General features: G+C 34.8%; 1 protein-coding gene and 1 pseudogene across 1 annotated transcript; both read left to right on the top strand.

The window, feature by feature from the left end:
* The first annotated feature begins 22,469 nt into the window (after positions 1–22,469).
* LOC149199663 (protein LATERAL BRANCHING OXIDOREDUCTASE 1-like) lies at positions 22,470–30,636 on the top strand (annotated as a pseudogene).
* A 21,554-nt stretch (positions 30,637–52,190) lies between these two features.
* LOC149199662 (protein LATERAL BRANCHING OXIDOREDUCTASE 1-like) lies at positions 52,191–54,804 on the top strand. The gene is made up of 4 exons (XM_089399433.1): positions 52,191–52,619; positions 53,057–53,304; positions 53,393–53,723; positions 54,253–54,804. The coding sequence occupies exons 1-4, from the start codon at positions 52,323–52,325 to the stop codon at positions 54,511–54,513; spliced, it is 1,137 nt and encodes a 378-aa protein (XP_089255559.1). The 5' UTR covers positions 52,191–52,322; the 3' UTR covers positions 54,514–54,804.
* The last annotated feature ends 17,285 nt before the right edge of the window (positions 54,805–72,089 follow it).

Below are 72,089 nucleotides of genomic sequence, written 5' to 3'. Positions count from 1 at the left end.
GAAGGATATCTTCGTTGCTTTGTATCTGATAAACAGACACAATGGGTCAAATGGTTGCCTCTGGCTGAATGGTGGTATAACACTTCCTTCCATACAGCAACAAAAATGACCCCATTTATGGCACTTTATGGGTATCAACCACCATCCATCACATCATATTTAAGAGAAAATTCTAAGGTTCAGGCAGTGGAACATCACATCGAACATCAACAACAAGTCCTCCAACTCTTAAAGGATAACCTCGTGTTGGCACAAAATAGAATGAAACAACAGGCAGATCAACATCGCAGTGAAAGAAGTTTTGATGTAGGTGATTGGGTATTCCTACGGCTACAACCATATAAGCAAATGTCCCTAAAGCAAGCTAAGAAGGATAATAAATTATCACCAAAGTATTATGGTCCGTACAAGGTGTTGAAAAAGATTGGTACTATGGCATACAAATTGGAGCTTCCTGCAGCTTCTCGATTGCACCCAGTTTTCCATGTTTCATGTTTAAAGAAGGTTATAGGCGACAAGCTCCCAATTCAAACAATATTGCCAGAACTTGACGAGGAAGGAAAAATTATATTGGAACCGGAAGCAGTCACAGAAACAAGAACTCGACAGCTACGAAATCGATCAATTTCAGAGTATCTTATCAAGTGGAAGAACTTATCCGCTGAAGATTCCACATGGGAGGATGAGAATTTTATGCAGAAGTATCCAGAACTACTCAAGCGTTGAGGACAACACTTTTTTGAAGGAGAGGGGCATGTTGGGTCCCTATAATACTAGTGATTACCCCATTACTATTGTAGTTATACCCCTTATTTATATTGTTGTGCCCCTATTACCCCCATATTGTTATTTCTGTGCCCCATAGAATCCCTCTATTGTTATTTTTGTGGCTTTATATTATTATTGTTAGGTCGGCTGGATTATATTGTGACTCCTTAGACTCCTATATATAGAAAGGAGGTTTTGTCATTTGTATCATCCAAGAATTGTTCATTTATGTAATGTAAAGGAGGTTGCCCCCTCGAAGAGGCTGAATTCTAAGGTGTTGATCTATCTTTTCTTGAGCTGGTTTCATAACAACATCACACATTGTATGTTCTAACTTCAGATTTTCTATGGTCTTCACATTTGACCATCCTACACAATCTCCACTCTCAGGTTCCTTTTCCCTCACACACCTAACACTTCTTCAAGATATGTACTCTATTTTTATATTTTTGGCTCTTCCCTTTACCATGGGCTTAGATCCATAGTGTTGACACATGGTATCACATCTTGACTAGGTCACTCTACCTTCTTGACCAGTTCAACATTCCATCTTCTATTCACACACCACAATCTCATAGTTCTCTTACTTTTGTCTTTGACTAGATTTGTACTCTCTCATTCCAACCAATTTTCTCTCTCTATGTGTGTACTCTATATATCAACCATCTCTCTCTCATTCACTCTACTCCTTTTCTCTTCTAGATTCATCAACATGTTCAATCTTTACTCTCCACACAATTCTCTAGTCCTTGTACGCATGTTGTTGTCCCTTATGCTTTGCGACAGTTCTCTAATAGCCCCGATAGTCTTCTAATAACCATGATCATTTTCTAATAGCCCACATTACCGCTCTCTCCATAGATTATATAATTTAATTTTTTTATCTAATCGGTCTATGCATCAACAAAACATTTTTTAAATCTTACCAATTCATTTATATTTAAAAACGGCCTGAGAGTGCTTAGGCACCTTTACCCTTTCTCTGCCTTCATATGGATCAACGATGTAAGAAGGTGGTTAACATGCTATAGGTTTTCAATCCCAGCCTTTTGTAATAACCAACACCGAACACTCAAACAGAAGTGGAGGTTCCATGCTCAGATTTCTATTCATGTTAAATTTTTGCCCTGAGAGATTAACATCTCCTTCCTCAAGATCAGGGGTTGGAACCTTCGGCTTAAAATATTTTTTGAACACATTCAAGGCCCAAATGGTTGGGTACTTGGATGTTCTACATACCCCTATATGACTTTTACACTCCAATTTCTGGTGCCTCAATACCCCGAGATTTGTCAACTTCTGGTTCTACTTCTAGATGGAAATGTATTTGTTACCTTGGCCAAGCACATGACACACTGATTTTTAATTGTTTCAACCTCTTGATGCTTAGTATCCCTGTATGGGACCCATGCAAGCCATCCATTTGTTGTGCCATTAAACCTTAGGTTTCAACCAATTTTTTCAACATGATATACATATAAAAACCTCTCTAAACATAGTTTTGGCATGGATCCTTAGACCATTGGGTTTATCAATTCAATCCATGGTGGACCAACTAGGAGCTACCACATGTTGTTTTTTTCCATATCATGATTACCACATTGTACTCCACCAATTCATATCAGCGCAACCTTGGATTTTTACATTACAAATGGCACTTTCGTGCATGGTGTCTTGGTGCCCTAGGGAAAGAACAACCATATCTACATCACCTTCCAAGTCACAACCCACATCAACTAATGTGACTAGTCAGGGGTTTCCATGTGTCACTTGCAAAATGTCTATTTGGGTGACCAAAAATACCAAATATGCATGCCACATGTCATGTATTGTAGCTTCCACATCATGAATTTTTCCTCTTATCATACACATAAACTTTCCACATCATATTGGTGCCATGTCATATCAGCTGAGGGGTTTTGGTAGGGGTTTTAGATTCCTTAACCCTCTATGGTAGCCACTTAATTTGGTTTATTTAGAGTTAGACATAGATTATTGGTTGTGATTAAGACATTTTAGGTTCACGACAAAGCATTATTTTCTAATTATAACAAATTTATACCCTTTTTGAATTTCATATGTTGAACTATGTTGTGCACCCTTCTATCGGTCCCTGGCCTACTAGGCTTATCTATACCTAGCATGGGATCATACTAGTCTCCACTTCTTGGTGAGTCTATATCGACCTATTTTCCAATGGTGTGGGCCCCTGTACTAGTCCTTGGCCTATTAGGATTATCTATAATAGCTTGGGTTCATGCATGCTCCTCATTCTTGGGGAAGTATGTACTAGCCCTTGCTCCAATGCTATGGGCCCTTCTACTAGTCCTTGGCCTACACAGCTAGTCCATATCGGCCCAGGCTCCAATCTAGCATATCAAAGCTTTAACCAGGTTGGAACCTTTATTGATCTAACTCACTTAAAACATGTTTTTCTCATAATCCTTTTGGAGTTAGGAGAAGTTCCACATATTGTTGGAAAGGTCTCAGAACAAGCTATTCTATCACACAAATTTCGTTCTCATTTGAGCTAGGTAACTAGAGACGAATTGATCCGGATTTAAACAGGAATGCAACAAATTACAGATATAACCATCCATACATAGATGCAACAGAAATAATACTTCATTTCATTACTGTAAAATACTAAAATATGCTTACAAACAGAAATGGAAATAAACTAGCTAGGGCAATGGTAGCTTATCTCTGAGAAGAGATGTGATGGCTACATGCCTCTGAAATTTCTTACAATGAGGATAGAAGGCCTATTTAATGTTGAGAAACAATGGAAAACCCTAAACATCCAAAACCTAACCCTAGGAGATGAAGCGCGAAATTATGGGCCCCGTTTTGGGAAATTGGTACATCAACTTCTCGGGGTCGTAACTTTGGCATATGATCTCTGTTTGATGCACATAATACCTCGTTAGAAATATCTATCTGAGGAATACAACTTTGGGAAGAGATACATTAGTCCATGGACCCATGCTACTCCCAGTTTTCCCAAAAAATGTCGTTTAGGGCCTCAAAACGGCTCCAAAAGTTCAGGACCCGAAAAAGTGCTAAAAATAATAAACTGTGCTACAATTAAGGAAATTGAAAAGATGAAAGAAATGATGGTGGGGGTCCCAGTGGAATTAGCGGGTGGACACAAATATCCACCTGGATCATTCCTCCCCCCTTAGGAAGTAATGGTCCCCATTGCGTTGAGTTCCTCCATGAGATGAGGAAACTTCTATTGAACTTGGTCCTTGGTGAGCCACTTGCCCTAGTGAAGGAGTTGGCCTACTTTGACAACTCAATACAGTTGGATATTATGCTGGCGAGTGTTCTTGATCTGTGTGTCCATGATTCGATCAATTGCATCTTGTTCCATGTAATCTGGATTTAACTCTGTGGATGTAAGTTGTTCTATGATGTCGGATGTGTCTAGTAATGGTGGAAAGTATGGCCGAAGGCAATCCACATTGAACATTGGGTGCAGGCCAAGGAATGGGAGAATGCTGAGCTCAAATGCATTATCTCCCATAGCCTTGGTAATGGTGTAAGGACCATATCGGAGTGGTCTAAGTTTCCGATAGGCTCTGGTAAGGCGTTCCTTTTGCAAATGCAACCAGACTTTGTCGTCCACCTAAATCTTGTGTGGCACCCGATGTTGATCATGTCATTGCTTGTACTTGGCATTTGATTTCTCCATAATGTCTTGGACCTGCTGGAGAATATGTTGGATGTGCTCAATGAAGTTGTCTGCCTTATCTATTTCGAACTAGACATGAGCCGAATCTGCCTTAGTAGTTTCAAATGGCATGGCCACATCAATGGGACATAGTGGCTGGAATCCCAAGCCCACCTAAAAAGGGTTCTGTCTAGTTGAGCTACGGAGAGCCCAGTTATAGCTATGTTGAACATAGGGGAGGCTCTCATCCCATGTACATGGATTCTTTAAGTTGTACATGCGCAGAATTTCTATGATCATCCTGTTGACAACCTCTGTCTGGCCATCAGTTTGGGGATGGAAGGATGTGGACTTAGTGAGTTTGGTGTCCAGCATCGACCAAATGCTAGACCAAAATGTATTGAGGAACCTGTTGTCCCAATCTTAGATGATAGACTGTGGGATCCCAAATTGTACCCACACTCATTCAAAGAAGCGTTTAGCAGTGGCTTCTATTGTGATATTCTTCTTGCAGGCCGCCATAATGGCCACCTTCAAGAACTTGTCGACGACCACAGAAACACAATCATTTCCATGCTTAGTAGGAGAGAAGGCCCGACATGTAATCCATGGAGATGGATTCCCAATGTCGAATACAGGTAGGAAGCGAGGTATAGACGCCTTGCTTCTTGATGGTCGGTTTGGCAATGGCGCAGGCAATGCATGATCTGATGTACTTCCCGACATCCTGTCGAAGATTTGGCCAATAGAAATACTTTTGCAGTACTGCCACCATTTTCTTGACCCCGAAATGCCCAGTAGCCCAACTGTAGTGTGCTTCCCAAATCATCTTGGCACACTCGCTTGAAGGAACACAAAGGTGACCTAGGTGGCATAACAGGGCATCCTGGAGGTGAAAACATGGAACATGCTGACCCTCCAAGAGTGTCTAGTATGTGTGGCCAAATTCTGGGTCTCTTTTGTAGAGAAGTGGCCAATCAGAAGTCTTGTGCCCGCAAGAGTTGAGCACAGTGGTTAACGTCATGATCGGTGGTCGATTGAGTCAATATGCAACATTATTGGTGTTTCCCTTCTTATATTTGATATTCAAATGGGACTGTTGTAGGTATGTGGACCACTTCTGATGGCAATCATTCTACAATTTCCCTTGGGTTTGTATGAACTGCAGGGGCTGGTGGTTTGTGTGGATGATCGTTTCTTTCCCCAAAATGTAATGCTTCCATTTTCGATAGTATTGCACAATGGAATACATCTCTTTTTCATAAGTGGGATACTTCTAGACTTTGTTTGAAAGTGTCTCACTGTGATATGCCACTGGATGCCCATGTTGAGTAAGGACTGCACCAATAGCATAGTCAGAGGCATCTGTCTCAACCTCAAATGGTTGTTGCAAGTCTGGTAATGTGAGCACTGGTGCCGAGTAGAGGCGATCTTTCAACTTTGTGAATGCCTTCTATGGAGATTCAGACCAAAAGAATTTTTCTTTCGCTCCTCCCTTGGTGACTTGACTGAAGAGCCATGTGATATGAGAAAAATCCCAACATGAACCTGAAGTAGAAGTTGGCAAGACCCAGAAATTTGTGGAGCTCTGTTAGAGTGGTTGGAAATATCCAATCCCGATGACCTAGATCTTGGCTGGATCCACATGCACCACCCATTCATCAATAATGTATCCCAGACACTGAACCTGGGTCATGCCAAAAGTGCATTTCTCCAAATTGGCACATAACTTGTGTTGTTGAAATGTTTGAAGAACCTGTCGGATGTGGTGGAGGTGCTCTTCCCAACTCTTGCTGAAGCTCAAGATGTCATCCAATCATACCACTACAAAAGAGTGGGTGAATGGACACAATATGTCATCCATTAGCCTCATGAAGGTTGCAGGAGCATTCGTCAATCCGAAAGGAATAACCAACCATTCAAAAAGGCCCTCTTTGGCTTTGAAGGAAGTCTTCCATACATCAGAGAGTTCGATTGATATCTGGTGATATCCTGACTTCAAATCAATCTTGTTGAAAAATTTTACCCCCTTCAGTTGGTCCAGGAGGTCATCAATCCATGGGATTAGGTACCTATTATGGACAATGATCTTGTTCAGTGCCCGATAGTCAATACAGAGTCTCCAAGTCCCATTCCTCTTCTGTACCAACACAATCGGGCTCCCACAGGGCGATCAACTTGGACAAATGTGACCTTTCTACAGTAGCTCCTATAGATTGTTCCATTGGGCAGTGGTTCACTTGGGGTCAGATCGATGTTGTGCTTGACCTGACAATGTAGAGGAACCTCTGTGGTGGAGGTGAAGATGTCCTTGTACTCCTCCATGACCTTGTCCATCTGTAGTTGTTGTGTGGAGGGGCCATGTTTGGAGGTCATGGCCACCGTATTCTTCTTTCCTTGAGGGCATATCATGAGGAAAACAAATTTCCCAGTTTTGGAAATGAGCTTACTGAATTGTTTTACAGAAAACAAAGAGATGGCGGTAGGTAGTGCTACCTCCGGTATCCTGTACAACTTATTTCCCAAAGTAAAAATAACAGCACGGGGCCTTGAGTCATACACAGCATGTGGCTTCCACAAGTATCGTTGGCATCATAATACATCATAAACATCAAGGGGAGCAACGTCACACAATACCTCATCTGTGAAGGGCTTGATGTTGTATGGAAGGTGACAGTACTAGCTCGCGCGAAGATCCTGTCTTTGATGAAGCCACTGTTGGGTCCCTATAATACTAGTGATTACCCCATTACTATTGTACTTATACCCCTTATTTATATTGATGTACCCATGTAGTGCCCATATTGTTACTATTGTGCCACATAGAAGCCCACTATTGTTATTGTTGTGCCCTACAATATTATTGTTATGTAGGCTTTGATTGTATTGGGACCACTTAGACTCCTATATATAGAAAGGAGGTATTTTCATTTGTATCATCCAAGAATTGTTCATTTATGTAATGTAAAGGAGGTTGCCCCCTCGAAGAGGCTGAATTCTAAGGCGTTGATCTTTCTTTTCTATCTTTTCTTGAGCTGGTTTCATAACATTTGGTATCAGAGCTTTGGATTCTAGGGTTTCGCTGCTCCAAACAGGTCATCGTGGCATTTTCGCTATAACTTTTTTTCTGTGACGTTTCAGAAGTCGCAAAAAAAACCCATTTGAGAAGAATTGACGCTGAACCTTGGGTCCAAATTTCAGAAATTTTTCGCGCCATATTTTCGGAGATATGATCTGAGGAAGTTGGCCTTTTTGCAGACTCCTGAATTACATTCAAAACAGGTGACCTAGGGAAAATCGTCATAACTCTCTCTCTGAGGATCGGATTGAAATTTCGTAAAAAGGTACAGAAAGAGAACGGACTGTAGTTTCTTGTATGTGTGTTTTAGATTCAAAGGTTGAAACAGTGGCTCGTGGCACGTCGTACAAGTTCGCTCTACTGAACCAGTCTAAAAGCAAGTCACTGTGGGAGATTTCACATAACTCTTCCTTGGAGAATCCAATTTGGCTCAGACTTGTGGCATTGGAAAGAGGACACAGAAGGCTACTACAGGTAGCAATTTCAGAACTGGATGATTCGAAATTACAGAGATACATCAGATTCAATATCAGGCTTCTATAAAGTGAAAAAAGGTGTGTAGTTTTTTTTTTAAATTTTTGTGTAAGCTTGGTTTAACGGAATTCAAAGGGCATAGTAAAGAATTATTATCGGTAACTGATGCCCCGAGGAAAGAAAATGCAAACACCTAGTAAGGAACCTGAAAGCTCTAGCATGACTCATGAAGAAGAAGAAGAAATGCTACATGATATATCAAAATTACAAGAACAAGTGCAACAAATGTCACGCTCACAAAAGCTAACAGAAGCTAAGATAAGTGGCGTGGAATCTAAGATAAAGGGCATGGAAGCTAAGATGGATGATTCAAAGACAGATTTGAAGAGAGACATGGCAGATTTGAAGATAGATTTGAAGACAGATTTGAAGAGAGACATGGCAGATTTGAAGATAGATTTGAAGACAGATATGGAAGAATTGAAGAAGTTGCTACAAGAAAGTGTCACTAATGGTGAAAAGGTAGTAAAGGAAACTCATGATGAGAACAAAAGAAATGTTAATCATGATTCCATAGACTCTAATGTTGGATCGAAGACTCACCATGTTCCAAAAATCGATATGAGGAAGTTTGATGGCAAGGATCCCGCCACATGGATATTACAGATGGAGCAATTCTTCGATCTCAATAATGTGCAAAACACACAAAAGGTACGTATGGCAACTTTATATTTGGAACCAAATCAGTTTGTATGGTATCAATGGCTTTGTTCTCGTAAACAATTTATCACTTGGGCAATTTTTACGGAAGAATTGATAGCACATTATGAGGATACAAAAAGCAACACTTTTTTTAGCCAATTGATAAGTCTCAAACAAAAGGGTTCAATAATGGAGCACATTGAGGAGTTCCAAAAATTGAACATAAGGGTAAAAGATATTCCAGAGGAGCATAGGATTGATGTGTTCATAGGGTCTTTAAAGGATAATATCCAACATGATGTGCGCCTTTGGGAACCTGATTCATTAGAGAAGGCATTCAGGTTAGCAAGAAAAATGGAAAGCAAAATTATGGCAACTAGGAAGCATACCATTCACAACTATAAAGACGGAAGTGTTGTTGCCCATAGTCTTCCACAACCTACAAGGTTGACACCACAACAATTGGAAGAAAAAAGAGCAAAAGGGCTTTGTTACAATTGTGATAGCAAATACACAAAAGGTCATAAGTGTGCTGAGAAGAAATTATTCTACATAGATTGTGAAGAGGAAGAAGAAAAGGAGCAAGAAAGGTCAAAAGAAGAGGATATATTCCAGGAACAAAGCCTAGATGAAGAACAAATAAATCCGACCATATCTTGTAATGCATTGGCGGGAATTACCACTCCTCAAACCATCAAGATAGAAGGACAAATCAAGAAGAAAAAGGTAATAGTGTTGATTGATTCAGGAAGCACCCACAATTTTATTCATTGTAGGGTAGCAAAAGAATTGAATTGCTTCCTATATCCAGCACCAGAGTGTCAAGTGATGATTGCAAATGGAGGAACAATAAATTGCTCTGGAAAGTGCCATAATATCAAGCTATCCATGGGAGAATATGTATTGACTAGCCCAATGCTTTCCATTCCAATGGGAGGTGCTGATGTTGTACTAGGAGTCCAATGGCTACAATCCTTGGGTACAATAGCTTTTAATTTTCAAGAACTTTTCATGAAATTTTCTGTGGAAGGAAAGGAAGTTGAATTAAGGGGTATTGCAGGGAAACCAGGAAAGATAATCAGCTCTAATGGTATGACAAAGCTTCTAAAAAAGGAGCAAAGAGGTGTAATTGCACAATTATGTTCGCTAGATGTTTCCACATTGGAATCATCTATTTCTCCAGATCTCCAAAAAGTCCTGGACAATCATTCCAAGGTATTTGAGACTCCCAAAGGTCTCCCACCTATGCGTGATCATGATCATGCTATTCATCTGATTCCAGGAAGTGTTCCTCCAAACATCAGGCCGTACAGATATCCCTATGTCCAAAAAAGTGAAATTGAACGTATGGTTGCAGAAATGCTAGAGGCTGGTATAATTCAACCGAGTCAAAGTTCTTTCTCTGCTCCAGTAGTATTGGTGCACAAGAAGGATGGATCATGGCGCATGTGTCCGGATTATAGGGAGCTCAACAAGCTCACTATTAAAGATAAGTTCCCCATTCCTGTCATTGATGAATTACTGGATGAATTGCATGGATCAATTTACTTCACCAAGTTGGATCTTCGTTCAGGATATCATCAAATCAGAATGAAGATTGAAGACATTCCGAAAACGGCATTTAGAACTCATGAGGGTCATTATGAATTTTTGGTCATGCCTTTTGGCCTTACCAATGCACCTTCAACATTTCAAGGTTTGATGAATTCAATTTTCAAACCATTCCTTAGAAAATTTGTGTTAGTATTTTTTGATGATATACTAATCTACAGCAAGTCTTGGAAGGATCATGTTGAACATGTTGACAGGGTGCTACAACTATTGGAGGAGAAACAATTATATGCAAAAAGATCCAAATGTTTCTTTGGAGTCCAGGAGGTGGAATATTTGGGTCATATTGTATCTCATGAAGGAGTTAAGGTAGACCCTAGCAAAATTAAAGCCATTAAGGAATGGAAAATCCCCACATCCATAAAGCATCTGCGAGGATTTCTTGGGTTGACAGGGTATTATCGCAAGTTTGTTAAGAATTATGGGAGAATAGCAGCACCTCTAACAACATTATTGAAGAAAGATGCATTTTCATGGACTCCGGAAGCAACAAAGGCCTTTGAACATCTTAAAGAGGCAATGTGCCAAGCACCGGTCTTAGCTACACCGGACTTCACAAAAACCTTTATTGTGGAATGTGATGCTTCAGGAAATGGAATTGGTGCTGTTCTAATGCAAGATGAAAGACCCATTGCTTTTGAAAGTCGTCCAATCAAGGGAAAGTTTTTAAGCAAAGCTATTTATGAGAAGGAAATGTTGGCAATACTCCATGCACTTAAGAAATGGCGACCCTACCTAATGGGAAGACACTTCAAGGTAAAAACGGATCATGATAGCCTTAAATACTTTTTAGAACAAAGATTATCCTCTGAAGAGCAACAAAAGTGGGTCACAAAGATGTTGGGTTATGACTTTGAAATCATCTACAAAAAAGGGAAGCAAAATGTGGTGGCAGATGCACTCTCAAGAAAGGATGAGGATGTGGAAGCATTGTTGTGCGCCATTTCTATTATCCAACCAGATTGGATAAACGAAGCAAGGGAGGAATGGAAGAATGACGAAGAAGTGTGGGCACTTATTCGAAAGCTACAACAAGATTCCAGTACGTCTGATACATTTAGCTGGAAAAATGATTCGTTATGGTACAAAGATCGCTTATACCTCTGTAAGAATTCCCAGCTAAAACAAAAGATTCTTATGGAATTGCACACTTCTCCCTTAGGAGGGCACTCAGGATTTTTAAAAACTTACCACAGGGTTAAGAAGGAATTTTTTTGGGATGGCCTTAAATCAGATATTCAAAAGTTTGTGGCGGAATGTTTGGTTTGCCAACAAAATAAAGTTGAAACAATTAAGACACCGGGTCTATTACAACCTTTATCCATTCCAAGCCAACGTTGGGAGGAGGTTTCAATGGATTTTATCACAGGTTTACCCAAGTCTGAGGGAAAGAGTGTCATCATGGTGGTAGTTGACAGACTTACCAAGTATGCACACTTTTGTGCATTATCACATCCATTTAAAGCCAGTACAGTTTCTACTGCATTTATGGAAACAATTCAAAAGCTACATGGAAACCCAAAGATTATTGTAAGTGACAGAGATCCCATTTTCACTGGAAATTTTTGGACAGAATTATTTTCTTGTCTTGGTACTCAGTTAGCTCATAGCTCATCTTATCATCCTCAATCTGATGGGCAAACTGAGATAGTAAACAAATGTTTGGAAGGATATCTTCGTTGCTTTGTATCTGATAAACAGACACAATGGGTCAAATGGTTGCCTCTGGCTGAATGGTGGTATAACACTTCCTTCCATACAGCAACAAAAATGACCCCATTTATGGCACTTTATGGGTATCAACCACCATCCATCACATCATATTTAAGAGAAAATTCTAAGGTTCAGGCAGTGGAACATCACATCGAACATCAACAACAAGTCCTCCAACTCTTAAAGGATAACCTCGTGTTGGCACAGAATAGAATGAAACAACAGGCAGATCAACATCGCAGTGAAAGAAGTTTTGATGTAGGTGATTGGGTATTCCTACGGCTACAACCATATAAGCAAATGTCCCTCAAGCAAGCTAAGAAGGATAATAAATTATCACCAAAGTATTATGGTCCGTACAAGGTGTTGCAAAAGATTGGTACTATGGCATACAAATTGGAGCTTCCTGCAGCTTCTCGATTGCACCCAGTTTTCCATGTTTCATGTTTAAAGAAGGTTATAGGCGACAAGCTCCCAGTTCAAACAATATTGCCAGAACTTGACGAGGAAGGAAAAATTATATTGGAACCGGAAGCAGTCACAGAAACAAGAACTCGACAGCTACGAAATCGATCAATTTCAGAGTATCTTATCAAGTGGAAGAACTTATCCGCTGAAGATTCCACATGGGAGGATGAGAATTTTATGCAGAAGTATCCTAAACTACTCAAGCGTTGAGGACAACACTTTTTTGAAGGAGAGGGGCATGTTGGGTCCCTATAATACTAGTGATTACCCCATTACTATTGTAGTTATACCCCTTATTTATATTGTTGTGCCCATGTAGTGCCCATATTGTTACTATTGTGCCCATAGAATCCCTCTATTGTTATTGTTGTGCCTATATTATTATTGTTATGTAGGCTGGATTATATTGTGACCCTTAGACTCCTATATATAGAAAGGAGGTATTTTCATTTGTATCATCCAAGAATTGTTCATTTATGTAATGTAAAGGAGGTTGCCCCCTCGAAGAGGCTGAATTCTAAGGCGTTGATCTTTCTTTTCTATCTTTTCTTGAGCTGGTTTCATAACAGCCACCCAATGGTGTACAGTTGTGGATGTGTTGTGGTCAGTAAGCCCAACCACTTCATGACCTCTGTCGAAATGAGGTTCTTTTGGCTCCTGCTATTGACAATGAACTATAGTAGGGAGCCCTTTACCCACATCTAGGAGTGGAAGAGGCACTCCTCCTCCTCTGGATCTTCAGGTTACTCCTTTTAGATCTTCGCGGTGGCAACGGTGGCATTGGGCTATGCATCGATAATCTGCTTCCCTTTGTCATTCCCCTTGTCGGGTTCTAACTCAAAGTCGGAACATGCATCTGATTCTGAAACCTTTAGCTTGCCCACCAGTGATTTCTTGGCCTGACACTCACTTGTGTTGTGAGTGGAGCTCTTATGGAACTCACACCACTTTCCCGTGTCCTTTTTTAGCTTTGTGGCACTATTCTTTGCTTGTAGCTTTGGCAGGTTGTCTTGGGCCACCTCGCCTTAGCTTTGTCCTTTGTTTTGCAGTTTAGGGGCACCTTTCCCTTGCTTCAGATTCACAAATCCAAAGTCTCGCTTCTTCTGTTTAAACTTTTTCTCAATCTTGACGGCATATCGATATGTCGTGCCGAGCGAGGAGATGTTCAGGAATTCTATTTCTTCCTGTATGTACCTGTGCAGGCAGCCACAGTATTTGAGTACCAAATGCTGCTCTGAATCCTTGATACCCAACTTTGTGCAAAGGGTATGGAAAATATTGGTAAACTCTAGCACGTCTTGGTCCCTTCCTTGATGCAACATGGTCAACTTTATGTATTGATCCTCGTAGCTTCCGATAGGGTAGTACTACTCCTTGATGATAGCCTGAAAAGAATTCCAAGTGGGTGCGGCTGAAAGCACTGAGGCCATACTTTCATCCTTCTACTCACAGTAGGTTTCCCACAAGTCCTTGACGTGGGGGGTGGCTTTGAGAAGAGCGAAAGTAATCTTTTCCCGGCCGGAAAATTCATGAACAGAAAAATACCCTTCTAGCAGATTTAACCATTTATCTATGATGTCTGCATCTATCTGACCCTCAAATATGGGAATGTCAAAGTTAACTTGTACCTTAAAGGGTGTGGTGCTTCCAGAGTAGCTGCTAGGAGTAGATGTGTCGCCCTTGGGTAGCCGCTGAAGGATCTAGGAAAAGTTATCCATCATCGCGTTCCTTTGTTGCTCGAGGGCCTCTTCGAGCAAGATTTTGATTGGATCTCCTACCCCCTTGTCTTTCTTTTCATTCGCCATGGGAGGCCGTTGGGATTTGCGAAGCTCGTCTTACAAAGGTTTGACAAGTTCAAGCCCTAACTCCTTATATCCCAACCTTGTTGAGGACATGCAAAGAAAGACAGAGAAAGAGAAGACCACTCTGATACCACTGATCCGGATTTAAATAGGAATGCAACAAATTACAGATATAACCATCCATACAGAGATGCAACAGAAATACTACTTCATTTCATTACTGTAATATACTTAAATATGCTTACAAACAGAAATGGAAATAAACTAGCTAGGGCGATGGTAGCTTATCTCTGAGAAGAGATGTGGTGGCTACATGCCTCTGAACTGTCTTACAATGAGGCTCAAAGGCCTATTTATTGTCGAGAAACAATGCAAAACACTAAACATCCAAAAACCTAACCCTAGGAGATGAAGCGCCAAACTATGAGCCCCGTTTTAGGAAAATTGGTGCATCAACTTCCCAGGGTCGTAACTTTGGCATATGATCTCCGTTTGACATGCACAATACCTCGTTTGAAATATCTATCCAAGTACTACAACTTTGGGGAGAGTAACATCGGTCCATGGACCCATGTTGCTCCCATTTTTGCCAAAAAAAGGTTGTCTAGGGCCTCAAAATGGCTCCAGAAGTTTAGGACCTGAAAAATTGCTAAAAATATTAAACTATGCTACAATTAAGGAAACTGAAAAGATGAAAGAAACAATGGTGGGGGTCCAAGTGGAATTGGCAGGTGGCTACCAATATCCACCTGGATCACGAATGACCTTCAAATATAGTTTACCCAAACAACAACTTCAACCTTAACATCAAGTTAGGTATTATAATGACAAAACGAACAACACCATTCACATCAATGATAGTATACTTTTAATCATTCCTCTTGACTTTGGTACCAATGACACCACACACTCAGCAATATGCCAACACACAATAAAAAGGTGAGGAGCATTACCCTCTTTCCATTTTAGGTTAAAATAAAAAATAAAAAACTCAACAAGGGCATTAAAACCAAATATCATAGCTACAAACAGAAATGAAAAGCATGCTAAAATGAAAAAGTCGTCACCTCTTTTTTTTTAAGTGTTAGAATTTGATGCGGGAAAATTTGACTTTTCCTGGAATTTCGCCTTCTCTAGATCACACAAAAATCACTTCATCATCAAGCCCTTAGTTTGTTTTGCAAAATTATTTCATATAAAAAATTTACTTCACTTGCATGGATTCTAGAGCATGGACATATTAGAACTATTATCAATCACACAGATACACTAGACATATTGTGAACATAATGAAAATTCATTTCATTAATAAAATCATGTCCATACAATTGCAAAACAATTACAGAAGTATTCATTCCCCTCTTGACCTGATATCATATTCATTTGGCCAATAGCTTTTCCCTTAGTCTTACATTGACTAAATACAACTTTTGAAGAAAAATAGATTTTCCTAGATCCATAAATTACTCTATTCTCTAAATTTCTCATTATTTATTCCATAAATATCTCATGCTTTTCACGGAAACTTTTCTTTTGCCTTATGGAAAAAATCTTTCCTATCCATAGCTTTTCTAAAACTATTCTATAATAAGTAAATGAAACTAAGAATATTTACAATTAAGGAATTATAATTCATTTACAATATTGAAACTCCTTTTGGAGATTTTCTTCAAAAAACTTGACGGCTTCGAAGCTCTAATCAAAATTCCAACCATTTTCAACCATAGCATTAAAAATAAAAGATCGTGACTATGAAAAAAAAATCCACGCCTAAATCAAAGAGTAATCTTACCAAGAGAAATTTAACATTTGAAAGTTAAAATTATAGCTCATTTGAGACCCTAGCCTAAAATAACCCTCTTTTCATTATGTTTTCTTTAATCCATTTTACAAGCATGCTTAGGCATGTAATTGTAAGAACCCATTTTTGAATTGTAATCCAATCATATAGATATAATAACTATATTAGTATGGGTTCTCTTAGTTTGATAAGTTGAATATTTGTAAATTCTATATGTTGAGCTATGTGATTAAGGACATGTTGTATTCCTCAATGCTATGTTAATAAACTTGAGAGAATAGATGTTTATCTCAATTCAAATTTAAAATGAAAAATACTAGGTTAATCTTAATTGGGTCATTAATAAATTGGTAAATTTCCAATTAGTAAATTATAAGTAGGTGGCATTAGAAAACCTATACTATTTATGTGATAAATCCTTTTTAAAGACTTAAAAGAACTTCATTGTATAATACCTCATAATACAAGGCCAATAGTTGGACTATTGGCCCACATAGGCGTGGTTGGGTAATGTAATATAGGACAGCATATACAGGCTTCATTATTCTATACAACCGAACATGAAAGTATTCTTATTAGAAGCATAGCTTGAGAAAGGATATTGTAACCTCTATATGGCTGAAGAATGCACTCACCTTCCTTTAAAGTGATTTTTTTTCCTTTAAAGTGATTTTTTTTTCTTCCTAAAAACAAGTTTTCTTTTATTTAATAGTTTATTGTTTCATTCAATTAATTAGAGTTGTCTTGTTCCTTTTTTCTCAAAAACATATTCTCTTATTCCTTTTTTTCACTCCTCTATTTTATAGTTTATTATTTCATTCACTTAATTATAGCTGTCTTAATTACGTTTGTCCGCTCATTAACTTCATTGTCTTACTATCAGTGATCATTGAAATCAATGTGTACGCAAACACAACATCAAAACGCAGCTTATTATACTTTCTCAATCCTCGGTCCTGATTTCTAACGTTCAATTAACGCTAATATTGATATCGAGATTGTTCCTTAATATTGATATTGAGATTGTTCCTTAATCGAAATGACCGATAAACAATGATTATCAGTTAAATATTAACATGACGTGAGAAGGATGATAGCATAGTTAAAGCAAATAGATTTGACAGTTCAACAACAACAAATCACTGAGATCATATTCAGCAGAAGGTGAGATCAAGAGTGACAACATATATGGTGAAATTAAAATTCAACCACATGAACGGCAGTTCTTACTGAATGGTTGGTGAGACCATATTTAAGGGTTCATGATCAAGATTAAGCTGCAATACGAAATTCCTGGTATTAAACACACCTGGACAGGATTGTACTTGACCATATTCAAGTGTGGATAAAGATTAAGTTTTAATATGAATAACAATATTTAAGGGTTTATAAAGATTAAGTTACAGTATCAGATTCTTGATGTTAAATACATATGGACATATTGTACTTTTGGGTTACAGAAGCAGTTAGTAATAGGGTCATTATTGGATGATCTAAATGTGAAATAGCTAATTATTTTTGTATGGAGAAGTTCGTTAAAATTAGAGACTTAGTTAACTGATTTAAGTTGAGTCAACTCGAGTTAAGTCATAGTAATATTTAGTATGTGGTTGCATGTTAAGTTATTTTAGGTGAGTGACTAGTTGGAAAAGATTTAAATACTTTTTACTGGGTTCACTGTAACCATCAAATTTTTATAATCAATAAAAACACCGCAGCAGCTCGTGTGTTTTGTATGTATTATTTTATGCATTGTATCATTGAAAAAAAGCATAGATCATTGCCATCTTTAAAAAGGTTCATGCCGCAACCTAAAAAGGAATACAAATCTGTGGTACTTGCATTGCCAGTGAAAAAAGACCCAGAAAAGAAAGACTACATTTATTAAAAAAAATGTGTTGCAAAATCGTCCCACTATTAAGGAGTTACAAGTGTGCAGGTATTTCGCACTTCGTTAATTCAAATTTTGGGTTATTTCCGCAGTTTGGCCGTGGCCAGGTCCACAAGCCCTGTGACGGATCGAAAAAAAGGCGAAGTGTCAAAGTTTTTTTTGCCACGTGGGTTGTTTTTATCTTATGTGAAAGTTTCAAACAATACGTGACTATTGAAAAAGGCTTTCTTGAAACAATATGTGAGCTTTGTTGAAAAGGCTTTAATCAAAAGGATTTTATAAAAGTAATTTTATAAAAAAAAAATTAAAGGTTTTCAGGGAGTTTTTTAAAAGGGGATTAAAAAGTTTTTATAAATAAATAAATATAAAGAAACTTTTATAAAAACTAATAAAGGAGTTTTGCAAAGTTTAAAACTGATTTTTTTCAAGAAAGATGGTTTTCTCAAATTTTTAGCTCCATTTTCTACCGTTTACAGGGAAGGATTATGATATGTGGGTCATTAAGATGAAGACCACATTTATGCCCAGTTTGGGTTTTTAGAACCTAAGGATGAAGCAAAAAAACGAGTCTGCACTAATGCAAAGAGGGAACTATGGAAGAAATACAAAAAGAAGAACGCACAAGTGTTGCATCTTATCTAGCATGATGTGGACCAAGCAGTGTTCTAGAAAAATATGATCACGTCTTCAAGAAGACAGCATGGGAGACTTTGGCGACAAGCTATAATGTTATGGCCAAAGTCAATACTATTAAGTTGCAAAATACGAAGAGAGATTTTGAAACTATGTAGATGGAAAAGATAGATGACATTGATTCTTTCATGAATTAGGTCATGACTGTCGTAAATCAGTTAAAATTTTATGGTGAAGATATTAAAGATCAAACAGTGGTTCAGAAGGTCCTCATATCTTTGTCTTTCAAATTTGACATTGTAGTAGCAGCCATAGAAAAGGCCAAGGATTTGGAAGCATTGACAGTTAATGAGTTGATGGGATCACTTCTATTCCACTTTAGAAACCACTTGCAAAATCTAGGTTTCTATTTCAAGAAATAAAGGTCGAGGCAAAAGTAGATCGAGAGGCAGAGGACAAGGCAGAAGACATGGTGGTGAGAGAGATGGCTGAGAAGAGCATGAACATGAAAGTGGAAGCAACAACTGGAGCTTCAACAATAATCAAAGAGTTGACAAATCAAAGGTGATATGTTATTATTGCAATAAATTTGGTCACTATGCCCGTGATTATAGGAAGATGATAGTTGATCAAGGAAACCAAAGAGTTAATGTCACTACAGATAATACTAACCCCATGTTCCTAGCTTTCCATACCATGCATGAAGCTTCTGATAATGTGTGGTTATTAGACAATGGTTGCAGTAACCACATGACATGAAACAAGAATTTGGTTACAAATTTGGATCAATTTGTGAAGACTAAGGTAAATTTGGGGACTCACAAGACTGTGGATGTAGATGGCAAAGGAGTGGTCAACATCAAACAGGGGGAGACAAAGACAATCTCAGAGGTATATTATGCCCCTAGTCTCAAACATAATTTAATAAGTTTTGGCCAATTGACATAGAAGAGATATAGAGTTATCTTTCAAGGACAATAATGTGTTATATATGACAAGAACCCAAGCAAGAAGCTACTAGAAAAGGTTCATATGATGAGGAACAAACTATTTCCTCTAATTATGAATTATAGTGATCAGGTGAGTTTTGTTACAGTTGCATGTTCTGATGATTATTGGTTATGGAAATTTCAATTTGGACACTTGCTCTTTTCTAGTTTAATATTGTTGCAGCAGAAACAAATGGTCAAAGTATTACCTCCCATCAAAGAACCTGCTAGTACTTGTGAGTGTTCCATCTTGGGAAAGCAACACTGTGAAATTTTCCAAAAGGGAGTTGCTTACAAAGCAAAGCAACCTCTCGAGCTAGTGCATACAGGCCTATGTGGACCTATGAGGACACAGTAGATTGGTGGAAGTTATTAATTCCTCACTTTCATCGATGATTATAGAAGAAAGACATGGGTTTATTTCTTCAAGAAGAAGTCTGAAACTTTTGCAAAGTTAAAAGAATTCAAAGCCTTAATAGAGAACCAAAGTGATCGGCAAATCAAGGTATTAAGGTCATATCGTGGTGGAGAATATGATTCAAGGGCATTCCATGATTACTACAAACACCATGGAATCAGAAGATAGTTTGCAACTAGGTACACACCGCAGCAAAATTGTGTAGCAGAGAGAAAGAATAGAACAATTATGAACATGGCAAGGAGCATGTTCAAAGGAAGAAATGTGTTTAATGAGTATTGGGAAAAAGTAGTTGCATGTTTTTTTATGTGATAAACAAATCTCCTACACAAAGTGTGATGAACAAAGTACCGGAAGAAGCATGGTCAAGTATGTCTTGTAGTGTATCTCATCTCAAAGTGTTTGGATGTGTAGCTTATGCACATGTGCCTTAGGAGCCAAGAGGCAAATTGGATGATAAAAGTGAAAAATGCATATTAACTAGTTATATTGAGCATTCAAAAGCTTACAAATTGTATAACCCTATCACCAAGAAAACCATAATTAGCAGAGATGGTGTGTTCAAAGAACAAGATTCATGGAATGGGATTGTAGACAAAACAATTGATGCACAAGCACCATTGATAACAGAAGATGTAGTAGAAAAGGAGAAAATAGAATCACAAGAGCAGACACCAACAAGGACTCCAAGATTTTGTCAACAGCATGGATCTTCAAGTAGATCAACATATTAGAATTCTCCTAGCAGCCAATCAAGTGATGAATCAAGCAATGGTAAAAGAAAGATGAGACGTCTGAAAGATATTTACAAATGAAACAATCAGAGATGAAAATTGGGTGCAAGCCATCGATGAAGAAATTGATGCTATTGAAAAGAATGATACATGGGATTTGGTTGATTTACCAAAGGTTAAAAACCTCATTGGAGTAAAATGAGTGTACAAGCCAAAGTTGAATGAGAAAGGTGAAATTGACAAATTTAAATCAAGACATGTAGAAAAAGGATTCTCACATCAACTAGGAATAGATTTTGAAGAAATGTTTTCTTCAGTAGTGAGATTGGATACTATAAGAGCAGTTCTAACCACAACAACTTAGAACAATTTGAAAGTATCTCATGTGGATGTGAAATTAACCTTCTTGAATGGAATTTTAGAAGAATAAATTTATGTCCAACAGCCTCCACGATATGAAATTGAAGGTAAATAAGATAAATTTTACAAGTTGAAGAAAGTGTTCTATGGACTCAAGCAAGCACCTAGAGCTTGGTATAATAGAATTGAAAGCTATATGATCAAGAATGGAATTTTCAGAAGCAACATTGAACCTACCTTGTACACAAAGGTAAATGAGCATGGACAAATTTTGATTGTTTATTTATATGTGGAGGACATGATTTATATAGGTTATTTTGAATTGCATGAATTTAAAGTATCCAATGATGAAATAATTTGAGATGACAAATCTTGGTTTCGTGAGATTTCTTGGAATAGAAGTTGAGCAATCTAAAAAATGAATTTTATTTGCCAAAATAAATATGCTAGAGATTTGTTGAAAAGATTTAGGATGGAGAATTACAAACCTATCCCTACACCAGTTGCAATAGGTACAAAATTAAGCACGGATGATGAAGGATCAGATGTCAATTCAAATCTATTCAAAAGATTGGTTGGTGGCCTAATTTATCTCGTAGCTACAAGACCAAATATTATGCAAGGAGTGAGTTTGATTTCCATATTTATGGAGACTCCAAAAGATACACATTGGAGAGCAAGAAAAATAATTCTGAGATACATAGCAAGAACTAGAGATTGTGGCATAATGTATGCAAGCACAAAGAAGGAGTTGGCTAAAATGAGAGAGTCAATTAATTGAGTCAAGTTGAGTCATGTCCTAGCTTAGTGGTCGTAATTAAGAGGGAGTGTTAAAATAGATAATTACTCCCACTTGAAGAAGTTGGATAAAATTAGAGAGTCAGTTAACTGAGTCAAGTTGAGTCAAGTCAAGTTAAGTCATAGTCGAATTTAGTATGTGGTTGTATGTCAAGTTATTTTAGGCGAGTCTCTAGTTGGAAAAGATTTAAATACCTCTCACTGGGTTCATTGTAATCATCAAATTTGTGTAATCAGTAAAAGAGCCGCAACTCATGTGTTTTGCGTGTGTTATTTTGTGCCTTACCTCCTTTTCCTTTCCAATACTGAATTTAAGATTGGAGTATTTAAGAACGAAAGCACAAATGAACGTTGAAGACCTGAAGAGTAGGATGAGAAAATGTTTGAAATCAAAATCGTACTGGGGATTGTTGAATGCCGTATAATTTTCACGACAAATAAATGGTGTGTTGTGGGGCGGGCAAAGAAAGTGTAAATTCCATGTTGCATGAGATATAGCTTGCTCCCTTGGGATAACGAGGTTGTGCAACCCTTTGTTATTCCACTACGCTCATGGCCACTTCAGATGCAAACCCTTTCATCCATGGAAACACAGGCAAAGTGATTCCCATGGAAAGTGTGTAGGAGCTTGTCAAAAATCATGTCCACCAAGATGTTGTTGAAGTTGTTCTCCGATGTTACATAAGACCCCAGGAACAGAGGCCAACTCTCTCATTACTCGCTTCTTCTGAATTTTTAATTCTTGTTATTGACATGAAGAAGCTTATCACCTCGCAGGGATAAGATGATCAGAGACAAGAAGAAATGGAGAGGGTTTCCAACGCCTCCCAAGAATGGGGATTCTTTCAGGTGGGTAATGAATGCCAATAATGGGGTTTCTTCCAGGTGGGTAATAAATTTCATATAGCAATGAGAATATCTATAGTTTAGGTAAGGGGGGGTGTCTTTCTATTAGGCCTAATGTATTTATAGCGAAAAACCAACTGATTATAGAAATTTTGAATAATATAACACTTATTAACAGAGATTATCCTGATTATACACTATTTGCGGAATGCATGCATAATACATAACCTCCTCTACCATTGATCATCAATTTGCAGAATTCAGAAACAATCGCATGCGCACATTGAAGCATCAATCACACATATCAACATAGTATATCACAGGGAAAGCATACAGCTGAAAACCTCCAACTATCTGTATATTATATTGATTGAGAACATGTAACAATACATAGTACAATACTCCTCACAAGTACTCAGTATTATCTCCACCTGTTACACACAAACTAGCTCAGATCTGAATCAATCACAGGTTCAAATCTCCTCCACTACTTGCCTGCCTCCACTGCGCAATCCTGCATGAGAATAGATGAGAATGGTTGATCCAAACTCGTATTTCCCTTAGCTGAACCACGCAATCCTCATTGGCAATACTCAATCCAATCATGCATAACTATAGTCACAACTGATAGGTGTCTTTTCCTTTCAGTCACCTCTAACACTTTTCTCCACTGAACTGTCCATGCACTGAGTTAACTGATGTATTATTTAGTTGATTTATGAGTTAATAATTAGTGAATTAATTAATAATTAATTCACATCACTCATCACTAGTGTATTCTGCAGTTAGACTAAATACAACTAGTTCAACTAAGTCAAACTGAACACAACTCCATCAACTCCTTAATCAACTCCACCAAACTCAATCACTTGAGTTCTAACTGAAGTCCATCATGCAATTGCTCAACTAACCCATAAGAAAAGCATATTTCCTTCTGACAGCAGCATGTGCCACATCTGTAGCTCGAACTGAAGTGCTCCAAGAGGATAAGATAATGTTTATAGTCCAAATATTATTAAGAGCTAATAATATTCGACTGCTCTATTTTTATTCTGGCAGTCTAAAATTAGACTCCGCCCATATGTCTAAAAATAGAAGTCCATCTATTTTTACCAACATGACCAATCATCCATAAATAGCATCCTGCAACTCATAGACCCTGATCCATATGTCTAAAAATAGACAGTCTAAAAATAGACTTTGCACCAAAAATAGCCTATGGGCCCACTTAGTGAAGGCGACTTCTTTTCACTACGCTCCATCATCTTGTTGCATTTTCAACACTCCCTCTCAACAAGATATTGATTATCTGCAACCCCTATCCTGCAACTCTGGAATGTTCTGCATGCAACACATTTGCCCGATCCACTTGCTCCAGCAACACTTGGAACAAAAACACTCCCAATTGACCACTCTGTTGGGCTAGGAACATACTTTGATGCTGAAGCTCTACTTGCTATTGACAAGTGCTCCCTCTTTGACATCTGCTCTACTGCAACATCTCCATGCATCTCACACCATTGCACACCTCTCTGTGCCACGTAGCACTATGCAAAACATTTGTGCCTCTCACATTACTGCAGCCTGCTAGCTATGCGTTGTCCTAGGATTCCCTGCACTATCACTCTCTCTGCCGCTCCATCCACATCTGTCTCTACCTAATCAGTCAATTCCTGCTACTCCACATCGGGGCTCCCATAGCAAGGTCTCATCCAAGAGGTTAGGTACCTCAAGGATCCTGCCCCTCCTCCTTGGGATGATCAATCCACATCACCCCACCTCCTACCTGGAGGTATGGCTACATGTGATCCCTCAACCCACCTGGCTCGAAGTTTCCCCCTACTGGAGGTCTCTGCATGAGTATATGTCTTTACTCGATCTCCTCTCAGCTTCTCTAGTTGTGGCTGCTCCACAACCTCCTGAAGTTGCTGCACCAATCATGGCTCCTCCACAATCATCTGAGACTTCTTTTGGCTCTACATGTTGAGAGGTTATATACGCTCCCTCTCAACCACAAAGTCTCCATCAGTTGCCTCGCTGCTCAAGGCGTTGCATGCATCTTGAACCTCAAGAGCATACAGGTTCTTGACCCGTGAACCAATCTGCCTCACCTGTCTAGTGATGATGTGTCTAAGGAAAACCTTTCCCTTATTGAAGACTACATCATAGCCTCTGTCTTCCAGCATCGCGATCGACACCAAGTTTCTCTTTAATCCTGGTACATACTTTACATCGGTCAAGGTAAGGCGAGCTCCATGCTCCCTCTGAAAAATAACCGTGCCTACACCTGAGACACTATACTTCTCATCATTACCCATCACTATGAGTATGTGGAGATCTTTCTCCTCCAAAGTATTGAACAAACTCTTGTCACTAGTCATGTGGAAAGAAGCTCCACTGTCAAGAAACCAACCACTTCCCACCATGGATGAAACCATGCATGCGAAGAGTGTGAAATCCAACTCAAACTGTGAAGCAAGTGCCTCACCTTCAAATCCTTCCTCGAATCCCTTCTTGGACTTCTTCTTTGGGCAATTAGTAGCATAATGGCCCAACTCATGACAACGAAAGCATCTCACCTTCGACTTGTCAACCTTCTTCCCATCATTGGAAGAACTGGATTTAGAAAGAGAAACCTTCTCCTTCCCCTTCTTTGCTTTGGCAGCCAAAGCACAATTTTCTTCATCAGATGCCTTTGATGAAGATCCGTCCCTGGTATTCCGTCTAATCTCCTCTTGCACAAGATCCGACTAAAGTCTCTCCCATCCTAGCAATCTATCTTGACCATTGATAGAGTCCTGATAGGAATGCCAACTCTTCGGAAGACCAAGGAGAGCCAAGCTCACAAAGCCCTCATCATCGATAGTCACCCCCACACTTCCCAGCTCATCCCGGCATTGGGTGAACTTCGTGAGATACCTGGGCATACTGTCTCCATTCTCACACTTAATGTTTCTAAGTTTATCCTTGAGCGCCAACTTCCTCTGGTCGCTCTTGCTTTGGAATAGATCTATCAACACTTTCCACATCAAGTATGGAGAAGCCTTTCCATGCAGGCTGGAGACAATGTGATCCTTCACGCCCTCCAACAGAATCCTTCGACACTTTGTTGTCTTCTTTTGCCAAACCTCAACGTGAGCAGCATCAGTAGGCTTTGGGACTTCAACATCTATGAAATTCCTTCAACCCATTGTCATCTAACACCCCCTCCATCCTATCTTTCCATGCAATATAATTCGAGCTGCCTTCAAGAGCATACTCCAATCGCAATCCATTGCAAGACATTTCAACTTTGACACCAAGAAAACACTGCTACAAATTCAAATTCCACCAGCTCAAAACTCAACCGCTTCTAATCTAAAATTCGTGAGAACAAAGTATTTCTCGTACAGAGATTGACTGTATGGGCATTCACTGGATATCTCACCTTCCAAAAGAAGGATGAATCTAGAGGCTACCTAGCCCGATTACAGACTCTGCCTGAAGAAATAAAATGTAATCACTTTCTGAATAATAGATCTGATGATCAACTCTGCTTTGATACCATGTAGAAATTTTGAATAATATAACACTTATTCACAGAGATTATCCTGATTATACACTATTTGCATAATGCATGCATAATACATAACCTCCTCTACCATTGATCATCAATTTGCAGAATTCAGAAACAATCGCATGCGCACATTGAAGCATCAATCACACATATCAACACAGTATATCACGGGGAAAGCATACAGCTGAAAACCCCCAACTATCTATATATTGTATTGATTGAGAACATGTAACAATACTCCTCACAAGTACTCAGTACTATCTCCACCTGTTATACACAAATTAGCTCAGATCTGAATCAATCACAGGTTCAAATCTCCTCCACTGCTTGCCTGCCTCCACTGTGCAATCCTGCATGAGAATAGATGAGAATGGCTGATCCAAACTCGTATTTCCCTTGGTTGAACCATGCAATCCTCATTGGCAATACTCAATCCATTGATTGTGCAAATCTCATGCACAACTATAGTCACAACTGACAGTTGTCTTGCCCTTTCACTCACCTCTAACACTTGTCTCCACTTAACTATCCATGCACTAAGTTAACTGATGTATTCTTTAGTTGATTTATGAGTTAATAATTAGTGAATTAATTAATAATTAATTCACATCACTCATCGCTAGTGTATTCTGCAGTTAGACTAAATACAACTAGTTCAACTAAGTCAAACTTAACACAACTCCGTCAACTCCTCAATCAACTCCACCAAACTCAATCACTTGAGTTCTAACCGAAGTCCATCATGCAATAGCTCAACTGACCCATAAGAAAAGCGTATTTCCTTCTGACAGCTGCATGTGCCACATCCATAGCTCGAACTGAAGTGCTCCAAGAGGATAAGATAATGTTTATAGTCCAAATATTATTAAGAGGTAATAATATTTGACTGTTCTATTTTTAGCTTGGCAGTCTAAAAATAGACTCCGCCCATATGTCTAAAAATAGAAGTCCATCTATTTTTACCAACATGACCAATCATCCACAAATAGCATCCTACAACTCATAGACCATGATCCATATGTCTAAAAATAGACTTTGTGCCAAAAATAGCCTGCGGGCCCACTTAGTGAAGGCGACTTCTTTTCACTAAGCTCCATCATCTTGTTGCATTTTCAGCACTGATATTTTCCATATAACATTTTAAACCTTATCATATGTAATTGGGATGATTCTAATCATGAATTTTTTTTATTTTCCATAAATCCGCTGCTACTCTCTCCTCAAATATAACTATTTATAAATGTTATTAATTTGAAAACTGCAATATGTCTCTAGAGACTTGAACTCAAGAAAATAGAGAAAAAAAATTGTTCACCAAATAATTCCAGCTAAGATCCTTTCAAAAATAACATTATTAACCATATCATATTTGAGTGGGAAGATTCTAATCATGAAAAAATTATTGATATCAAACTTATAAAATACCCAACAATATTTACAAGCTTTCCTTATGAATAATTGAGTTGAAATTAACTCCATCATAAATTAGAGGAATATTTAGGAATAATTAATAGAAACTAAGTTAATTGTTTCACCTTATTTAGTGAAATTCTATAATATTTCCAAAATTTGTAATATGAAGAAGGATAGCTAAAAAATTCAATTGTTAAAATGGATCTCTCATAAAATATCATGCTATAATTTGTAAAGTATTACATTTATACAATTTAGGAAGATTGACGATCTTGCATTTTTTCTTCACAAATTGTAAACCATGGAATTCCTTATACTTTAATAGATGAGATAAAGGTTGTAGCTAAAGAATTCTTCAGCCTTCCATTAGAAGAAAATTTGAAATATTCTCCACAAGTAGGAGTCGCTCATGGTTACGGTAATATGTTTGTGACAAGTAATGATCAAACTTTGGACTAGGGTGACTTGATTTTTTGAAACTCATGCCAAACAACATTAAGAATCTTACCCTCTGGCCAACCATCCCCACACATTTTAGGTAACCAAAATTATGCTTGTATTATACTATAAAATTGTATTTACGAGCATGGGTCTGATTATATCATTAACTAATTAATTGCATGGATACAATTGAGAGGTATGCAATTTAGATAGAAAGAGTCGCTCAAGATATGTTGAGTTTGTTCGTTGAAAACCTAGATTTGGAGTCTCTTGATTATTTCAAGAATGTGTTTGGGTCAGAGCCCATGAATTTGATGCGCATGAACTTCTACCCGCCTTGCCCTAGACCATACCTTGTCCATGGATTGATTCCTCACTCAGATGGAGGGGGAATTATTACAAATTAGAGAGAGATCAGAGAGATATTCATACACAACACAAATCACACTCTCTTACTATTGATCACATAAAGGAGTTACATATATAATAATTAGATCACCGACTTTTAGATGATGAGATACAAAGAATTTGGATCTATGACACATAGACAACTCACACACATAGGGAAATAACTACTTCTAGAATGACACCTAGGGAGTCATAATGAAAATTCACAACAACACATGGAAGCATTACTTCCAACACCCTCCCTTAATTCTTACATGGAAAACAATGATTACACTATTTATAGCAACAAGGATAATATGTCTAACTAGTCTTCATCAACACTCACATCCACTCTGGAATCTTGCAAACACCACTCTTTCACCACCACATCTTCGAGCTGTTACTTGACCTCAATTTAAAATGTAACTGCCTTTGACAATCATCGATGAACTTTGCAAGATCAACAATATTGACACCCCAACTCGTTGGGGCTTCCACGATAAGAGTCGTCAAGTAATGAGCCATCCTATGGACCAACCACCATCTGTCAGATATTTCGCTTTCGGCTATCCGTGAGTTGCTAGGATGGAGGTTTGGATACAGAATGTGTTCAAAATTTGATCAAACAACTTGACTTTACTAACACAAGAATTGGTGTTTCAAACACCGGGGCCTCCAATTTAAGAACCACAAACCCTTTTTATAGCTAATAAAACACACAAAAATTGATGTTTTGGACACTGAGGCTTCCAATTTAAAAACCACCAACCCTTTTAATAACTAATAAAAACAAAATCACCAACATCATCTCTCACACTCTCTTTTTTTATATAATAATAGTTAATAAATACAGAGATATTTCCCACTAACTAAATTGAAAATGGAACTCACCCATAAAAGCTCTACGACATTGAATCCTTTCTTTCACTAACAAAAACTTGATTTCAATGTGATAACTCAAATCCACACGCTTTAGCTTTTCTTAAATCAAGACTCCATCAATTTATTATACCCAAATCCTTCGACAAGCCCCAAAAAAACATTTTATATATATTTAATACATTAAATGGCTTGACTATAGAAAAAGGACGAAGACTTTCTCCACGTGGAAACCAACTTCCAGGCAAAAAGCTTTTTCCACGTGGAGGGTTCCAAAAAAATGAACTTCTAAATGAATTGCGAACAAGCCTCACGTCCGTATTAATTGAATGAGTCAAACCATTCGAATCAAAAGGCTTGTCTTTTAAAACAAAGCTTGAAATCCACCCAATTCATATTGTTGTCTTAAAAAAAATGTGAAGAAAGCTTGAAATCCACCCAATTCATATTGTTGTCTTTAAATCAACCTTTCGTATTCCAGTGGCGGCTTTGTCTATCTCTGAGCTTGCACACCGGTCGCTATCTCGGTGAAATGAATCAAATGATCCACAACTCTATGCCGCAAGGAATCACGAGACATGATCTAGGACTGATCACCACTCTGCAAGCACGACCTTGTACCATCGACAAGCTTCTGCTACAGATCTGCCAATTCTGCCGTCTTCTGCACAGATCTGTCTCCAACGACGATAATGTGGTGGCCGTGATGTGAAGAAGTCGTTGGTCAACATGCTTTACCCTTCGCTGCAACATATTGGGCTGCATGCGTTTCATGCTTCTGCAACATATGGGACTGCATGTGTTTCTTGACTTGGGCGAATTTCTTTATCTTCTTATCGTTATAGTTTTTATCATTCCCTTATATCGGCATTCCTGTATGCAGGTAATGACAAACGGGAGATACAAAAGCGTAGAGCACCGGACAGTAACAAACGAAGAGAGAGCCAGACTTTCGATTGCTCTGTTCTATAATGCGAGTATACCTCCGTCACAGAAGCTAGTAAATGAACACCACCCATGCTTGTACGTGAAGTTCACACATAAGAATACATTTCCACACAACTCAAAGGAAAACACAACCTCGCCAACTTTGCCAAACTTGATATAATGAAAGGTTATAATCGATCACTGTTTTCAAACAATTTGGATCACTGTTTTCAAGCAAATTGGACTGTCCACTGTCTTCAGCAAAGATAATCTTTTAGTAAAGGTTGAGCAGGTAAGGGCAAGAGCTAGTGGGCTTGTTATTGGGCATTAAATGTTTGGCTATATGTACTCCGATAGGCTTTTTAACACACACGTTATTATTTTTATTTATCTAATTTCAATAGCTTTTTAACGCACACGTTATTATTTTTATTTATCTAGTTCCAATAATTTTTTAACATACATGTTATTATTTTTATTTATCTATCACTGCCATTATTTTTTATTTATCTATCACCACGTGCTTGTTATAAAAAGCTATCGAAGACGCATGTAACCAGGCATTTAATGCCCAATGACAAGCCCATTAGCTCTTGACCGTAATAAAAAATGTGTGTTGTACAATGTTCTTAGTAAGAGAAGAGTTGGCATGTGATATGAAAGGTGTCGGTATGTGAGGTCAAAGGTGGAATGTTGCATGTAAATTTTTAATATATATAAAATAGGTATGTTATATGAAAGCTCTTTTATAAAATACACATGTCATGTTAGAGTTATTCTTTAATATGAGATTTTTTTAATATAAATGTTTAGGTTATATGTATTATATACATCTTTAAATTATATAAATTTAATATTTTAAATTTGCCAAGTATAATAATTTTAAATTGTATAATAATTTTTATTAAATTTAAAATTAAATTGATTTCAAAAATATGTTTTAAGTGAAAGAATCTTTAAATAAAAATTAAATAGATATGTAACATGAAAAGTGTCATTGCAATATGTCCAATAAAAAAATATTTTATTAAAATTAAAGTTTGTGGTAGGAAATATGTATTTTAAACAACAAAGTTCTTTGAAATATTAAAAAGATTTTATTAAAAAAATTATGATATGAAACTTATATTTTGAGGGTAAGATATATTTAAGAAAAATATAAATTTTTTTTTTAATTTTAATTTATTAAGGGTGGAAGGATTTAAAAAATAAAATAAAATAACTGAATTCCTTTTTTTAATTTTAACTTATTAAGGGTGGAAGGATTTAAAAAATAAAATAAAATAACTGAATTATTTTTTATTTATAAGATTTTGAGTTAAATAGATGTTTATATATATTAAAAATAATTAAAATTTGTGTTAAATAACATTATTTTATTTTTCTTATTTTTTATGGTTTTTTTTAAACCTCACAATTTTATATTATTAACAATAATTAAAATTTGTGTTAAATAACATTATTTTATTTTTCTTATTTTTTATGGTTTTTTTAAACCTCACAATTCTATATTCTTAAAAATATTTACAGTGCATATAGAGTATTAAAAGTTTGTCAGTGTTGACATGCCTAGTAGGAAATCACACTAAAGAAAATAAATGACATAGATGACAAGTTTTATAGTTCTTAGTGTTGAAGAATGTAATTAATGTTAGTCTTTATAATTATACTTGAGTCATGATATAATATATTTGTCAAAATAATTTTTTTTATTATTAAATTGACCTGTTAAAGCATGGATTTCATGCTTGGGGGTCATAGGTCAAGCGTCCATTATAGGCTTCTAGGATTTTTGTTTAAGTCGAAGTCAAATTTACTATGTATGAATCTGTTATTGGGTTCATGGTGTCGAAGGTACAAATCTATTTTGTCATGTCAAAACCTCCTCCATCATGTCACCTTGCATGTCGGCCTCCAAATTGATCCTCTACAAGTCGACTTCCATAAATTATTCATGTCAGCTCATTTATAGTGAGAAACAACTATAAATACCCAAAGGAACTCGACCCCACCTGAAGCAAAAATAAATACCCAAATGAACTTGACCTCACTTGAAGCAAAAAATGTTCAGATATATTTTTTAGAGAAACTCAGATTATAGGACAGTGAAGTAAGGATGATTCACATGATCAAAGTAATGGATGATTGCAGGACCGAGGCACTAAGTTATTGTGAACCGAGGTATGACTACAAACTTTTATGATCACAGAACCAAAATAAGGTATTACTACAGAATGTTATGACCAAGAACAAAGATAAGGTATGACTACAAGACTGAAGTATGATGTGACTACGGAACTAAAGCATGATGTGTCACTTGTAAACAAGGTTTACTTGATGGATGGAAGGTTTCCTTGGTCTTAGTAATAAGGGTCTTGGTCATCTCAATTTGATTTGAATAAATTGAAAAGGAAGAGTTCTTAATTGGGTTTTCACCTACATAGGGGTTTTGCCTTACAATGTCCCTACATCTGGTGTCCTCTTTTTTTTATTGAGTGGCATTAGTCTTGATGATAAAAACAAGATAATTTGGAAACAAGAACTAATAATTAAATATCATAAGATCATGCCATAATAAGATAAACCAATTAAAGTAAAAATCTAAGTTATTTCCCTAACAAATTTCTCAACATGGTATCGAAGTTCAGGTTAGCAGGGTGAAAATCACTTCTTGTTGGTAATTCTATTTGAATCCCTCTTTGAAATCCCTATGAAGTCTGAGTTTACATATTTGTATCTAAATTTAAGAAGTATGAAAAATAAGTGATACAAGTCCTTAAAGTCTAAGATCCAAAATTCATATTGTCTTCATACAAGATACTTCTGCTTTTAAATCCGAAGGTTATTCCCAATAATTTTGTGGTGAATGTTCATTCAGGCCTAAATTAAACATAAATGTGAGTTGCTCCCTTGAGATATAATATAAGAATTAATTTCTAGGGAAATATGTGATGTACAAACAAAGTTGTGATAATGAGAGATCTCAAACAATAATTTAAATACTCCCGCACTATGATGCAAGGTTCTTCTTCTACGATTTAAAGTCATATTATTGTGATACAAGTCACTCTTATTATTCGAACTATGACAATATCCTAAGTACAAATTATCTTCTTTGATGCAAATAAGTACTAGTGATGCAAGAAAAATAATGCAAGTTATGAAGTTACTCTATGGCCTAAGTTCATCCTTCAATATAATGTGAAGTAATACAAAAGAATGTGAGGCCTTTCACTGTAGAACGATAAGAAGCTCAGTTACAACACATAGGCACATTGTCACAAATCTCTCTTTTGAGTTACCAGATTATGACGATAATGGAAGGAATGACATTGATTTGAAGTCAAACACATTCTGACAAAAATCTAAAGGAAGGTTGACAAGTAATAATACACAATGCATGACAAATTATGACAGTATTGCAAAGTTTAGAAGAATTCGATTTGTGTGATCTGCTACAACATCGAGTTGCCCTATATATATATATATATATATATATATATATATACAAACTACTGCAACAATGTCTTAGATTATTTTTTGTCACACTACCCAATATATTGTGTTGATGACTTGACTACATTTGACAGCGAGAGGTCAACTATCTACCTTCTTCACCTAATGAATGACATCATTCAAAAGAACTGATATAAATAAATGATATATCCTTCAGACTAAAGATTGAAGATTGATGGTAAGTCAAAAGGACTTCATCTCTAAGGTAAAGTTTATATAACGTGTGTATAATCTTCTTTCTTATAAGGTTTGACTCAACTTGATTAGGGTTTTGAAATCCCATTCTTAGATTTGTAACATTTTGTTAATAAATATTAAAATTCTTATATAACCTAGTCTTTTTAGAATCCCTACTATTTGTTCTATAGGAATTCTAAGATGAATGTCAATCCCCTCTAAAGATTCCACGAATTCTCTAGTTCGTTATCTTGCTCTTGTACTTGTATAGTTTTTGTGGTACTTGTCTAGCAAATACTGCAGGTACATAAATAAATGTTAAATTTATGCCAGATGGGGCTCTTCAATGGGAATCCCTACAAGGTTTGTAAAAGAAGCAAGGTATGTAAAAAGTCTTCCTAATTGAAAGTATGATAATTTTACATTTCTCTCCTTCATATTACTAACTCTGTTATGTCTAGGTTACCTAATCATAAATATTATTGTTAGGGTAATTACTCTCTTGGTTAAATGACAAACGGGAGATACAAAAGCGTAGAGCACCGCACAGTAACAAACGAAGAGAGAGCCCGACTTTCGATTGCTCTGTTCTATAATGCGAGTATGCCTCCGCCAAAGAAGCTAGTAAATGAACACCACCCATGCTTGTACGTGAAGTTCACACATAAGAATACATTTCCACACAACTCAAAGGAAAACACAACCTCGCCAACTTTGCCAAACTTGATATAATGAAAGGTTATAATCGATCACTGTTTTCAAACAATTTGGATCATTGTTTTCAAGAAAATTGGAGTGTCCACTGTCCTCAGCAAAGATAATCTTTTAGTAAAGGTTGAGCAGGTAAGTAATAAGGGCAAGAGCTAGCGGGCTTGCCATTGGGCATTAAATGCCTGGCTACATGTGCCTTGATAACTTTTTAACACACACGTTATTATTTTTATTTATCTAGTCCCAATAGCTTTTTAACGCACACGTTATTATTTTTATTTATCTAGTCCCAATAGCTTTTTAACACACATGTTATTATTTTTATTTATCTATCACCGCCATTATTTTTTATTTATCTATCACCCCATGCGTGTTATAAAAAGCTATCGGGGGCGCATGTAGCCAGGCATTTAATGCCCAATGACAGGCCCATTAGCTCTTGCCGGTAATAAGAAATGTGTGTTGTACAATGTTCTTAGTAAGAGAACAGTAGGCATGTGATATGAAAGGTGTCTTGTCCAATGGTGAGTAGGTATGTGAGGTCAAAGGTGGAATGTTGCATGTAAATTTTTAATATATATATATATATATATATATATATATATATATATATATATATATATATATAAAATAAGTATGTTATATGAAAGCTCTTTTATAAATTACACATGTCATGTTAGAGTTATTTTTTAATATGAGAATTTTTTAATATAAATGTTTAGGTTATATAAATTATATACATCTTTAGATTATATAAATTTAATATTTTAAATTTACCAAGTATAATAATTTTTTATCAAATTTAAAATAAAATTTGTTTCAAAATATGTTTTAAGTGAGAAAATTTTTAAATAAAAATTAAATAGATATGTAACATGAAAGGTGTCTTTGCAATATGTCCAATAAAAAAATATTTTATTAAAATTGAAGTTTGTGGTAGGAAATATGTATTTTAACCAACAAAGTTATTTGAAATATTAAAAGGAATTTATTAAAAAAATTATGATATGAAACTTATATTTTGAGGGTAAGATATATTTAAGAAATATATATATATATATATATATATATATATATATATATATATATATATATATATATATATATATATATATATATATATAAATTTTAATTTATTAGGGGTGGACGGATTTAAAAATTAAAATAAAATAAGTGAATTTTTTTTATTTACAAGATCTTGAATTAAATAGATATTTCTATATATATTAAAAACAAATAAAAGCTGTGTTAAATAACATTATTTTATTTTTATTTTTTTATGGTTTTTTTTAAATCTCACAATTCTATATTATTAAAAATATTTACAATTCATATAGAGTATCAAAAATTGTCAATGTTGACATGCCTAGTAGGAAATTAGACTAAAGAAAATAAATGACATAGATGACAAGTTTTGTAGTTCTCAATGTTGAAGAATGTAAATAGTGTTGGTCTTTATAATTATACTTGAGTCATGATGTAATATATTTGTCAAAATATTTATTTTATTATTAAATTGACCTATTAAAGCATGGATTTCATGCTTGGGGGTCATAGGTCAAGCGTCCATTGTAGGCTTCTTGGACTTTTGTTTAAGTGAAAGTCAAATTTACTATGTATGAATCTGTTCTTGGGTTCATGGTGTCAAAGGTAAACATCTATTTTGTCATTTCAAAACTTCCTCCATCATGTCGCCTTGCAAGTCAGCCTCCAAATTGATCCTCGACAAGTCAACTTCCATAAATTATTCATGTGAGCTCATTTATAATCAGAAACAACTATAAATACCCAAATGAACTCGACCCCACCTGAAGCAAAAATAAATACCCAAATGGACTTGACCCCACTTGAAGCAAAAAAAGTTCAGATATATTTTTTAGAGCAGCTAAGATTATAGGACAACGAAGTAAGGATGATTCACATGATCGAAGGAATGGGTGATTGCAGGACCGAGGCACTAAGCTATTGCGGACCGAGCTATGACTAGAAACTTTTATGATCACAGAACCGAAATAAGGTATTACTACAGAATGTTATGACCAAGAACACAAATAAGGTATGACTACAAGACTGAAGTATGATATGACTGCAGAACTAAAGCATGATGTGTCACTTATAAACAAGGTTGACTTGATGGATGGAAGGTTTCCTTGGTCTAGGTAATAAGGGTCTTGGTCGTCTCAATTTGATTTGAATAAACTGAAAAAAGAGTTCTTAACTTGATTTTCCCCTACTTAGGGGTATTGCCTGACAATGTCCCTACATATGTTGTCCTATTTTTTTTATTGAGTGGCATTAGTCTTGATGATAAAAACAAGATAATTTGGAAAAAGAACTAATAATTAAATATCATAAGATCATGCCATAATAAGATAAGTCAATTAAATTAAAAATTTAAGTTATTTCCCTAACAAATTTCTTAACATGGTATCAAAGTTGAGGTTAGCAGGGTGAAAATCACTTCTTGTTGGTAATTCTATTCGAATCCCTCTTTGAAATCCCTATGAAGTCTGAGTTTACATCTTTGTACCTAAATTTAAGAAGTATGAAAAATAAGTGATACAAGTCCTTGAAGTCTAAGACCCGAAATTCATATTGTCTTCATACAAGATACTTCTGCTTTGAAATATGAAGGTTATTCCCAATAATTTTGTGGTGAATGTTCATTCATAAGGCCTTAATTAAACATAAATGTGAGTCTCTCCCTTGAGATATAATACAAGAATTAATTTTTGGGGAAATCTGTGATGTATGATTTGGTACAAACAAAGGTGTGACAATGAGAGATCTCAAACAATAATTTAATTACTCCGGACTATGATGCAAGGTTCTTCTTCATACGATTGAAAGTCATATTATTGTGATACAAGTCACTCTTATTATTCGAACTATGACAATATCCTAAGTACGAATTATCTTCTTTGATGCAAATAAGTATTAGTGATGCGAGAAAAATAATGCAAGTTATGAAGTTGCTCTATGGCCCAACTTCACCCTTCAATATAATGCGAAGTAATACAAAAGAATGTGAGTCCTTTCCCTGTAGAATGATAAGAAGCTCAGTTACAACACATAGGGACCTTGTCACAAGTCTCTCTTCTAAGTTAACAGATACATATTATGACAGTATTGCAAAGTTCAGAAGAATTCGCTTTGTGTGATCTGCTGCAACATCGAGCTACTATATATATATATATATATATATATATATATATATATATATATATATATATATATATAAAGAGAGAGAGAGAGAGAGAGAACTGATATAAATAAATGATATATACTTTAGGCTAAAGATCGAAGATTGATGGTAAGTCAAAAGGACTTGATGTCTAAGGTAAAGTTTATATGAGGTGTGTATAATCTTATTTCTTATAAGGTTTGACTCAACTTGATTAGGGTTTTGAAATCCCATTCTTAGATTTGTAACATTTTGTTAATAAATGTTAAAATTCTTATAAAACCTAGTCTTTTTAGAATCCCTACTATTTGTTCTATAGGAATTTTAGGATGAACGGCAATCCCCTCTAAAGATTCCACAAATTCTCTAGTTTGTTATCTTGCTCTTGTACTTCTATAGTTTTTGTGGTACTTGTCTAGAAAATATTGCAGGTACATAAATAAATGTTAAATTTATGCCAGATGGGGCTATTCAATGGGAATCCCTACAAGGTTTGTAAAAGAAGCAAGGTATGTAAAAAGTCTTCCTAATTGAAAGTATGATAATTTTAAATTTCTCTCCTTGATATTACTAACTCTCTTATGTCTAGGTTACCTAATCATAAATATTATTGTTAAGGTAATTAGTCTCTTGGTTAAATATACCCCCATGATATTCTCTATTTTTTTTATGAAACCCTAATCTTAGGGTTCACTATAAAACCCTAACCTAAGGCTATGTCAATGAAACCCTGATCTACTTAAGATTTGTAGAATGAAATTCTATCATTTCTTAGGATATGTTGACAATAATATTGAAACCCTATTCCTCTTAAGGTTTTTAATAAAGAACCAATGATGAAAAGTTTATTCTCGTAATATTTAGGGTTTTGGTATTGTTATGAAAAAATCCTAGTCGTTTAGGGTTTGTTGTTATTATCCTAGTAATAAACCAAAACCTTAGATAAGTTAGGGTTTTCTTGCTAATGAATCAAAATGCTAGATTCTTATGGTTTGGTAAATCAGGGTTTATAAGAAGAACCCTTGTGGAGTCCTAGGAATGAAACCCTAGGTGTGCATTATTTCGTATAATTGAATTCCTAACTTGGTTGAAATTGTTGTATATCTAATTTTGATGTAGAGATGTTTGTGTCTACAATATACCGAAGTAATTTTTGATAAGTTAATGAAATCCTAGATATGCATATATTAATATGACCATTAATGTGTCTGAGTCCTAATGATATTGCTTTTTATTGTTAATATGATTTAGCCTTGATAATAAAAATATAGGGTTTGTAATAAATTCTAGTAGAGTCAATCATTCTGATAGTAATATTGAATTCCTATATGCATAAGACTGTGATTGAATTATTAACTAATTTACTTGTTGATATCTGAGTTTTAATGTTTCGGAAATGAAGTCTAGGGTTTCTGACAAAATCCTATAAAGAAGTTGAAGTCTATAATGTAAAAAGACGAGTCTCCTACTAATTATGAACATAACTAGATTTAGGAACTTGATGCTTTTATTATGATGACATGATATAATTGACTTCATGTTTCTATATACATATACCTGGTTGTACATGTTGTTGAAGTTTTGTAGATGTTGAGGATGTTTATAATTAAAGATGATAATATTGATGAGCTTGATGAAGGAAGCTATAATAGTGATGATGATCAAGGTGACCCTCATTACATGAGAAAGAAATAAAGTCCTAAAATATTTTAACATGAATATGATTGATCTCCCTAAGTTGAGAGGGAGATTAGATAAAAGAAAGGGTTTATCTTTCTAGTTGAGATGGAAGGAATATTATGAATACTTTGAAGTAAGCAAAAGTACTATCGATAAATGTTCATAAAGTTGCAAACAAAATACTTGAGGAAATATGAAGATGTATTTGGTGTTGATGAGGAAATTAAAAAAGAAAAAAGCTTACGATAAGTTCTAGATTTGATAATTTAATGATCATATAAACAACATTTGAATGAATAAGGACCCCGAAGGTTTGTGTTTACTTGTATGTATATTTTAAACTTTTTTACTAATTGGGTTTTTGTTTGTAAAGTAATATCTATCCAATAGAATATTGAACACTTTGGAAGCATGCTTGGACAAATGGATATATTTGGCTTAGTTTATAGGGATAGTTGAAGCATCTTATGGAAATATTTTTGGGAGGACATTCAAACGACCCATATTTTGATGTATAGATCCCAAAGAGGGAGGGTGGCATTGGTCATGGAGCTCTAACCTTGGATATGCACATAGATCCCTACATTGATGGTTAGAAAGTAAGCCTAATGGTACCTAGAGTGCCTGAAAGCTTGACTCTATCTTAGTCCTACACAGATAGAATACCCTAGTAAGGTATTTAGTCTATAGCACTGAGTGTGCTATAGCTCTTCGTAGTTCATATCATTTTGATATTTCCCATGCACATCTATGTATGTAATTATGAATACTTCCCTAGTTAAGATGGAGTGCTGAAGAATGTAACTATTGTCAGTCTTCATAATTGTACTTGAGTCATGATGTACTATATTTCTCAAAAGAATTTATTATTATTATTATTAAATTGATTTATTAAAGCATGGATTTCATGTTTGGTAAATGGTGATAGGTCAAGCCTCCATTGTAGGCTTCTAGGATTTTCTTAAAGTCAAACTCAAAGATAACAATATATTTTATCTTGGGTTCATGGTGTCAAAGATAAAAATATGCCTTCTTGGGTTCATGGTGTAAAAGATAAAAATATATTTTTTCATGTCAAAACCTCCTCTATCAAGTCACATTATAAGTCAACCTCCAGATTGATCCTCTACAAGTCGTCTTCCATAAATTATTCATGTCATCTCATTTATAGCCAGAAATAACTATAAATACATAGATGAACTCAACGCCACCTGAGAAAAAATGGTTCGAATACATTTTTCAAAGTAGTTTTGATTATAGGACAATGAAGTAAGGATGATTAACATGATCTAAATAATTGGTGATTACACAACCGAGGCACTAAGTTATTAAAGAGCAAGGTATGACTACAGAATGTTATGATCACAGAATCAAATTAAGTTATGACTATAGGACTAAAGTATGATATGAATGTAGAACTAAAGCATGATGTGTCACTTATAAACAAGGCTGAGTTGATGGATCGAAGGTTTCCCTAGTTTAGCTAATAAGGGTCTTCATCATCTCAACTTGATTTGAATCTACTAAAGGAAGAGTTATTGACTGGGCTTTCCCCTACCTAGGGATTTTTCCCTTGTAGTGTGCCTACATCTTGTGTCCTCTTTTTCTAATTGATTGGAATTTAGTGTTGATGATAAGAACAAGATAATTTGGAAGGAAGAACTAATAATTAAATATCACAAGATAATGCCATAATAAGATAAATCAACTAAATCAAAACTCTAAGTTGTTACCCTAACAGATTTCTCAACACTTGGCATAGGAAGGAGATGAACATTGTTAATTTGAATAAAAAAATTATACATAACATCTCATAACATAAGATACATTATTACATGAACTATCCAATAGAAACTAAAACATAACTATTATCAATTGCATATGTAGTGTGACGACTAAGGTAGATCGATAGGTTTTTTTTTATCATGGTTTCCTTGAGGATGATTGTGTTGAAGAATATCATCCTCCATGGGTGCTATGCTATTAAGTGCAATTACTCCATGGGGAGGAGAAGCTTGTTTTTGTTTTCATTTCATTCAAATAAAATATTTTGCAAGAGGTTAGGGGGGGATATAGCAAAGCCAACTCATTAAGTGATAAAAATTCAAGTTCAGATAAAGGAGATATGCCACAATAGAATCCTCAAAGAATAGGCAAGAGTGGTAGGAACCATCAACAAACAAAACAATATGAAAAATATAAAGCTAAAAGTTATTATTGTAAAAAGTATGGTCATTTTAATAATGAATGTATGGCAACAAAGGTTGACCTAAAAAAAAAACTAATTTTACAAATAACTCTATAACTACTTACAATTTTATGTTTACTATTTTGCAATGTTTCACAAAAGAGTACCAAATACTTTTGGTTGCTAGATACAAGTTGTACTAACCATAATACTAGAAACATGAATATATTTGCAATCCTATTTAATTCCATTAAGGTTGAAATCAAATTGGGTGATAACTATGTTGTTAATGTTTTTAGCTAGGGTATAGTCAATATCCTTACTAAACAAGGTAAAACTAACAACATTTTAGATGTATTATTAGTAAAAGGATTAAAATATAGCCTTAATAGTGTTCGTCAACCTAATCAAAATGGTTATAGAATTATTTTCAATTGTAATACTTATACAATCTTGGAAAAACTTCCTAGTAGGAGTCTAATTGCTAAAATTGAAATGACCAGGAATATGATGTATCCTTTGACTATGAACGATGTCTTGATGAGCCTTGGCTTTACCATTTGAGATCATGGAAAATTTTAGGGGCTAATATTCACAAGTGGGCTAATTTTCAATGTTTCTTCCAAAAAAATATTCACCAAATTTCATTTTTTTTCTAAAAATGATTTGCCCAAAATTTATAGTATAAAATTATTTTACCTTAAAAATTGCCAAAATTTTACAAAAACTATATAAAATCATTATAAATTTGAATATGTTTACAAAAGTATCTTCAATAATTTTATGCTTTGCATGTTAGCGACTAGTAAGATTCGTCAAGGTTTCTAAATTTTAAAATAAATTTGTATCCTTATCATTTTCCTTGTTTAAGATTTGTTCACTTGCGTTTTGGAGGACTAATTCATTGCAACAAAATTAGTTGGTTAAAGGCCTATAAATCATACATAAAACCACTAGCTCTTGTGATAACTTTATATTGGAAAAAAAAAGGACGTCATTCTAGCTATCATATCATATAGGGAAAATACACCATTGGAGTTACTGCATATATATTGTGTGCCACTATGAAAAACTAATATCTTGGGGGAAACTCTTATTTCTTGAGATTCATTGATCATTTAAAATGTAGGACATGGGTATACATATTGAAATTCAATTCTTAAACTTTTGAGAAGTTTGAGGAGTTTAAAATCGTACTTGAAAAGCAAAGTTGTCAATACATTGAAATCTTGAGATCTAATTGAGGAGGATAATATGAATCTAAAGGGTCTATAACATATTGTAAACACCATGGAATATAGAGATAATTCATAGCCAGTTACACACCATAGTAGAATGATATAGTAGAAAGGAAGAATAGAATGAGTGTGAACATGGCTAGAATTTGTTTGTTAGAAAAACATCTATCAAATGAGTTTTATGGTGAAGTAATTGCTTCTTTTATATAAATTTTGAAAAGGTCTCCCATAAAGAGTGTTAAAAATATAGCACCTTAAGAGTAACATAATGATATGAAGTGTAGTGTATCACATTTCAATGTGTTTGAATGTGTGGAATATAATCATGTACTTGAATAGTTAGGAAAAAAATAGATGACATAAGTGAAAAGTTTCTTTTCATATGAACAATTCAAAGAATACATATTGCACAATCGAGTCGCAAAGAGGTTTTAATCAACGTCAATGTAGATATGAAATAGGTTAAAGCTTGGAATTGAAGTGTAGACAAACTATGGTTGTTGAAAAATAATTCCTTATGGACAAGTTGATATAGAAGAATAAATTGAGAAAGTCCAACATCAATATACACAAGCTTAATTTCTTATTAAGGGTCCTCCAATAAGGACTCCAAAAAATTATATTCAAGGTGAGTCATAAAGGGAAGTAGGTTAATCTACTCCTAGTCCTCAATCTAGTAATCATTCTAGCCCAACCATAAGAAAGACTAGAAGTATGATTTTTTTTATGAAGAATTAGATAACCATTCAAATTTTTCATTATTCTCATGTCAGCCTACATTCTTTAAAAAACAAATTAAAGAATAAAATTGGGTCAAAGTAATGGATGATGAAATATATTCCATAGAGAGGAAAGATACATGGGATCTACTATATTTTTTCGAAGATAAGAAATATATTGATGTGAAAAAGGGTTTATAAAACCCAATTTAATGAAAAGGGTGTTGTTGAAAGAAGGCATGATTAGTGGAAAATGTGTTTGCACAACAACTTACAATTGATTTTTGAGAAACTTTTACACTAGTAGCTACATTAGACATTAAGTATGGCTTTAGCAATACCTTCTCAAAACAAATGGAAAATATGCCAAATGTTTGTCTACATTCTTAAATAACATTTTAGAAGAAGAAATTTATGTGTAGTAGCCACTAAGGTATGGAATAGAAGAACAAGATGATAAGGCATACTTGTTGAAGAAATATCTCTATGGGCTCATGCAAGATCCAAGAGCTTACTATTGCAAGATAGATTCTTATTTTATAAGCCATGGATTTAGCAAGAGTAGCAGCAGAACCAGTCTATATAAGAAGGTAAATCAACAAAGGAAAATTTAATTATTCATTTAAATGTTGATGACATGATTTTCACTCGAAAACGATCAGTAGATAAAATTAAATTAATAATGAAATAGGAATTTGAAATGATAGATTTGGGATTAATGAACTACTTCCTTGGAATAGAGATAAATCAGTTAGATTTTTGAATCTTTATATGTAAAAAAATATGCATTAGATGTATTGAAAAGATCTACAATGATGAATTGCAAGGAAAAACCCACACCAATGGTAGTATGAAAATTCTCATTAAAGAAGATAAAGGTTCAAATATAGATTCCACATTATTTAAGAGATTAGTTGGTAATCTTGTGTGTCTGACTACCACTAGACTAGACATTATGTTTGTAGTTAGCCTACATTCCATGACTATGGAGACACCTAAAGAAATGCATTAACGAGTTGCAAAAAGGATTTTTTGAAACCTTATAGGAAATAGTAGATATGATATTTTATATTCAAATACTGAAAATCAAATTTTGGTAGGAAAAAGTGATAAATTTGTAGTCATATTAAATGGTACCAGAGTACTTCAAGGTATATATATTTGATTATGGTTCCCCTATGATTTCATGGCCATTAAATAAGAAACCCATTGTAATGATCTCATTAGTAGAAGGCATGTAGCAACAACAATGTCAGTTTTTCAAGCCATTTGGTTGTGTATAGGATAGCATGATCTTAAAGAATGGTAGGAAATACCAAGTCTAGTTTATTATGACCACGAGGGCTTCAATGGAGGAGAAATACCATACCATGTGTGTTCATATTGGGGGATATATATTGAGGAAAAAAATTACATGATATATTGAGCATATAATAGGGGGTAAAGGGCTTTTACATTGGCAAGTATAAAAAATAGAGCTCAAAGGTAATGAAAAAATATAAAGGGGTATAAAAAATGTTAATAAAAAAATGGATACCTACAATATCGAGTGAAAGTAGGGGTTTTTTAAATTGGGAAGGTGTATTGGGTTTGTATTGAGAGGGAATTAAATAATGTGATTTTCAGAGGATTTTTTCAATATGTAGTCAAATTAAGGGTATTGTTTAGAATGCTAAGAACACATGTGATATGTCAAAGGTTCATTGAGTAAATCCCCGATGATTATGACAACAATTCAACCATAGCTCTATCCAAGAATCATGCTTTTCATTATAAAAGAAAGCATATATATACTATATATCATTTTATTATATAGCTTATAAAAAATGGTGATATATATTCAAAATTTTGTAAGTCAAAAGGAGAAATGGCTAATATATTCACAAAGCCATTAGCAAGAGCTAATTTTTAATTTCATAGATATAATCTACGAATTGTAGATGTTGAAGCATTTAGTGGTCATAATTAATGACGAGTGTTAGAAAAATGTAATTATTCACACTAACCTACTTAGTGGAGTTATTTGATTTATCTATTGTTTGTGCATCCTAAGATTGACATGGTCAAATGACTCTTATATCTAGAAATTACATCTATACAATCCTTAGCATTTATATCTAAATAGTTCTTAGTATATATATAGATCTTCTTCAATTTATTTAATATCGCCTTAGGATTTAATAAAATGAATGGAAGAGAGAAAGTGTTCAATAGTTCAAAATTATTTGGATGTAGTAAGGGTAACAGCTTTCATGTGTTTATCCATATATGTTGAAGCAATTTTTTTATGTGAGTATTTTTCCTTCCTCCTTTCATCATAATTTGTGAATTAATAAAATTGTAAAAATTAGGAGGATTGCTATTAATGCATATTTTTTTTATATTTCCGAGCCATGGAATTCCTCATTCTTTAATATATGAGATGAAAGTTGTACATAAAGAATCCTTAAACCTTCCATTAAGAAAAATAGAAATCCACTCCACAAGCAAGAGGCCCCTGGGGCTATGGTTAGATTTTCATGTCAGATAATGATCAAACATCCAATATGAGTGACTCGCTTGCTTCAATATTCATGCTAAAGGATGTTAAGAATATATTATTTTAGTTAAATGTCCCCACACATTTCAGGTGACCAAATTTATGACTGTATTGTACTATAAAATTGTATTTATGAGCATGGGTTTAGTTATAACATCAATTGATTAATTACAAGGATAACATTGATAGTCATGCAACTGAGCTAAAGGTCTTTATGTGGGGATTGTTGATTATCTAAAGGACACGTTCTAGTTAGATTCCATGAATTTGATTTGTATGAACTGATACCTTCCTTACCCTATACTAGACCTTGTTCTCAATTTGAGTCCTTAATCGTATGGAGGAATAATAGCATTGATCTTACAGGATGATGAAAGAATAGGTTTTAATGTCTAGAAGGGTAATCAATGGATTCTTTTGTAACCTTTTCCATATGGACTCATTGTAAACAATAGTGACTTGGTAAAGGAAATAGGATATTATAGTTCTATTAGTTCTCCTGTAAGCTCTATTTTGGTTTTTGTTCCATTGTTATATATGGAAGATGCTTTGTTGTAATTTTTTATAGCATATCGAATAAAGCATTATGCACTCTCTTGTAGAAAATTTTCTACTTTTTGTAGTCTTTCTTGAATCTAATCCATCTCACTAAAGTGCATGAGTCATTAACCACTGCCACTGTAGAGTTAAAATAGGAAATTGTACTCAATATAATGCTCACTCTTAAGAGATAGTTGATGTCAAAAAAATGGTGAAGCATAAAGAATCACTTGAGGAAGCATTGCACACCATTCCCCCACAATGTTCAACTAAGTGGTTTTCCATGATGGCCTTTATCACGAGGTACCTATGTTTTTGCACCTTGAGTACTGGATTGTGCATGACTAGTGCAAATATTCTTAAAGTGTCACTTTCGTTTTAACTCCATGGATAGCCTTGTTTTACAAGGCTTGGAGCTAGCCATTTTGGAGCGTTTTATGCATCGTTTTCATCGTTGATGTCATGTTCAATTAGCACCTCCACACTTTTCCATCATATGTGACATCCATTGCCATCATCTACAACCACCTATTTAAGCATTGTGGGGGATGGTGTGCAATGCGTGTTTGGGTGAATCTTTATGCTTCATCATTTTATTTGACATCAGTTATCTCTTAAGAGTGAGCCCCATACCGAGCATCTATCCTTATTTTAAATTGACAATTCTATTCACTAACGAACCATGCACTCTAACAAGATGGATTTTCATCCATAAAGACACTCATTTTATGATGCTTTTGTCGATTATACATAAGTGCTTGATTAGGATTTTTGAGTCAAGTCTCATTTCATAAAATAAGTCTCCTTGCTTGAAATGTCTAAGATTTATTATTTCAATTTCTACATAAATTTTTTATAGCATTGATAACTTAGAGTTACTCGATCTTTTCAAAATTTAGAATGTTTGAAAATCTTATAAATCATTTCATAATTAATAATAGTTGCTTCCCCGTTAATATTTATTTTTTAAAACATTTATAAATCATTACCAATATTTTCCACTCCATACCTATTCATTAAACCTTTTCAAAATTAAACCAAATATATTTTAGCTTACAACTTTAAAAAAACAAATCTAATTCCATTGATTAACTCTCATCTTTAACATTTACTAAATCCCACTCCCATTTGCTAAACCCCAATCCATAAAATCCCATATCAGGTAGAAAATGACTTTCTTCGACTCTGTGTCCCCATGATCCTAAATAGATTTATTTATGCATTATTATTTTAGGCTTATTTGCTCGCAAAATATTATATTTACAGATAATTATTTTATTCATATGAATAGATTATTGTATTTATGGATAATTATTTTATGCGTATGTACACGTTGGAATGAATTCTTATCCTTTCCAGATTATGAGCATCGGGCAGTAACAAACGAAGAGAGAGACTTTCTATTGCTTTGTTGTATAAAGCGAGTATGGATGCAAAGGTGGCATCTTGTCAAAGCTAGTGGGTGAACTCTGCTTATATGTTTAGAAGGGAATAATACATTGGCTATTACATTTCAGGAAAACTGAAAGGGAAACACCGGTTTGAGAAGCTAGTGGAATATGATATAATAACAAGGAGCAGTGTAAATATTTTTTATTTATATTTTAGTATATAATTTTTTTATAAAAATATAAAATTTAGAGATTTAAAATGTATTTTAAATATATAAATATTTTTTATTTAATTTTTTTAAACCCATAATAAAATTATATAATTAAAATAGATTATTTTAATTTTTTTATGAAATTAAAATAATTATTCATTAAACAAAAGCCTTTAACAATAAGACTTCTAGTATAAGAAATAATAAAGATATAAAAATTGTGTCTTAAATTGTTTAGATTAAAAGAATCTATGATAAAAGTTGAAGCGTGTATTATAAAAGTTTTTGATATAAAGTTATGAGAGGTGTGTGATGTGAAGGGTGTACTATAAAGGTTTTTGATATAAAGTTATGTTGTATCATGTTTGTATAAAGAAAGTCTTTCAATAAAAACATTAGTGGTTAAGTTAGAAGTGGAGAGGTATGTGATGTGAAGGGTGTATTATAAAGGTTTTTGATATAAAGTTATGTTGTACAATGTTTGTATAAAGACCGTCTTTCAATAAAAACATTAGTGGTTAAGTAGGTATGTGATGTGAAGGGTGTTTTATAAAGTTTTTGATATGAAAGTTATGTTGTACAATGGTTTAAAGATAATTTTCCAATAAAAATATTAATGGTTAAGTAGGTATGTGATGTGAAGGATTTTTTTAAAATAATATAAGAAAGTGTTTTAATAAAAATTTGTGTAGGTATGTGATATTATAGTTGATTTGTATTATATTTTTATTATGAAAAAATTAATAAAAATGAGATTTTTTTAATAAAATGAATAAATTTATTACATGAATATATTTTTCTTTTGTTGAATTTAAGCATGAATCATCATATTTCTTTTCTATAATTTTGTTGTTTTTTAATAAAATTATTTACTTTTTAGTGAAAAATGAATTTTTAATTTTTTTAATATATATGTGAATAGTTTATGGTGTGATATATAAATAATTTGAAATCTAAACAAAAAAAAAAAAAAAAAAAAAAATTGAGAAATAAGGATCAAATCACTTATTTCATAATACATTTTAGGTTAAAAATAAAATAAAATAACACACACACATATATATACCCCAATTTTAAAACGGAGATTCTTAATTTGTAATAGACTTTGTTACAATACCATATTGTTCATCAGTACCACATGCCCAACATACCATAACTCATTTCATACAATATGAAATTTTATTAATTGATCAATTTAATTAAAATGGAAAAAGAGGCATAACTGCTTTGGAGATACATCTCAACCTTTGATTTGTGAACATTGCTAGAATATTCTATGAAGATTAAAGCCATACTAGCCACCTAATAATTGATAATTAAATTAAAATTCTAGAAGTCTTATTCCAAAATAGACCTCCCTACAATATAGATTAAATTGCTAGTAAATATCAATAGACATCAATTCAAGATAAGCATCAAAACACTTTATGATATATCTCAAGTTATAAGATTAAAAAATCATTAAAATTTAATATTAACTCTAATTTAAATTATTATTATTGATTCAAAAAGAAATAATTCTCTTTTTTCTGTGAATTAATAATTTTTTACTAAGTGACAATACAACATCCGACCATTTTGTGCTTTCTCATAGTACTTCATAGGTGGTTTCAATATGCCATGAGGGAAATATCATATTTTTAACCACCTATCCATTAGAAAGTAGTATAAAAAAGTATATAATTTTAGTACAATTGGACAGACTAAAACATAGCTCTAAACCAAAAACAATCATCAAACATTCTAGCCATTTAGGAGTCTGACGAAGTAGCAAGTATCGGGTTCTTGGCGCTAGATCTGGGAGGAGCAGGAGTAGGAGGGTCAAATTCAGACTGAAGGTAGCCTTCCAGATGTGCTAGCCCTCAATCTAGTCTATCCAGAAGAAGAAAAAAGAAAAAAATAATAAAAAAAGAAGGGGTTGATTTCTAAGAGCTCTTTTAATTCTTGCATAGAAGTAAATACATTATATCTCCCCTCATGTTTATCCTTTAAAACCCTGTCAAGCAAAGTTTTGATGTGTTAATTAAATGCTACGGAGTTGAGATATTGTTTCCTTCTTCCCCTAGTGTGACTAGGTCATAAACTCAATTAGAGACCTCTTCCAAAATCTTTGAATTAGAAAAGGATTGGTGTTCTACATCAACTAGGGACTCTAGCTTATAGGTTTGATGATGAGTCTCGAGGGGGGGGCAACAAAATAGAAAGTCCCTACGACTTCATGTGTATGTTGTTGAGCACGATCCCTTCCTTGGGGGACTAGGCCACCTCCTCCCCTAAGACTGTGGATATTTTTCCTCAGTGGCATATTGCGTAGGGATTACACTCTCCCATGTTTCTCACAAAGGTATGAAGACACATGTGGAGCTAAGAAATATCAAGCTAAGTCAAACCTATTGATAGAAGACTGCAAACAGTCCTGAGAGCACATATGAAAACCCAAATAAAACACAAGCCAAGGAATGACATTCTTGCGAGAGAATTGAGAGGAAGTTAAAATATTGACTTTAATTCACCATCCAAGGAGACGATACCACACCCACACAAAAGAAATCGCCTAGTCAATGTCAATTAACTCTCTACCCCACAAATTAACCATGCCAAAAGGAGGAAACACGAAAGCCCTTACTAGGGAATCTCAGAAATAACCAAAATTTTGAACCAATTAGTTATGGGGGCCTCTGACTACCCTCTAGTATAGAAACCAACACAATAAAAACTAGGCATACAAGGTTAAACCACTCAATGCCACACCAATTGACAAGCCAAGAGCGGAATAAGAGTAATGTTATTTTTTTGGCGACCTTGATGAATATCATTGGAGAATCGTGCACCCATCCACTAGCATAAGCACATCTCTCCTGCTAGAAGTCAGGCCCTACAACTCCACCCCTTTACTGGATTTCTCTCCACCTCTGTAGCTCCCTAAATATCACTAACACCCACTAATCTTGCTTTCACACAACCTAGTAATACATTGTAACCACAAGATGACACACTCACATTCCAACAAATTGCAACTCAAGTAAATTGCTTCAGTTTTGAACCAAACACACCACTAATAGAAAAATCATCACACACTCCTTTTGCAGCAGGGCCTCGAGCTTTTTTGCTACGCTCATGAGCTAGTATTCCTCCTCTGCATGAACACAAAACCTCTCAAACTTTAACTCTTACACCATACTTAAATATGCTCTAAGGTGATCACATGCTTGTGCATGCATGGGGCGAGCCATTCCACCCCATTCATAAATGCCCATGTCTTCAAAGGAGTGGTGGGCTCACCCTCCATGTCCCTCTCTCTCATTATCCACCCCATCAAAGAAAAAAAAATATTGTTTAAATATATATTTAAAGAAATACATAACATATTATTAACAATGGAGATCTATCTCTACTTTATTATGGAAACTTTTAACTTTTATATAAATTCTGTAAGATAAAATTATATATGAAAATAAATAGCAACCTCAAAAACCTGAAAGATGGTAAGCCAAATAGCCCACATACCCTTGCTAGACCATTAAACATGGTTCCTAAATTGACCAGCATAAAATAAAATAAAATAAAATAAAACTATATATGAAAATAAATAGCAACCTCAAAACTTTGAAAGATGGTAAGCCAAATAGCCCACATACCCTTGCTAGACAAATAAACTATGTAAAACCTCATAACAATGTATTTCTTACGAACAATCTAAATTGACCAGCACCTACCGCCAGTCAATGGGTAATGTTCATAGAACGACATGCATTTCCCACACAAGTTACGTTGTTTTAGTAGGAAAGTATAAATTCCATGTGGATCCCTTATCTTTGAGATAAAGGGGCTGCTGCATTTGTTCGTTCTTCCTCTGCTGTCATGGCCGCTGTAGACGCAAACCCTTTCGTCAATCCAAACGGGGGCAAAGCGATCCCAGTGGAGAGTGTGCAGGAGCTCGTCAAAAATCATGTCCACCCAAATGCTGCTGAAGCTGTTCCCCGGCGTTACATCAGACCCCAGGAAGAGAGGCCGACGGTCTCATTACTCGCTTCTTCTGAATTCTCAATCCCTGTTATTGACATGAAGAAGCTGATCATCTTGCAGGGACAAGAGGATCAAAGAAAACAAGAAATGGAGAGGCTTTCCGATGCCTGCCAAGAATGGGGTTTCTTCCAGGTGGGATCATCTAGGGAAGGGATATCATGTTATTTGCTGATATATAGAAAAGGGATATCCAGGTTGTCTTCCTGTAACAGTGGATGGCATTTTAATGAACATATGTACATATTTCTAATTCCAATGGTCAAGTAGATACTAAATTAACCATATCCCTACAAACATTTACCAGAGGCATTCATATATAAGCAAATAATTTTAACCCCCTACTAATTAAACGAAAAATAAAAAGTATATAGCAGGATTTTGGTTTACCTTAAGCAAATCAGAGAGTTGGCTGAGCGCTATAATGGATCTCTGATAAAAATACTTGTATGCTAAAGCTTTAGATTTGTAAAAATCAGTAGGATCTCAGCTGATTATTAGTACGAAATAATTTCTGATTACTTAGGTTTCTAAAAATCAGAAGATTGATACTAGTGCATTCCTTTTCACAGATTGTGAACCATGGGATTCCTCATTCCTTAATAGATGAGATAAAGGCTGTAGCTAAAGATTTCTTCAACCTTCCATTAGAACAAAAGCAGAAGTCTGCTCCGCAAGGAGGAGACCCTCAGGGCTATGGTCAGATGTTCGTGACAGCTGAGGACCAAACGTTGGACTGGGGTGACTTGCTTGCTTTGTCACTTAAGCCCAACCAGATTAAAAATCTCGCCCTCTGGCCAACTGTCCCCACAAATTTCAGGTAGCCAAAATTAGGACAATGTTGTATTGTAATATTAAATTGATGAAAGTGGGTATTGTCTATATTAACATTAATTTATTGATTGCAGGGATACCGTTAAGAGGTATGAAAGTGAGGTAGAAAGAGTGGCTCAAGAGCTGTTGAGTCTGTTCGCTGAAAACCTGCATCTGGAGGATGCTGATTATTTCAAGAATGTGTTTGGGTCAGAGCCCATGAATTTGATGCGCATGAACTTTTACCCACCTTGTCCTAGGCCAGACCTTGTTCTCGGATTGAGTCCTCACTCAGATGGAGGAGGAATAACTTTGCTTCTGCAGGATGATGACACAGAAGGCTTGCATGTCCGGAAGAATAATCAATGGATTCCTGTGAAGCCCATTCCTTATGCCCTTGTTATAAACATTGGGGACTTGGTAGAGGTAATGATTTCTAGTCCCTGCTTTGTGCTTCAGACATTTCATTTATTAGAAATTGGCTACCTCGAGGATAGTTCCATGGGCTTCATGGGTGGGGACTGTTATCCAATTGATGCTACATTCATTCACTGATAGTATGATTGGTATTTTTGTTATGGTTATTTGTTTTTTCATTGTTGATCTCTTTGATGGTTCTGATACTACCTAGTTTTCACTGATAGTATGATTGGTGTTTTTGTTATGGTTAGTTGTTTTTTCAGTGTTGATCTCTTTGATGGTTGTGATGCTACTTAGCTTTCATTTGAATTATTATTGGTGGATGTCAATTTGCTATTTATATTGTGTGCCATTTGAAATGCAGAACATTTAACACATCCTTCTACAGTTCCATTGAATAATTTTTTACATCAAGCTATTAAATTCAGTGACTCTAGGTCATGGTTGGACTGATAATTTATTAAGCTGTTTCGAACATTTATAATATCACTTATTCAGTGTCTGATTCACTAATTGTCTATTCTTCTTTATTAAGGTGATGACAAATGGGAAATACAAAAGCATAGAACATCGGGCAGTAACAAACCAGGAGAGAGCGAGACTTTCTATTGCTAATTTCTACAATGCAAGTGTGGATGCAGAGGTGGCTCCATCGCCAAAGCTAGTGGATGAACACCACCCATGCTTATACAGGAAGTTCATTCACATAGATTACATTCGCTATCACCTTGCAAAACAACTCAAAGGGAAACGAAACCTTGCAGACTTTGCCAAAATTGACATCAGCAAAACTTGAAGCTGAACATTGGCATTTCATCATTACTGCAAGGATCAACCAATGTTATTTCAATGAATTTGACTAGTGTTGTTCGCAATAATTAGAAGTCCACTATTGTTACAATATCTAAGGTTAATTGGTTTCTCCAGTAGTGTTATGCACTGGTTGTGTTTTGTTATGCTCTAATTGTGTTTTGTCTATACGGTTATCGATAATATTTAAAATAAGTAGATTGCTGACCAACAGTTGGATTTGGAGGATTATTACCACTGCAATATTATTGTTATTTGCATAAATTGTTATGTTCAATATTGTCAGTAACAAGTGTCGTTCTGTTATTGTTCTTTCCACAAGGTAAAAGTGCTAAGGCAGTTAACTTCTGCTTTAAGCTTAAAATTATGTTTTCCTTTGCTTTAATTAATAATGAAAACAATGAACTTTTTAAAATAATGACGATCTTGTTAATTAAACTTAAAAATTAAAATCCAGAAATTTAATGTAAAAACAGTCCAAATTATTCAAATCCAGAAATTTTAATATAAAAACCATCCAAATTATTCAAAGATAGCGTTGTTTTTACTTTTTAAAAAAGGTGCACATTCAGCAAATTATATATATATATATATATATATAATATGTACTGTTGACATGCTTTACCTTCTCGCTCTGTAATATTTTTCTTGCATATGGAAAAATAGTTTCTCATTGATCCTCGATGATTGATCATTGATGCTTGATATGTACTATTTTGTATTGATGCTTGATAGGTACTGTTTTGTACTATTATATAAACTCAATATAATACAATTTAGCTTTTTCTTTCTAAAAAACTGTTTAGTGTTAAATATAGTTTTTGAGATTTGATTGATCTCTTTATCAGGCTTTTACTGGTTAAAGATATTTTGTTTGTGTTTAAAAACAGCTTGTGTGAGTTGCTTGATCTCCTTGTGCGGTTTTTGCTGGTTAAAAATAGCTTGTATGAGTTGCATGATCTCCTTATGCGGATTTTGCTGGCTTGTGGAAATATATGTGGCTTTTACTCGTGGAAATATATTTTTTAAATCTTCGCTGCAAGCTATAGTTCAGATCTGTAGATGGTTTTCTGCATTAGGTCAATCATCACTTTGATAAAAAAAAATGTAAGGTACAATGGACAAGATGGTAAAATCAATTGCTACGCTTGTATGACAATGTATATCCTACGCTATCTTTTCTGCAGCTTTAGGCTTAATAAAATGTTTTTAGGTAGGAGATAATTACATAGAGAGAAGGATTTAATGCGCACAAGTATCAAGTTAAAAAAAAAAATCAATTAGAAAACAGTAGATGTCATCCATTAGATTATAAGTGGCTTCAATACATTAATAAAATTATTGTTACACAAATATTAATTAAAAACAATTAAACATAACATATCTCTCTTCATATTTCTATGTTTACCCAATCAAATTAAAGATATTTCCAAACAGATTCTCACGACAAACTGTACAATATTCACGTGTCTTCTCACGACAAACTGTAGCTTGCAATATTCAGAAATTTCAATCCCTTGTTGGGTCAAGTGGTATCATGTTAGATGGGATCGTTGATGAGATTGGTCCAATCTTTGAGATGAAACCTGGTCATGTAAGGCAAAACGGGTTGGTTAGCATTAGTTTTTTGGGTTCACTGTCCAATAAGATGTCTTGTGCCTATTGGGACAAGGATAACTATAATTTTTAGGAATCCACAAGATGGAGTTTGCCGGTTGGCACAAGGATAATGATAATTTTTAGGAATAAGGAAAAGGTTAGGTATCTCCCACAAGATGGGTCAGTCTTGTGGTGAGAAGGAAAATGATAAATTTTAAGTATTGAAAAGAAAATACCAGGAACTGTAAATGGAGAATCACTCCTTGTTATATTAACAAGTTTAACTTTTTAATAGTTGGTTAACAATAATGAATGGTTTTTTTTGAGGTAGTGGATGTATCAAATGGAAGAAGAAATTTAGCTAGGTAGTGGATGTATTAAATGGAAGAAGAAATTTAGGTAAGTAGTGGATGTATCAAATGAAAGAAGAGATTTAGCTAATTGGAATGGATAGGCCAGACTATCAAAATCTGATCTTAATTTTAAAAGTATGAAGAAAATTGAACTTTTAACCTTGCTATGAAGAAAATTGAACTTTTAACCTTGCAATAATAAACATGAGAAAATTAATCAATTAAAAAAATTAAATTTTTATTAAATTATTATATAATTTACATTATTAAATATTATATATAAATATAAAATTTTATTTATTTAAAATATATAGATTCAATCTTATTGATCGAATAAAAACCCATACATTTTTTTAATGTAATTCCCGTTCACCCTTATACTCTGGACTCAAACTTATTTCAATATATAAGATTCTATTGTATTTCAGTCCTACTAATCAAACAAAACCACCCAGACATTTTTTAAATGTAATTCACCCTTCTACCCTTGACTCAAGGGTATTTCATCCTTAATTTCTTGATTATGTTTTCAAGAGAAATAACAAGGACAACCAACCCTGCAATGCTTTCATGACGATCTGACATCACTTGGATGTAATCGATGAAACTGATGGGGTAGAAATGACCAGAATTTCAATGGCATGAAACTAACCGCATACACAACAACGTTTATCCAAATCACACGTACTGAAATGTTGATGTATCTCTCAACCTACAATCAATTTCATGATGTTACTATTGCATAATAAATCAGGGCGAGGTTCATTTACCAGGTTATCAAGCCATAAATAAATATTCTACGGCAGTATATTCCTAACGGTTAGATCATGTACTTGTTTTGATCTAACTGTGGTAAGATCATGTACTTGTTTGGATCTAATTGTGGTATATACTGTTTTTCTTATATTTATGGAGTTACATTTATAGAGTTAGTTTTATTAATGCATTAAACAGTAGATGTCATCCATTAGATTATAAGTGGTTTCAATACATTAATAAAATTATTGTTACATAAATATTAATAAAAAATAATTAAACATAACATATTTTTAGTTGAATTGAGGCTTTTGTGATCCATATTAGGTTTATAACAAGTTGAAGAAACAGATCCTAAGTTGGATCTGTTTCTTCAACTTGTCCTGACTATGAACCACACTTGTTGGTTCGAAAAAACTTGACAAATCATTTATCTTATAATTTACCCAGGAAAATTTCTATCTCTTCATATTTCTATGTTTACCCAATCAAATTAAAAATATTTCCAAACAAATTCTCACGACAAACTGTACAATATTCACGTGTCTTCTCACGATAAACTGTACCTTGCAATATTCAGAAATTTCAATGGATGTTTTGAAGCCCCTGCAATCCTTTAAAAAATCTTATGGCATTGAATTCGTTCAGATCATCTCGTCATAAAAGTTGATCATGTGAAACATAGAAATGTGAGGAGAAAGAGACAGGCAGTACCCAAGCTTTTTCGTGGCCTCAGTATGATTGTAGGTCAAGAGTTCACGTCAACATTTGGACAAAAGAAAATGATAAATGATGTACGTTGTTGTTTGTATGGTCAATTTCAGGCATTTGAAATTCTGGTCATACCTGTTCCATTCCAGAGAACTATCAAACGCTGTCAGGAATTCAAGAATCGCCTTCATCGGTTGAATTGTAACATCATAATGGAAGCATCATAGGATTGTTTTTTTCATGACAAATAATTCAGGTTGCTTTTTATCCAAATAATTAAAGTCTAATAAAACGGCTTCAATTATTAAATTGTGGATATGGATGTTAATAATTATTATTTTTATTATTAATTAATGATTAACTATCATGTATAACTCGATGTTTTAGATGTCAAAATTATGTTATAATTACTTTAAAAATCAAAAGTTTATATTAAAGATATGACTAACATATCACTTGATGAAATTAAAGTTTGGTAGTAAAGATAAAAATAATGTCTCTAGAGTCACAATAAACTCAAATTTTTATATTTATAATTTTGGAGTATTTGATTTATAATAAATATGGCATGTTTCTTAGTATTAATAAAAAGTTAAAAGGTAAATCTATTATCATTTTTAAATAATATTATTCAGGTTACTTCAAAATTTTAGAAAATAAAATATTAATTAAAAAAAATAAAAAAAATTATAATTTATAAAATATGAAGAAATAAATAAATAAAATATTTATAAATAAAGAGAGTATATTCTTACTAAATTTTATGTGTTCTTTCTGATAACAAATTTGATTTAGCATAGAGGTAGCACTATGAGGATGTTGGATGAAGATGAAGTGTATTTCAATGAAGATTTTGCTTGCACAGAGTGAATCTTATGGAAAAATGAGGAGTTTATTGGGCTACAAGATGCCTGCCATCTTCTGTGATTGATATTTTCACATCTATAACAATGGGCTTGTGGCAAGCCGAGAGCATGCTATAAAGAATACGAGCCTTGGTCCTTTCCCATTATTCATCCCCACCTTGAACAAAGTTTTGATTTTTCTGCTGGGCATGTCACCTTTCTCTTTTGTCATTTAGTCTGCAAAAGCCAAAAATGAAGCTCTTCAATAGTCCCCTTATAACTCTAGATATGGCTTTGCAAGATAAAACTTTACAAACTCGGCTCATGCCTCAGAAGACAAAATCCATGTGCACGAGGGCTTGAGTGGTAAGGTTAAGATGGTTGTCAGGAATGATGTATATGTTGATGCCATTTTGAAACTATTGGCAAAAGATGCATAGGGAAATTCCATTGAAAATTGGTGTGATTGGATGCATTGAAGTAATGGCTAGAGTCGATGTAGGCATTGATTTTAGGGTATAGTTGTACCTTCCATATCCTGGTTCAAGCTAGATGGCTATGCTTTATATTTAAAAATGGAGATGAGTTACACTATCTCTTTTGACCCCTGAAGGGATACCGTTATAATAGTATTTGTTTAGGAAATTTTGTTAGGGATTTCCTTAGCCTTCTCACATGAAAAATACCTTGAGTTAATTGGGAACTAGACTAGGTGCTTCATTGTATTAGAGAAGGATTCGAGGTTGAAACTGGACTCTCATTGGGCTTCGATACAGGTGGAAATTAAGACTAAAAGTGTTTTGACTTATTTTTGTGCAATATCATCATCACTGTCTATTATACAACACACCTCAAAATTATGTGCTTAATCATTCCTCTATGTGTGTAGTGTGCAGAAACATTTCTTTGCCCTTATTTTCATACATTCTCGTGCTCAACACGCTCCTCTTTTTGCACACTACTCCCCAAACTTTGCACATACCTCTTTTCAAACACTACTCCCCACACTCTGCACATACCCCTTTTCAAACACTAGTCCCCACACTCTTACATACTTAGCCATTTTTCTAGGTGTGCGAAAGACCTGCATAACCCAATCTCCAACACATGTTTCCATTACACATCTATTTTTTGTGCACAACCTATTCCTTTGCACAAATCAATCATATGCACGTCCATTTCTCTGCACAATCAACTTTTTGCGCATATCAAATCTCCATACAAAATATGTCATAAAATCCACTTCCTCGCTTTTATTCCATACCTAGTGGAAATCAATCATTTGTTCTTTTTTTAGGCAATTTGAAAACTCATTGAAGAAAGTCTGATCCTCAAGGTAAAAAGAGGTGCTCAATATTATGTTTTGGGAATTATCTTCCAACGCATCTATTAAATAATTTTTTAAAGTTATTAACTTTCCATTATCATTCTTGCATGGCAAAACAAAGGTGGTATGTGAAGAAATAACATCCTACTAAATTCTATCATAAATTGAGGATTTAACGGTTAAGATTTGTACCAAAACATCATGGATAATCCCATATTTCTAGGTAAATTAAACAAATGAGAAACATGGTGACGAAAAGGAGAAAGAAGCCAATTTGTGGGGATACAACCAACTCCCTGGCTCACTAGGATAAAAACTTTCATTGGTCAATTTCACATTAATGGTATTTAAAGTTGTCTCTAGAGGAGAAACAGAGTAATAAGAATTGAATACAGAACTAGCTAATGTTGCATGATTCCCAAAAGTGTTTGACGTCAAGGAAATAGTTTTTTGGTGTGCCCGTTAGTTCAACCCTAAAATTAGGACCATTAAACTCAGCCTAAAGAAGAATCTAGTTCTACTTACTCCTTATGTCTTCATAAAGATATTGAAGTTTCCACGACCCACTAAGAAACTTAAATTATCTACAGTTGACACTCTTCTTGATTCCAATGTGGCAAAATGAGTATTATCTAGTATTTTATGTCACATTTTGCACAAGTCTCATCCAACCTATATTTTGTTGATATCTCTATACCAGTTGAGCCTTATAGGGATTTCACCAAGTTTTTCCTAAGAGATGCAATGTGAATCAATGACTAATGTACCCAAGTCAGTTCTATATATACTACATTTCTCTTTGAATAAATATGTCATTTTTTGCCTAGGCAAAGGTCATTTCAAATAAAATTTCTTTTCGATTGCTCACTTTTTATAAGAACTAAAGATTCTTTATGATGACCTAACTGATGATGACCATGTTTCTTGTAATCCATTCAACAGAATACTTGACAAAGATAATATGAATCCTACTATAGAACCAATGCAATTATGGTATCCTATTCTATGGAGGCATAAAGTCTTGTTCCATTTGCCTATGATGTATATTCTAGATAGAAATTTTGTTGCTGAGGCTTGTAGAAAATATCACCCATGTTGATTTTGTTTAAAAGAAAGAAGAAGAAGAAATTCATAACATTATCTTTCATTGTAGGAGTTATTACTATAAATAATTATGCTCCCCTTTAGAATTTTTTGAGTTATTGAAACCTTTTATTATGGCTTAGGCCGAACCCACTCAATTATTCGAACATGAAGGAACTTTCTCAAGACACTTGGCATTGGTAAGATATGGACACTTGTTTACAACAATCTTAGTAAAAAGTGTGAGAGAATCAAATTAGCCCATCCAATCAGAAGGAAAGACCCATACTTATTGATGATCTAGTGAGAAAGATAAGTATTAATATTGATGAAAGAACTAAGTAGAGAGAGAGATAAGTTAATATTGATGAAATAACTAAGTATAGAGGGAAGAGGCTTACTAGTGTTTATCTTACTTCACCTCCATAGTCCTGTCCTCAACGAACAGAAGAAAAAATATGTAATAATATTTTGGTTAATGAGATTTTCTCAAATATCAATAACTCCCACAAACAATATGTAAAAAAAAATTAATATTGAGCAAAACCCATTTTATTATAAAGAGGAGCTCAAGCAATACTTAAGGCTCATAAAAATTCAATAAAAATGACAATAGATATGAGTGGGCCCTGAATAATATTCTGAGATATAAAATAGAACCTTTGTTAAGTCGCTTTGCTACAACAGAGCCTTTTTATTAACCGATTTGCAAATGATTTATTTTCTCCAACAGTGCGTTGCTGCAAACAAGAGCCTGGGCTACTACATTCTATTAAAGTGCTCGCCTCAAGGTCCACGAGCTCTCTCTCCACCGTGTGCAATGGTAACACGCCTACTCTGAGAATGGTTGCCCCACTGTTGAAAACATGAACTCGGCCAAATGATTAGTGATGGATCTCAGCAGGGTCTGACTCCAACGATGACTGGCGTTCTCCTCATTGGTTCGAGCCTACTCAATGTATTTATCATGCATTAATTTAGCCAATAAACATGGGTTCCAGCATGATTATATATTTAATTTAATACGTTGTTGTCAATACGGTAACATTCGGCCTCTTGTGTAGCTAAACTTTCTATATTTGTGCTCATGTAGCTCTCAATCCATCGTTCTTCCAGATAACAGACTCCCGCTCATATTCAATCTTTATATGACTTCACTACTCTGACTCGATGGCTGGAGGGTTGGATTCTGGGTCCCAGTGGTGTTTTGTTCACCATTTAATCCTTGCTCTCGGCCCTAGATGCCATAATCCTTGAATTCCTTGCTCCAAGGGACAACAATAATCCTTAGCACTCCTGAAATAGAAATAACATTCGACCCTAAGAATGGAGAAGATAGACCCTGTAATCAATTACAAAGCATATAATATTTATAATCTATGATGAGATACTGATATGCACAAGAAGGAACTCCACTAGGGTGGTAGTTATGCCCACCAAAGATGGAGGGTGTCTAACTAGGGTGAGATCGGATCGCATCGAAGTTAGGTTGGTTGAGGATCTCACCTGAGACTCTTACTTAAAAAATCGCCTGAGGCTTCAATTAAAATGCCAAGAAGAAAATCCCAAATTCCATGTCTGCTCTTGTTCCTCCTTCATCCTTTTAAAGCTCAATAGCTCGAAGAAAACCAACAAAAATTACCTTGGTTGAGAGTTACTTGGGGCAAAAACTATGTGCTCTATGCCACTTCTATATATATATATAAACTCATTCGAACTAGGTCAATTGGTTGGGGACCTTACAATTCCCCCTACCCGAAATTTCTTGCCCTCAATCAATTCCAATGTTGAATGTTGCAATATGTGCTCTCCTTCCAAGGTGGCATCCTCGACGGGCAAATATTTCCATCGTGTCAAATTCACGGATGATCCTACTTCAAATCTTCTTTTATCGAACCTCCAACACCTCATGTGGAACTAATTGAAGATGTCATTCCTCATCTAATGTGGGTAAATCAGGTGATGATTTGATGTTCTCCCCTACTTCCTTCTTCAAACAAGAGACATGAAATATATTATGAATTATGCTATCTACTCAAAGCTCCAATTCATATGCCACTTCTCGACCTATTTTTTAGATAATTCTATAGGGCCCATAGAACTGTGGCTTTAACTTTTATCCTCATTTCTTCTTCAAGGTAGATTGTTTGTACGGTAGTAGCAGGAAACAAAATACATCTCCCACTTCGAAACTCCTTTATAGCCTTTTTCGATCTGCATATAACTTCTATTGATTCTGAGTTGTCTGTAGGTATCCTTGAGTGCCTAGAGAATATCTTGACATCAATGAATCCAATCCTTCACTAATGGTTCCCTGTTATCTCAAAATGTTGTGTCTACAAAAGATAGTACCTCATATCCATATAAGGCTTACAAAGATGGCATCCCTATGGACATGTGATAAGTGGTGTTATATCAATATTCTTCTAAATACAACCACTTGGTCCATGCTCTTTGTTGCCCTGTGACATAGTTTCGTAAGTAACCTTCCACCCATTTATTTATTGCTTCTATCTGTCCATCTATTTGTGGATGGTAACCTAGTCTAGGAGTGAGATATGTGCCTACTAACCTGAATAACTCCTACCAGAACACTGCCATGAACCTACTATCATGGTCACTGATAATGGCTTTGGGAAAACCATGTATATGAAATACTCCATGGAAAAATATTTATGTTATCTAAGATGCAGAGCTTTTGGAGGAAATCACAAAGAATTAGGCATATTCGGTCAAATGATCTACCACCATGAATATATAATCTTTTCCTTAGGATGAAGGTAGCCCTATAATGAAATCCATGGAAACACTCTCCCATTTTTGTTCCGAAATGGGTAGCGGTTGTAACAAACCTGTTGGGTGTGTATGTTCAACCTTATTGCTCTGATAAGTACCACATTCCTTGACATATTTGATAATGTCCCTCTTGAGTCCCTTCCATGTGAACCTCTCCCTAATGGTCCTGTAAGTCTTCAGAAATCCCAGATGTCCTACTAGAGGGGAGTCGTGGGCTGCTTGTATGATCTTCATCTTCAGTTGGGACTCTGGTACTAGATAGATTCAATCCTTATAATAGATAATGTCATTGAAAACTCTATATCGGTTGTCTAATGACTGTCCATCAAGAATCTCACAGGCTGACTGGTTCTTTGAATATTCCACCAAAAGATGGGACTTCCAGTCTTCCACAATGTCTATGAGGGAGAAGGTAGTTAGTCTCCTAGACAAGGCATCTGCAACTGCATTGTTTTTTCCTTTGACGTATTCAATCTCGAAGTCATAGGCTTGAATCTTGCTAACCCATTTTTGTTGCCTCTTGTTCAATCCCTTCTGATCCAGGAAGTACTTGAGACTATTATGATCAATTTTGACCTTGAACTTGTTACCCACTAGATATGGTCGAAACTTGGTCAGTGCATGCATAATTTCTAGCATTTATTTGTCATAAATGGAATAAGAGCGCTCATAATCCTAGAGCTTCCTACTCTAAAAAATAAAAAAACCCCAATACCCTCCCGAGAACCATCACACTCCAATAAGAATGGTTGGGAGAAGTTTGGCAAGGCTAGAATTGGGCATGAACTCATCACTTCCTTCATTCTCTCAAATGTCTCCTATGTTTTGTTTTTCCATACAAAGACTCCCCTTTTCGTCAGGTCAGTAAGAAGTGCTTTGAGCTATGAATATCCCTTAACAAATATTCTATAATAAGTACAAATACCTAAGAAGCTCCTTAATTCTGTTACATTTTTGGGAGTGGGCCAATTGAGAATGGCTTCAATCTTCTCCTGGTGCACTTTGACGCCTTGGCCTCCGATGATGTGACCTAGATATAAAAAATTTGTCATGCCAAACTCACATTTGGAGATTTTGGCATAGAATTTTTGTGCCTCTAGTATTCCCAAAACCTCATCCAAATGTTGTAGATGCTCCTCCCATGTTCAACTGTAAATTAGGATGTCATCCAAATCAAGATGTCGTCGAACAATAATAACACAAATTCACATAGCTTCTTATTAAACACATGGTTCATACATGACTGAAACATCGTAGGGGTGTTGGTCAATCCAAAAGGCATCACTAGGAATTCATAGTGTCCATAGTGGCATCTAAAAGTTGTCTTTGGAATGTCCTGATCTTGAACTCTGATCTTGTGATAACATGAGTAGAAGTCAATCTTTGACAATTACTTGGCTCCCTTTAGATCATCCATTGGCTCATTGATCCTAAGGATAGGATACTGATTTTTGATGATCCTTTTGTTTAGTTCCCGATAGTCTATGGACATCCTTAGGGACCCATCCTTCTTCTTGACCAAAACCACGAATGAAGCAAAAGGGCTTGAGCTTGGTCGAATGTGTCCTAATGCCAACAAATCTTGGATTTCCTTCTCTATCTCATCCTTATATGATTTGGGATGTTGGTAAGGGGTAGTGATGACAACTTGTACCCCTTCCTCTAGTTCAATGATGTGTTCAAATCCCCTATCTAGTGGTCGTCTTGGTGGTATATCTCCAAAAATCTTATGGTGATACCATGATGTTAGGGGGATACTCCTTATGTTGTTCTGTTGGTTTCTTCTCCATGATTCGACACTCCACAGTCCATACAATATCCCCATGTCAAAGATCTGCCTCCATCTTGTTGGATGTCACAATCTTGGGCGGGTATGCATGCATTCCTCTTAACATCACCTTCTTACCATCTAGACCTGTAAATGCAAATTCCAAGTCTTGATAGTTCACTGTATGAGTCCCAATTGAATATAACCATTGAACCCCTAACACTATAATGGGAGCCTGGACATTCCACAACAAAAAAATTATCTGTAACCGTGTAGTTCCCAATTGTTAGACTCATATTAGGGAATATTTTAGTGCATGTCAAAACTATAAACCCTCCAAATTCTTTAGTTGCCAATCCTCTTCTAGCTACAAATTCTACATCAATGAAGTTGTGGGAGGCCCCACCATCAATCATCATTGTCCCCTTATGTCCTTGTATGGTGCCCCTAACTTGAAGAGATTGGTATCTTGGGACCCCTATAAGAGAATCAATAATACCTTCCTAGGTTTCCTTCTGTATTGCCCCCATACCTTGTGATTCTCCCTGATCCACCTCTTGCTGCTCTTCTTCTTCTTATCTCTCAAAAAATACTTCAATATAGTGTGCCTTTCACTTAGTACACCAATGCCCTAGTTCCGAAGGTTCATGAGAAGAGAAGCCTAGCATTCTCCTCCTGAGATATTGCTTGATTTCATCATCCAACTTGCCCTTCCCTAACGACTCCCTTTTATGTTTCTTGACTTCCTTTCCCCTTTGATGAATAATTGGTTTGGGTAGGAATCTAGCCTTCGGTATTACATCTTCCATATCCCTTCTTCTAATTGCATCTTGTAAGATCACAGTTTGGTAGGCTCTGATCTAACCACGCAGCGGTTCTAACGACCCTTCTATGAACAACATGATCATCCAAGTCATTAAGAGGTTGGTGACCATTACTGCAAGCCTATGGAATTCTTCGATACATGATTTAATGCAACCTGTCTTCCAGAGTTGGATTAGCTCCTAGAGGTACAACTCAGGTTCCTTCCTGTCAAATCTCTCTATCAATCTTTGTGTGAATTATTCGTGTGCCACCATTCGTGTGCATCTCCATAATTATGAAGTGTGGCATATTTAATGGCATCTCTCTCATGCATGGGACTAATCTAGAAATGTATATCTAACTTTTTCACCCATGATCTTGCAAAAAAAATTGTTGATCCATTAAAGTAAGGAAGAGTTAATTTCCCCACAACCTTTTTCAGATCCTTGTTTGACTCAGGGCACCAATATTTGGTTGCCTTATTTTCTTTTCCTCATGAAATAATATTCATTGATGGTTAAAGTTTCTTTCACGTTGGGAGGAAACACACCATATTCCTTCATCCAAGTTGTAACTGTCTCTGCAATTTTTGGAGATTATTTCTCCCTGGAGGGATCATCCAAGAATGGAGGCATAGTTGGTCTACTAAATGGGATTCTCTGGAGGTTGGCATGTTCATGTGATGGACCATCCCAACCTGAATGAGAGCCACCTTCCCTGTTGTTTCTTTGCAAGGTAGATTGTCTGATTTTCAATTTGAGAAGTTCGACAATTGTGTCTTGAGTGGCGACGATCTTTTGTAATGCATCTTCAAGATTGGTACTTTTGTGATCACCCATTGGTTCGTCTAATGCTTCCGACTCTCCCTAGTCCTTAGTGTTGATCTCTTTGTTTTCCCCTCTTTGATTTCTAACCTTTCTCCCTTTCCAATTGATAGAAAGACATTTTTGTTTTTCTTTCCTTGGCATTCCACAGCTGGCCAATATTGTGGCTTTGATACCGCTATAATAATATTTTGGCTAATATGTTGAGATTTTCTCAAATATCAAGAACTCCCATAAATAATATGTAAAAGAAAATATTGAGCAAAAATCATTTTATTATAAAGAGGAGGTTAAGAAATATTTTGGCCGCATAACAATTCAATAAAAAGGGAAATAGATGAGTGGGCCTTGAATAATATTTTGAGATATACAATAGAACCTTTGTTAAGTTGCTTTACCACAATAGAGCCTTTTTATTAACCAATTTTCAAATGAATGACTTTCTCCAACAATGCGTTGCTGCAAACAAGAGCTTGGGCTATTGCTTTTTGTTGATGTGCTTGCCCCAAAGTCCACTACCTCTCTCTCCAGCGTTTGCAATGGTAACATGACTCCTCTGAGAATGGTCGCCCCCATGATCCTTGGTCCACTATTGAATACATGAACTCGACCCAACGATTAGTGATGGATCTCAGCAGGCTCTGACTCCAGCGATGACTGACATTATCTTAAGTCGTTTGAGCCTCCTCAATTTATTTAGCATGCAATAATTTAGCCAACAAACATGGGTTCCAGCATGATGAGAGATTTAATTTAATATGTTGTTGTCAACGCGGTAACAGTCGACCTCTTGTGTAGCTCAACTTTCTAGATTTGTGCTCATGTAGCTCTCAATCCATCGTGCTTCCAGATAGCAGAATCCCACTCATAATCAATGGCTGGAAGGGTTGGATTCTCGGTCCTGGTGGTATTTTTTTCACCATTTAATCCTTGCTCTCTGCCATAGATGCCATAATCATTGAATTCATTACTCCAAGGGACGACAATAATCCTTCACACTCACTCCTCCTAAAACAAAAATAACATTAGACCATGAGAATGGAGAAGATAAACCCTGTAATCAATTACAGAGTAGATAATATTTTCAATCTATGATTAGATCTTGATATGCACAAGAAGGAAATCCCCCCGAAGATGGAGGGTGTCTAACTAGGGTGAGATCGGATCCCACCAAAGTTAGGCTAGTTGAGGATCTCACCTAAGACTCTCACCTGAAAACTCGCCTGAGTCTTCAATTAAAATGCTAAGAAGAAAATCCAAAATTCCATGTCTTTATCGTGTGAAGAAAACCATGGGAAATTACCTTGGTTGAGAGTTACCTAGGGCCAAAATTATGTGCTCTATGCCATTTATTTATTTATTTATTTTTAATGCTCAATCGTTTGAAGAAAACCATGGGAAATTACCTTGGTTGAGAGTTACGTGGGGCCAAAGCGATGTGCTCTATGCCACTTATTTATTATTATTATTACTTATTTATTTATTTCGAAATCGGTAAAACTAGGTCAATTGGTTGCGGATATTGCAAAATAATCTCACAATTCAAATAGAGAGTAAAGAATGACATTTTTATAGAAGTGATGGAGAAGAAACACCCCCTCAAGTTACCCTTCAAAGATCCTACATTGTGAATTCATCAAAGTAAATGTTTGAGTAAGAAATTTCCCAACATGTAGAAGGAATTACTCTTGATATGCTTTACCTTTGTTCTCGCTCTGTAATATTTTTCTTGCCTATGGAAAAATAGTTTCTCATTGATCCTCGATTTTACAACTGTTTAGTGTTAAATATAATTTTTGTGATTTGATTAATCTCTTTATGAGGCTTTGCTGGTTAAAGATATTTTTGTTTGTGTTTAAAAACAGGTTGTGTGAGTTGCTTGATCTCCTTATGCGGTTTTTGCTGGTTAAAAATAGCTTGTATGAGTTGCATGATCTCCTTATGCGGATTTTGCTGGCTTGTGGAAATATATTTTATGTAGTTTTTACTTGTGGAAAGATATTTTTTTAATCTTCGCTGCAGCTATAGTTCAGATCTGTAGATGGTTTTCTGCAGTAGGTCCATCCTCACTTTGATAAAAAAAATTTAAGGTTACAATGGACAAGATGGTAAAATAAAGTGTTACTCTTGTATGACAATGTGAAAATGTATATCCTACTCTATCTTTTCTGCAGCTTTAGGTTTAATAAAACGTTTTTAGGTAGGAGATAATTACATAGAGAGGGATTTAATTGGCATAAGTATTAAATTAAATTTAAAAAAAAATGAATTTTAAAAGGATTAAATTTAAAAAATGAAATAAATTTTTAATTTGAAAACATTTTGATGATTTTTGTGTTATAGAAATTATAAATATAAAAATAAATTTTGGAGGAAATGTTTTAAAAATAAATAAATTAAAAAAATGATACTTTTCGACCAATTATAAATTTATATTTAAAATGATTTTATTTTGATATAAAATTATCAATAACATTTACATAGTTAAAAATAATAATAACAAAATTATTTCAAACTATTTTTTCATGTCCAAATAAAATATTAACTTGTAAATAATTCAATAAAATTTAATAATTAATACTTATTCCATAACAAAAATATTTTTTATTAATAATAATTATCTCAATAAATATACACAAACTCAAAAAATAAATTAACAAATATGTTTTTCTCACTAAAATATTTCAGTAGTAGAGTCTAGATAAAGTTTCAAATAACCAAAAAAAGATTTATCTAGTGATCAGTTTCAAATAACCAGGAAGAAGTTTATCTATCGATCACAGTATTAAATAAAAATGCTCTCAAACTTCAACGCTCAAGTGATTTTTTATCTTTATTTTCTCTTATTATAAGAAAACTCTTTTGTCACTATTTCATAACATATCAAAAACTATAATTCATATGAAGAAACAGGAAACAAGAAAAAGGTTAACTATTTAGCAAATCAAGCTATTTTAGCTACTCAAACTGGCTTGAACTTTAGTGTTCAATGGACATGTTTAAAAAATACTATGAAACCAATTAATTCCTCTCAAACCATTTTGGCTATTGGGTCTAAACAATTAGAAACATGGTACAATAATTTATACACAAACAAATTGGATCTAAACCATTAGAAGCATGGTACAATAATTTTTACACAGACAAATTGGAAACATGGTGAACTAATTCTTACACAGACAAATTATAATGGGATAACTTCAACCCCAATTATAATGGGATAACTTCAACCCCCTCCTCTGGCTCAGTGCTTCCATCATACCCAGCAGAAGACAAGATCATGCCAATGCATTATTCCTCACTTTCACAGGCTCATGTAGACATGATGCAAAGGACATGGACTACCCCACTAGGTATATGTATACATGATGCAAAGGACGAGGACTGCCCTCTTCTTATTAGAGCAGCCCTTCGTGATAATACAAGACCCGTTCTTAGTGAACTGGCAGCACAAGCATTGGTCTCCAATCCCTTGTTCAGGGTCACTATCTCCCACAAGATAATAGAGGACCCTTTCTTGGTCAACTAGCAGCACAAGTATTGGCTTCCAATTTCTTCTTCAGGCTCACTATCTAAGGGAGGAGGGTAAATTGTAAACCCCACTTTATCCACAGGTCCATCTGTCGGGGGCTGGGGTAAGCCCAAGTACGGATTCTGGCTTCAGTAGTAGAGTAATATTCGATACAGTGGGGTAGACAGCTATTCCAACCTCAAATTTAGGGATATCTGAGGGTAGCTTAGTTGGCATATTGGGCCAAGTGGTATCATGCCAGATGGGATCGTTGATGAGTTTGGTCAAATCTGGGAGATGAAACCCCGCCATGTAAGGCAAAACGGGTTGGTTAGCATTAGTTTTTTTTGGGTTCACTGTCCAATAAGATGTCTCGTGCCTATTGAGACAAGGATAACTATAATTTTTAGGAATCCACAAGATGGAGTTTGGTTTCACTATTTAACAAGAGGAATCCACAAGATGGAGTTTGGTTTCACTATTTAACAAGATGTCTTGTGCCGGTTGGCACAAGGATAAGGATAATTTTTAGGAATAAGGAAAAGGTTAGCTATCTCCCACAAGATGGGTCAGTTTTGTGGTGATAAGAAAAATGATATCTGCTGATAAGGACAATGATAAATTTTAAGTATAGAAAAGAACATACCAACATACCAGAAACTGTAAATGGAGAATTACTACTTGTTATATTAAGAAGTTTAAGTTTTTTAATAGTTTTCTAATAGTTGGTTAACAATAATGAATGTTTTTTTTTGAGGTAGTGGATGTATCAAATGGAAGAAGAAATTTAGGTAGGTAGTGGATGTACTAAATGGAAGAAGAAATTTAGATAAGTAGTTGATGTATCATATGAAAAAATATTTTTAGGTACCTGGAATGGATAGGTCAAAGACTGTATCAAAATATGATCTTAATTTTAAAAATACGAAGAAAATTGAAGTCCTAACCTTCCAATGATAAAAATAAAAAAATAGATCAATTAAAAAAATTAAACTTTTATTAAATTATTATATAATTTACATTATTAAATATATATATATATATTAAATTTATTTATTTAAAATATATAAATTCAATCTTATTGATTGAATAAAAACCCATACGTTTTTGTAATTCCTGTTCACCCTTATACTCTGGACTCAAACTTATTTCAATATAAAAGATTCTATTGTATTTCAAATATAG

The sequence above is a fragment of the Pinus tabuliformis genome, chromosome 2_1 (genome assembly GCF_031772625.1).
Source record: "Pinus tabuliformis cultivar Carrire ecotype Pingquan chromosome 2_1, CPIR1, whole genome shotgun sequence".
Lineage (NCBI taxonomy): Eukaryota > Viridiplantae > Streptophyta > Pinopsida > Pinales > Pinaceae > Pinus > Pinus tabuliformis.
This window is presented reverse-complemented; position numbering and strand designations above follow the sequence as displayed.

Excerpts from the sequence above, each read along its gene's own strand:
- LOC149199662 (XM_089399433.1), top strand. The coding sequence starts at position 52,323 with ATGGCCGCTGTAGACGCAAACCCTTTCGTCAATCCAAACGGGGGCAAA. Across the intron at positions 52,620-53,056 it reads AAGAATGGGGTTTCTTCCAG|ATTGTGAACCATGGGATTCC; the intron begins GTGGGATCATCT and ends TCCTTTTCACAG. Across the intron at positions 53,724-54,252 it reads ACATTGGGGACTTGGTAGAG|GTGATGACAAATGGGAAATA; the intron begins GTAATGATTTCT and ends TTCTTTATTAAG.